Source organism: Hetaerina americana, unplaced genomic scaffold (genome assembly GCF_022747635.1).
Source record: "Hetaerina americana unplaced genomic scaffold, ioHetAmer1.1.p SCAF_2, whole genome shotgun sequence".
Lineage (NCBI taxonomy): Eukaryota > Metazoa > Arthropoda > Insecta > Odonata > Calopterygidae > Hetaerina > Hetaerina americana.
Genome location: NW_027286763.1, coordinates 43619670 through 43691758, shown reverse-complemented (window position 1 = coordinate 43691758; position 72089 = coordinate 43619670).

The window sequence follows — 72089 nt, the reverse complement described above, 5'->3', positions numbered from 1 at the left end:
AATCATTCATGCACGTATGCAAATTGAGATCTACGCAGTGTTTCGCAAGCCGCCGTATGTGTATCTCAGGGGCTATCAGGAAAGTAGCCATGGTGAAATAAGTCTGATAATAGAAATACTTTGCTTGTTTATGACTCCTTGTATTTTGTTCGTGAATGTTACTAGAAGAAAACGAATCCTCGATTCACTATTTTCGACACTATCAAATTTTCCAATCTACCGTTTTTAAGTGGACATAAATTATTTCCTCGGCGTTGAACTGAAATAGGGAGTTTGAAACCTTCGAATGATTGGAACGTTGATTATATCAGTTGAGTATTCAGATATCCAGGGATTCCATTTCAGCATAAGAAATACATTTTAAAGACTTTTGCGTTCTTCCGCTAGAATGGTTTGACAAAGCGGTTACCTTTCTCTGCGTTCGATTCTCGAATTATGTTTCCTTGGAATGGGTCCGAAATGCTCACGACATAGTCCACGTGGAGCCTTTATGACGGAGAATGGTATTCCTATTTCTTTCTTTCTTTCTTTCCTTTGCTATATTTTACAACGAATCCTTTGTCCATTGCTACATCCTTCAGGTGGACATTCGGCGAAGTTTAGCCCATAAGGTAGCACCGTATGTATTACAAATATGTCTTATTCAATGATCCAATCAGATGAACCGATGACACCCGAGAGCATTTAATGTAAGTTATTGGATGGATAAGATCTATCGTATATTCTCAAAGTATCAGGTTATTATGTAAGAGTGCTCTTCGAAAAGGAAAAGTTATCTCGTGAATAGTAGAGTTAAAACATATGGCTATTGAATAAATATCTGACTTTCCTAATTGTTGACTTGTTGAAAAAGAACCTTCATCAGGTAAGATAATTTCTTCAAGATGACAGTCATTCAAGTTCTGTTGAATACTTACAGAAGGTTCCTAAGACCTTTTGGAAACTCTATCAAAATGTTAACTCTCTTTGAGGATCACATCCGCCTCTAATGAACGACTTTGTAAGTTCTACGAGTAAAGAGAGTGAAGAACTATATTCGGTCAACAACTTCCAATAGTCGATTCCCCTCTTTAATGATTCCAATCGTGGAGCGGAAAGAGATTATGAAAATCTCTCTTGAGGAGCTAATTAATAACTTAATCAAAACGAAGTGAAAAAGTTAACCTTTGCTACATTAGCTGTTTCTCTCCACTGTACATTCAATTTTTCAGTCGTTAGATAGTGTCTTTTTTAAATCTACCATATTCTGCACGTTTTCATTTGGTTGCTCCTACTTCATATGAAAAATAAACTTCATATGAAAAATAAACTTCATATGAAAAATGTGTATTTAAATTCTGTATATTTAAGATAAGAAGTAATAACTATGCGTGAAACTTGAAATTAATATTAAATAGTTATTTTCCGACTTTCAGTGATCGAATAAAACTAGTGAAATGGGGGTATTAGCGTTTATTAACAGTGTCTCACGAATGGTGTTTTTAAATTAAATAAATATATAAGAATAATCCTAAAGTGTGCGTGAAGGACCTTTTGTATTACAATCACCAATGTTATATCCTAGGATTCAAAATTTTAAAAATCTACAGTAAGTTTTTATTCTTGAGCGTAGAGAAATTTACCACGAAAAAAATTTTATTCAAAATGAGATTAAAATGCAAAGTAATGTTTCAGTATAAATTAATAGTCCTTATTTGTCAAAATTAAGCGGTCATATATTTAATTCTGAGTGTTTGGTGACGAGACCTTTTCGATCTATGTAGTTGCTACGTGTGTTCTTTGTTTTATATGGAATTAGTATAATTTGAATAGTTTACTGTAAGATTACTATACTGTTCCAATTTTTCACTTTCCCAGGTACTATAAAAGTTTTGTTAATATATCAGTTTTTGTGCGAGACTTTGTCAAAGCCTTTCTTAAAATCTAAAAATGCACTGGTCACTTATGCATTCCCATAGTAGTGTTTAGGGGAGGTGACCGACTGCTGAGGTCATGATCGCCATAGGGGATGGACAAGAAAGGATGAAGGGTGGAGAAAAACCCCGCGTCGGCATTAGCCTACTCTTTACGAAAGGCGCCAAGGGGTCCTCAATTTAACGTCCCATCCGACGGACGGCGTACTCACTCAAAGTTCCCTCCACAAAGCATCTCTAGTAGGGATCGAGATACCTCTGAAAAATATTCAACACCACCGGGTTTTGAACCCGCGCCCTTTGGGTTGGAAGTCAATACGTTAGCCCCCGCACCATCTCGATCCCTTTATGCATTCCCTTCCCTTGATAATAGGATATTGTAATATAAAAGCCGAGCGGATAGCAACAGAATAGAACATTCAGAATTGTATCACCACCATGGAAATTAGAACTTTGCAACCTTAATTTCTGAGGAAAGGGAAGTTGGAAAAATGAGAGACGGGGATGGGAATTGCTTAATAGACATGTCAGGCCTATGCGAGTTGAGATAGAAAGGAAGTGGGAATTATTAGAATAATAGAGAGACCATAGTCACCATATTAAAGGTTTTGCTTTGTTTTTAAATAGTGAAATGGAAATTATTTTTCCAAATTCTTATTAAAGAAAATAAAGGTTAATGCATGTGCAACACTTTGGGTAGGTTTAGAAAAAATTATTCCAATGAGCGTTTAGCGACTAATTGAAACACCATGCCCCTATTTGCAACTATAGATTACTCCATTTACTTGCCCCAGTGTTCAATGCCTTGCATTTTAACTTTAATCTTCATCTACAGAAACGCATCTTGGGTCATTTTCTTCTGAATATAAAATCCAATAGGCACTCAAGACTGGAGTGATGTCTGTTTTGGATGCTATTTATGTCGATAATTCTTTTCCTCATCCAACTACATAAGCTCCCTTTTGCACAACCAGATTTTGCATCAAAGTGTCCTTTTAATTATTTCAAGGTATACTTAAGTGCGCAGGGGGATTGAACTTGGCAATTCAAGAAAAATAATCAAATATTTCTTATCCTTAAATCGAATATCATTCCAAAAAAAAATCATCCTTTGCTTCACCTTAAACTAGAAGATGTTTTTCACAAATTTCATCTGCAATATTTGTGCATGCAAGAGAAATTGAGAAATATTGTGTCAAGATTCATACCAGTTAGGATTATTTCTAACCGTAATGGACATTTTTATCTTTAAACACCATTCTTCAAACATTGTCTCACTTTCCTAGAGAATCTTATAATGTGCAATACCTTCATGAGAATACTCCATCATGCTTACAAATTTGACATTAGCATGCAATCAAAAATTAAAAATCACAGGAAGTTTTCCTTGCAAAAAAAGTCATGAAGAAGACCAGAGTAATGTGACACATGTCACAGGTATTAAGATACAATTTATTTTATTTACTGAAATAACTAGCACACTGAATAATAATATCACTTAATTACCATCCAGGAATACAAAGATTTATTTAGGACATTTTGCAAAAATAGGTTCACAATAATTACCTCCATAAGAGAGAGTTCCATCATGTACCTTCCCAGTGATCAGCTGATGAATGTGCAGAAAAGGAAACTGAGGCAATCAAAAAATACAATATCAAAGACACAAACTTCAAATTCTAATTGTCACGTCATAGGTCCTTCAGGAAAGGAAGAGGCCATCTTTTCCACAAGGGACAAATTGGGTTAGGTTCTTCTGGGAGAGGAAGAGGTAGCAAGTGTACTTCTACTTTGGGCTAAAGACCTAATTAATAGATGGTGGCAGCAAAGCCAATGATACACGTTCATCTTCATTAGTTAAATGGATTTCATCTGACCTCTATGTAGTACGTAGTTGCTCTGCAACCCTACTTAGGTGAGAGCAAGAAATCCTGTTGGCTCTTCAGAATAAGGGAGGAACAGGAAAATCTAAAAAAAAATTGTGAATGACCAGTGAAGTTGGTAATAGAATTCCACATCTGTGGAGAACCCCGGGGAACAGTCTCCTCCCACTGATTTATCGGTGAGTTCTGTTGTCTTCTGTTAGCCATATTCTCTCTGGTTCTTAGAATAGAGCACCTCATCCCCTCCACATCAATTATGACCCCAGTAAATATATGGTTTATCCTAATACTTACTCGTGTAAAACAAGGTCCTCCATGCACAGGAAAAATCATTTTCCTTTTGTAGATTCTGTTAATGAAATTCTCAGCTAGATATTGAGCAAATAAATAAAAACCTTTTTTGTGAGTGACAAGAGATTCTGTGGATATAGTTACCTATTTATATATCATCATTTACAGACACTGCTTATTATTACACACAAAAGAATAAACCCTCTTAAAAAACAGTTAATTTCACAAAAAAAACATATGAATGCTTTTACCTTAACACCTGCAAAAGAGTATTGACCTGTATTACCTTAACACCTTTTAGTATGTAAATCAAGGAAATTTCAGGGAGAATATAATACATGTATATCTGCTCTTAAGTCAATTATACCTCAAGATTAAGTTAGTCTTAACTCATGGAATCAGGAAAATTTTAAGTTAAATTGAGATACGGATGAGTTTTTTACAAAAATGGAAATTTCTGTCAAGATAAATATGTACAGATTTGAGGAAGTAGTCTTTCCAAATGCTATTCAGTTCTATGCTACTTAGTGACGAAACCTTTTTTTTCATTATTTTTTCAATAAGTCCAATTAAATGAAGGGCAAAAATAATAGATCAACTAGAGTAAACATTAGACTTGAAGGTTTGGTTGAAGGGAATGCGAATACAGTGTATAGAAACTATAAATTCTACCCAATGGAAACTCACATTATTATTGTCTTCCTTTTCCGCTAGTAAGAAATACGCCATTTCTCATTAACTACATCTCATATTGGATTGCTCTGACCATTTAGAAATCATCCCAGAGGTGACTGATATAAGTATTGAACAAAGTACAGGGATAAGTTGCCCAGGTCGTGAAAAATTGTGGATCTCTACAATTTCTCATAATACCATACTTCCCTCTATGGGGCAGCACCATTCTCCTCTCGGGCATAGTGGGGAATGCTGCTTGGGTGCAAAATCCCACGCAAAACTTGGAAAACTGGGATTATTAATGTTGAACCTTCAAAGTTTGGGGTGACTCTTGTGCAGCATATTGTGTTAGATTGTTCAAATTTACCTTCATAGTCACGATAATACATTCCTTTTGGAAACAGAAGTGTACACCTCACTACTTAGCGATAGGTGGGAGGAAGAGAAGTGAGTAATCAACCTGGTCATGCTGAAAATTTGAGAAAAATTGTTTTAATAGGCATCCGACTTGAATCGATTTCCTAATACTTCTCCTTGCAGCCAGGCCATGTGAAAATGTTTGATAAACACATGTTCATGCACTACTTAATTTCCTGCCCTAGACCTTGGTACCAAATCAATTACAGATTAATTCTTGAACCATAAAAAACTATCCATTTACCAGGTTTGGTAGATGATGGGAGTGCACCCAATGCTATGCCCGATGGCATGTGAAATTCACACATCAGGATAGGGAGGCCATTTCCTTTCTGGGAATTATATGGGATTATGATAATATGAAAGATAGGAGTTAGCTTATCTACAAACAATGATTCTAAGATTCTTGCGATTATTGAGAGCTTGGCAATTAGACAATAGTTAGATATATTACTTCTGTTACCCTGCTTATGTATTGGTACTATATATGTAGATTTAAGTGCACTAGGAAAAATTCCAGTAGTGAGGGATTTATTATAGAGTATATACAAAGGATAAAGTAATGGCATGAGACACATGCTCAGAGGTACGGTTGGGATTTCATCAGGACCACAATCCTTTTGGAGGTAAATTTGACATAGTTTATATTTGATGTCTTCCACTGAGATTGTTATCGATGAGGATAGAAATAGAAGTGCAAGTATGGAAAGTGTGCAGAGGATTACTATTATGTTTTAAATAATAAAGCTGAGAAATACTTTGCAAAAAGGTTTGTTATGCCATTATAAGAACAAGCAGGAAAATCATTAAAAAGCATTACATTGGGTAGTCTGTCGGTATCTTCCTCACTGCTGACATGATTCAAAAAATGTTTTCAATTATGATGGTTAGCTGACTTGAGTTGTTTTATGTATCTGTTGTAACAATTCTTTTTCAATTTAGCACAGTTTGCCTTTACAGTGAAAATTTAGCATAATCAAGTTGCAATCCAGTTAGTTTGTATAATTTGTGCTGTAATTTCTTCTATCATTTAATATTTCAGTTCATAGCTAAACCACCTAGGAAAACTACTTGTTTTATAAGAAATAATTAGATTCAACAACTGGATTCCATGATGATATTTTAGGAGAGACAAGATATTCATGTGTTAGCTGTGTCCATCCAAAACCTAACATGACTAGTATATTGCTTTAAAAAACTATATTTATAAACAGTTCCAGGGCTATTGAAAATGAGGGAAATTGTAATGGAAAAGTAGAGATGATACAAAAGTGTTGACATTTAAACATGAATTACCATAAAAAAATTTTGAGTTGTTGAAATGAAAAACTTTTAAGTAAGCCAAGGTATTTGCAAGTTTTATTTTTCATATCTTAATTTCAAAGAATTTCAATCCCTTCGTATTTTTTGTAAATTTGGCCTGATTTATCAGACTTTACAGTTTTTGTTTCTAAAAATAGTCGAAGATTAAATCACTTATAACACGGGAATTCGTATTCTACAAAGTTTCAAACAATTTGGTCCCTTGTACAGCAATGATTTCATGAAAACAACAAAAAAAACTTTTTACATCTATCCGCTAATTTATGTGAAAAGCTTACTCCAAGAATGCAGAAAATAAAGTCTTCCCCATCTAACTAAGTATTTGGATAAACGAGATGACATCTGTCTCAATGTCTTGAAATACCGGATGTTTATATTTGAAATATTACAGTCAAATTAACACAAACTAACTTTCAATTTGAATATTATGCTTGCTTTCTTGAAATGGTGCTTCCAATCATAGCCTATTCATAAGCACAACCAGATTTTGCATCAAAGTGTCCTGTCAATTATTTCAAGGTATACTTAAGTGCGCAGGGGGATTGAACTTGACAATTCAAGCGGAATAACCTAATATTTTTAGGTTTTAATCCTACTCAATTATCCTTATGTTGCATATTATTCCAAAATAAAATAAATATCCATTGCTTCACCTTAAACTAGAAGATGTTTTTCACGAGTATTATCTGAATATTTGTGCATCCAATAGAAATCCAGAAATAATCTATGAAGATTCTTACTAGTTAGTATTATTCCTAACCCTAATGGACATTTTCACCTTTGAACACCATTCTTCAAACGTTGTCTCACTTTCCTGGAAATGCCCATGATGTCCAATTCCTTTATTAGAAAACTCTATCATGTTTACCAACTTGACATTAGCTTATAATCCAAAAATAAAAATCACAGACACCTGTGATTTGTGTTCACCCAAAATAATCGAAGTTCTTAAAAATAAAAAGGTTAAGCAGAGTCTCAGCCTTTTTTATAATTTTTACTTATGTTTTACAATAGTTCTCCGTGCAAGAGTCCAACAATGGCCTTATTACATTAATTTAATTTAAAAACAGCATTTGTGAGACACTCATAATAAAAGCTAATACCCCTACTTCATTAAATTTATTCAGTCACTGAAAGTTGGAAAAGAACTATTTAATATTAATTTCAAGTTTCACTCATAGTTATTACTCCTTATCTAAAATATACAGAATTTAAATACACATTTTTCATATGAAGTAAGAGCAACCAAATGAAAACGTGCAGAATATGGTAGATTTAAAGAAGACACTATCTAACAACTGAAAAATTGTATGTAAAGAATATGGTGGATTGAAAATATGTTAACAATATAAACAAATGATGTCGCATCACAATGTTAACAATGTCCATTGATATTTGTTTGCTACGGCATTTCATGAGTGCAGAAGAGTATTTCTGCTCCCGAAAAATAGTGTAATTGAGAAGTTACATCTATTGCTGCATAATAAACATTTATTGTATTTGAGCAAGAGTAAAGAAGAAGGACCTCAGCCAATTGAAAAAACGCCCCAAGTCGTCCAAAGCAGTCTCTATAATGGTATGTTACTGTATGATATACCCAGGCCCCGCACCCCGTTTGGTCGTATTGTCATTCAACCCTGGGAAGAGGACATGAACCTCTTGGCACTCACAGGGTGCTAAGGCATGTCCGCTACCTCTCTTACAGTACAATTTTACAATACAGATACAATATACAGTACAATTTCACAATACACATTTTTCATATGAAGTAGGAGAAACAAATGTAAGTGTGCAGAATATGGTAGATTGAAAAAAAGTATTTGGCAGTTTTTCCCTTGACTGATATTGTACATTTTTTTGCAATAAAGATTCCAATGTGCTGGGTTTGTTCTTTTTGTCAACATTAATCCTTTCTAGAAAGCCTTACAGCGGCTGCTGATGGCATTCCTTTCCCGTACAACCTGCTTGGGCGGAGATGGACATGTCGAGGAAGGACCTGATAGAGTGGATGAAAATGACGTTATGACGGGCCAGAAGCTGATAAAGCAAGACCATCCTCGGCAGCATTCATGGAAATCGAACCACGGCCTGTTTCCTCCCCAGGACTTACGACCAAATTCACCGCATAAAATTGTAAATAAAAGTATAAGATAACCTATGCAACTATTTCCTTGGGTATAAATAATTCATCATTTGTCTGAATATCCTATCAAGCATTTGAACACAAAAATTATTGTAGTTACTTACCCATTTTCATGTATTCTTGGTCAGCTTTTCTGCAGCAGCCGGATGCGCTCTTCTTCCTACTTCCCCCAAAGACAGCAGTAAGTTAGGTGTTGATTTAGACAATAATTTATCCTGGTTAAGTTTGGAAGTGGCTGTAACAATAAGAAAGATCTTTTATTCATCGAAGAGCAGCACTTTCCACTAAAGATGTCGTCAAAAGAAAAACATATTATAACATACATTCATTACTGCGGCGAATATGTAATGATTAGATTCAACAAAAAATCTAGAAGCTAGAGAGAGCTTTGATCTTGACCAACACTTCAAGGTCACATTGAAAATATTGAATTTTTTCACATTCTAAAAATAGTTTCTTAAATGAAAACCAGTCCCCAGATTTTTGTTGCACTCTTTTCAGTTCTTCGTGTGCATGTCTAGGATTTTTACATTTCTCTTTAAAAGTAGGGTCTTTACCATGTACAATCAGTCATCAATCATAAACAACGGATACAATCAGGAGGCATGGTACTTGATACGCCATTCATCATCCGCAGATATAACAGACCACCATATATATGTACCCCTGGGGTTCACTATTTTATACTCTCAACAGTTTTTACTGAAAGCCGTTTGCTTCGATGAATTTTTTAGGTTTTTTTGAATACGAGGTCCTGAATTTTAGTATAGAGAACGTGATGCCTTAATACTAATTTTTGGTTAAGCATTTGGTTGTCTACACCTTTAGAATTTGAAGAGAGGTGAAACAATAAGAGAGATATGTGGAGCCCATCTTGGGAAACACACATTGAACAACTTGCTCAGTAGACTTTCCAGATCTAAAGACCTAGTGTGAGGAAAGTGTTTTCTCTCTAGATACGTAAGTATTCGGCCGGAATCGCGGCTTGGGGAATTATTTATACCCAAGGAAATTGTTGCATAGGTTATCTTATTCTTTTATTTACAATTTTCTGCGGTGAATGTGGTCGTAAGTCCTGGGGAGGAAACACGCCGTGGTTTGTTTTCCGCGAATGCTGCTGAGGATGGAATTGATTTATCAGCTTCTTGCCCATTATAGCGTCATTTGCATCCACTCTATCAGATCCTTCCTCGGCATGTCCATCTCCGCCCAAGCAGGTTGGACGGGAAAGGCATGCCGTAACCAGCCGCCGTAAGGCTGAAAGAAAGACAACAAGGATTACGAATAATTAAATTTGGATATTCAATGATTATTATAGACTTGTTTAAAACAATAAGCTAAGTGCTGTCTATTGACGTCGAAATTGCTTTAGTCTAAATTCGAATGTTTCGGGCCCCACTTTGTCAAATTTGATGTACGCTGAATGAGTAAACATTGTTCATTTTCGAAATAAATTTATTACGGTTCAACCGCTTTCGATACATGGGCGATATCATCGAGCACATCATGGCGACTTCCTAAGCATATTGAGGCGTACCTTATCGTTTCCGATAGACTCATAAGCAATAGGTTCTTAATTCTTACCGTATTTCCCAGCCCACGAGACGCACAATTTTTACGCAACATTTGCTCTAAACCAGCCTGCGTTTAATGGACTCGCGGTCCAACTTCGACCTGTTCGCGAAATCCGGTGTGGTGGGATAATACTAACTATGAAGTACTTTACCCTTTCTTATGCCGGAGGAAAGGATCAAAGACATTGCGTTTCAACAGGATGAAATGTATTCCATTTAATTACATTCCACAGAATGTAAGTTATAGGACATAGAATAACGCATTATGTAGACAGAGATGGGAGGTCTCCCAATCCAGAAAAAATATCCAGTGTTTTTTTCACATTTTCACACATAAAATACTTTCGCTTGCATTATTATTCTATGAGGCGCTGCTGGAGACCATGACCTTCATTTTTAAGAGTCGTTAGTGCCGCATTAATGGTTTACGAAGTCAACAGATACCGGTTAGGTAAAGGAATATATTCCCTCTTACGACGATGCGGACGTGAGATTGCATAAGTTAAGGAAATCGGGTCATTTCGAAAATGAATTACACTTATAACTTATAAATATCAAACACTTCAAATTTTGAGGCATAAAATAATTATTGATACCACCTCTATTTAGTCTTCTTATCCGCGCAGAAAAGAATGCACGCTCCCCTATTTTATTTCGCCCTGGCCAAATGCTGTTAAAACATGGGTGAAAACCTTTCGGACCTTGAGGAAATGTTTAATCACACAACATAGCACTAAACTGAGCTCAGAGATACAAATCAGTTTCACTTTAACATGAAACGAAAAGTCACGACTAAAAATCCAAAAGAAAAAAGCAAAAACTCCGGTTTACTAACGGAAATGCTTGGTTCAGTTTATGCAATAAAATAATTTTATAGTACATATTCGTATTCTATAAGGAAAATATCAACCGTATCCATTAGGGGGTACAAAAATATTGAATGGTCTAGCATGTTTCATATTGAACCACTTAGAAAGGGATGCGAACTCATATATCTTAGTTTTTCCTTATCTGGTACAGTAAAAATGGGAGCGGAAAATGTTTTACCCCTCAGGAGATGCTGCGACACACTACATGGCACTAGCACTGAGCACAGCGAAACATAAAATCTTATGACTTTAGCAAAAAAAAAGGTCACTGCATATAAGCCAAAAGAGGAGAAGTAAAATTTACTTTGTAATGACCACTGACAGACGCGGAGCAAAATAAGGAAACGTATTTTGTGAAAATTAAATCTTCTGAAAATTGTACTTGTATAAGGTGGTACATGAACCTGGATCTGGGTGTAAGCCATTCTACAACCTATGTCTTAAAGAGTGGACCTGCCTTAGTCCCTTGTGAGTACCAGGATGATCAACCCCTCCTACCAGGGTTGCATGTTAAGACGACCAAACGGGTTGCGGGGCCTGGGTATATCATACAGTAACATACCATTATAGAGACTGCTTTGGACGACTTGGGGCCTTTTCTCAATAGGCTGAGCATCTTCTTCTTTACTCTTGCTCAAATACAATAACTATTTTTTACGCAGTAATAGATGTAACTTCTATATTACACTATTTTTTGGGAGCAGAAATACTCTTTTTGCACTCATGAAATGCCGTAGCAAACAAATAACAATGGGCGTTGTTGAAATTGTGACGCAACATCATTTGTTTATATTGTTAACATATTTTCAATCTACCATATTCTCCACGTTTCCAATTGTTTGCTCCTACTTCATATGAAAAGTTAATTTCATATGAATAATGTGTATTTAAATTCTGTATATATAAGATTAGAAGTAATAACTATGCGTGAAACTTGAAATTAATATTAAATAGTTCTTTTCCGACTTTCAGTGACCGTATAAAATTACTGAAGTGGGGGTATTAGCGTTTATTAAGAGTGTCTCACGAATGGTGTTTTTAAATTGAATAAGGCCATTGTTGGACTCTTGCGCTGAGAAATATTGTTTAACTTAAATAAACTTTGTATTACTTTGTGTTCGGCTATTGAAAGCACATTGAAGAGCATGATCGGAAATCACTCAAGGGAATCGTTTTATTTGTTTTTGTTAAAATAGGAAATCGTGTGGTGTCTATTATGGCCGAAGGCAAAGAAATTTTACGAAAGTCAAAGACATTTTATTTATAGTAGTGACTCTGTTTTTTTCTTTTCAATCCCTAAAGATTTTGGTGAAGTGGGGTTAGCATATCGTATACTGTTTCGGGAAAGCGATTTAGCTTGGTGATAATTTTTGTAAAAGACAATGAAAAAGAATGTATAAAAATAACTAAGATAATCATTCATACGTGGTTTTAAGAGTTTTAAGTTTCCATTGGAATATACATATATCCTCAAGTTGGATCCAGTTATTTAATAAATACAATGTTTATATAAAAGGCATCGATAAAATCGTTTTCCTAAAGTATGCATTAAGCGCTGAATTCAGCCCGCAGTTTAAGTGTACGCATGGGCGCAGATCGTATTGGCATGATAAGATGGCACATCACACCATTATCACTGAAATTTTGGCGACGCGAAAGATCTTTGCGAAACTCGTCCGAAGGTCTCGACTGTCGACCGGAAGCAGAGTCTAGTGTCTGCTTGTGAAGACCTACAACGCGACGCGACGATTATCCATCCCCCTTCCAGTCCCCAGCTGGCACTAGCAGAGTATTTCCTATTCCATAAATTATATGCTCCCTACCACTACCTATCTATAAGGAACCTACTGTCGTCAAAGAAGCTTGCACGCTTACCCTTAAGGACCTTTCGGAATCTGCTTACCAGGGAGCATTAGAGTCGAGAAAAAGCCGCTGTCAACACTCAAAGGATGTCATTTGAAGAATTTAGAGGCATTATGGCAATCTGAAATAAATCTATTTTGCCGAAAATATTCCCGATACTTTAAGTAAAAACCGTGTATCGTAGATAAACTTTTCTTTTCTACATGGCATATACAGCTGGTAATTTTAAGGGTTAAACTAAACTCAATGCCATCCGTTGTACTAGATGTTTATATGGCTTTTGTAATTAAAAATATGAGCTACCATCATTACGTGCGCACTCTTCATGGAACGTTTCACGTAATGGACGGAATATGTCTACTAAAATGATTGGAGCAAAGTCCAACATGATGGCCAATCAATACAAAATAATTTGTGAAGTGAAAGTATGAAAATTGTGCAGAGGAGTACTATTATGTTTTACATAAACAGCTGAGAATTACTTTGCAAAAAGTTTTATTATGCCATTAAAGGAACAAGCAAGAGAGTTTTATAAGAAATAATTAGATTCTACTACTGCATTCCATGATGGTATGTTAGGAAAGACAAGATATTCATGTGTTAGCTGTGTCCATCTAAAACCTAACATAACTAGTATATTGCTTTAAAAAAATATATTTATAAACATTTCTAGCGCTATTGAAAATGAGGGAAATTTTAATGAAAAGTAGAGATGGTACAAAAGTATTTGCATGTAAACATCAAATACCATTAATAAATTTTGAGTTGTTGAAATTAAAAAGTTTTAGGCAAGATAAGATTTTTCCAAGTTTTATCTTTTATATCTTAATTTCAAAGGAATGCATTATTTTCTCGTCGTATTTTTTTTAAATTTGGGCTGCTTTTTTCAGGCTTTACTGTTTTTGTTTCTTTAAAAAGTCAAATATGAAATCAATTACAACACAAGAATACGTATTCTAAAAAGTTACAAAGAATCTGGTCCCCTGTACTGCAATGATTTCATGAAAACAAAATAAAATACTATTTACATCCATCCACTAATTTATGCGCAAATCTTACAGCAAGAAGGCAGAAAATGAGGTCTAACCTATCTTACTGCGCTTTTAGATAAAGGAAATGATATCTGTATCAATGTCTTGAAACACTGGATGTTTATATTTCAGCAATTACAGTCAAATTAACACAAACTCCCTTTGAATTTGAGCAGTTATGCTTGCTTACTATTCCCCTGGCCGAAATTTACTGCTTTATTAAAAGTAGTCCCAATGTGTTTGGAAGTGGGCTGATTTTGTAATGTATACAAGTTCACCTTCAAAATATTAAGGCCTCCATTTGTCGGTTCCCTGGCAAAAAACATCCACTAGAATAAATTATCAGCTATTTCATTTACTACTCACATTATGTTCAAGACATATAAGGAAAGGAGAGATATATGGGTTTCAGGACAGTTTAAAGGGAAGACAGGAAAGTAACTGTGTAGAAAATTATACGAGCTTGATGTTGTCAGCAATATTTTTACTTCATTACTTACCAAGTAATGGGGACAGTCCACAGTCCAAGGCTGTAAGTATGATTATGATAAACAGTATCATGTCTTTATTTATTGCTTTATGAAATAGCAAAGGGACCTGGAAAAATAGGCATCTGAGACAGAATATGAATTATATTAAAAGAATTGAATAGGTTTCATTGGTTTTATTTTGGTTTCCAAATTTTTATTAAAAAAATGCACAAAATACCCAAGAAAGTTAATTTAATTATCCATATATGAAATCATACATCGGGATCATTTATGGTCTGACATCATCAAAAAGATTTTAGAAAGTTCACATAAAAAAGGGAATCAAAGTCATTGATAGAAATTTAGACAAGATAGAAAAATATTATGGAGAGGAATTTAGAATTTCAGCTGGATCAATAGAACTTAGAAATAGCTACTTTCCTCCTCTGAGTCAGGCTTGTATAATTCTCGCAAATCCACACTTCTTTGTTGTGCAAATCTTTAAGTGATGTAAGTGAAGGAAAATCTGGAACAGAAGGATATCAAATCAGCATAAGTCAATGATTTTCAAAAAGATTTTTATAAATGAGAATTTTCAATTCACCAATATACCACAGGTGTCCAAAATGTTTGAACTAGAAGCATATGATAAGAAGATGTAAATTGTGACTACTTCAGGGAAGGGTAAATGTTTGCATCTAGGATTGATCCATAGTTGATATGGTGCTTTTTTCAATTCCTTCTCACGTTATAATATTTACAATATCACAGTACTCTACACAAAACTTATTTAACATTATGGCTGGGTTTTATGTTTAACTTAACTGAAATGTATAATTATGTAAAAAATATTGATAAAATTTTCATTCTGATATATTGAGTCAGTATATTGCAGAAGATAGGAATAGATTGGAGGGAAAGGAGGCTAATCCTCAACCTGTACATGTCTCAGACTGCTCGGGTGCGGGTGGGAACGGGGAGTCAGGATGGGCAGTGTTAGGAAGGGGTGTAAGGCAGGGTTGCCCATTATCACCGTTGCTGTTCAACCTGTATGCAGAGGAAATGATCAAAGAGGCATGGGAAGAACTGGAGGTAGGAATGAAAGTGGGCGGGGAATTCGTCAAATCAGTTAGGTTTGCTGATGACTAAGCTTTAGTTTGTCAGTCAGCCAAGGGGCTGCAAGCACTGCTTAGTGAATTGGAAATTCAGTGCGACAGGTATGGGATGAGAATCAATATCAATAAAACAAAGGTTATGCGATTCTCTAGAAAGAAAAAGGCTAAGCTTAACATAAAAATAGGATGGCAAAAACTAGAGCAGGTAGAACAGTTTACGTATCTCAGTAGTGTTTTGGACCAACACGGTCAAAGTAGTAGGGACGTAAGGAGAAGAATTGCGCTAGGAAAAGAGGCTTTCACAAGGAGGAGGGAGTTGATGACAGGGACTTAGAGTAAGGATTTAAAGAAAAGACTCGTAAAAACTTTGATATGGAGATGAGCTATCCACGGTGGGGAAACGTGGTCATTGAAGCAGGAGTCCATCCAAAAACCTACCTTAACCGGTAGATTAACTTAAAAAAAAAAATTGAGTCAGGATGTTTTGCATGCCCATATCACTATGACTTTTATTGAAAGAATACCAAATTTTTGTTCAAAATATCCTTTTCAATGATTGCGACTTTGAGAAATTGATCTTATTTTTAATTAAATATGGAAAAAAGCATAATTTGCAAAAAATTACATTATGCAGCAGCAAAAACAAAACATCCATATTACAGCTTTATGCATACTGTTTCCTTAAATTCCCAGTCCATTCATCTAATTTACCAGGCTTGCTCTAATAACTACTGTATAGCTTTTGCTCTCTGGGCTTAAGACCTAGAGAGAGATTGGAAGTAGTTTTGCTTTCTTACCTATCAAATCTGCTTTATCATCATTCTCATTTGAAACATTTGAGGCAGGATTTTTACTCAATGTTTCATAAAGTAACGGCATGGAATCTTCTTTGCTCGGAATGTTCTTATTGACCTATTTATGGAAATATACGGAAATTTAAAATCTGGCTGTATAAAAAAACAGAAGCACCCAATATACAAGTCTAATTAATAAAATACTAATGGCTCTCGTAGCAGTAAGACACGGTACTTTTTACAGAAAGGCATTTAAATTGTGCACAACCATTGCACCCAAGTCCCAATATACATTTGGAATGAAATGCTGTGAACTTAATAATAGGAGACCAAGGAATGATCACATTAATATGTAATGTAGTAATTTTTTCATAATTATGAAAGTAGACATGGAGACATGGCCATAGATGGCATTACCCCCCCAATCTAGCAGTGTCTGTTGGGAGGATAGTGAGGTGCTAGAAGGCGGGGTATAATCAGTGAGTTGATAAAATTGAAACAGATTTCTCCTAAAACAGTTTGTAAAATCAAGTTTTTAACTGCATTTTTTGGTATTGCAAGAGAGCATATTAAAACATGCTAAAAACATATTCTATTTAATCAACTAAGTACTGTTCAACGGAAGACCAAAGTATGGAAAAGCTGTCCCAAAGAAAGCAGACTTGAGAGAAAACTAATGAATTTATTTGACTTCAATTGGATTATTTGGAATTCCTGCACCCATGCAAAAAAAGTAAAAAAAAATACTTTCCTCAATTTTTCATTTCTAGATGATTGCTTAACTATTTTAAGTGACATTAAAGGCCTTTGAATGAAATGACATAAGCAAGTGAAAGACCTGTGAGCATCAAAATCTCTAGAATGTGAGTTCATTGAACAAGATTGCATCAATGCTTTGAAATTCATTATTTTGGCAATTAAAAATTACCTGAATATGTTCATCGAGTCCATTAGCATATTCTGATTTGTTATTTAAAAAACTGGTGAAATAAAACACTCTCCCAATGTGGCATCTTGTACGATCTTTTGTGAGAGGCTTGGAAAAACTCCATACCACTGCAGGCAGGTCCCCTTCGGATGACACCTTTCTTCTAATGACCATGAAGCTCTCATTGCCAGATACTGTGGCGTTTACACCTGAAACCAAAGACTTCTGATTCTTGATTTTGACCCTTATTAAATGACCAACTATATCCAATTTTTTCATCAAAACGTCAGTAAAGTGATCATCAGAAGAATGTAAAGAGCAACCATAATCATTTTATGTATCAGAAAGTTTGTTGGATAGGTGAAGGTAGAAATCGAACAATATTAAGCGCAATGCTATTTGAAATTCACAAAACTGGCTTGGTTCCTTTCTCTGTATCGCATTTTGTTCGCAAAATGATTTGCTACCTGAAAAATCATATAGATGTAATAAAGATGATGGTGGCTAGAGCCATGCACGACAATTAAACCCAGATCCTCTGGGCAGTAGTCCAATGCTCTACTCCTAAACTACCAAGTTCCCCCAGATCAGGGTTTAAAATTGACATATGGTAATGACAGAAATTAGAAAGTTTTTCGGTGAAAAAATAAGAACAGATATGTGATTTTAACATTTTTCGGGCTGCGTCCTCGTATGTCGTTTGAATTCACAGCAGATTCGCCAGCTTACCTGCTGGTCTCCTCAGGTCAAGGATGGGAAGAAGCTCGTTGCCTCGTCTTGTATAGGGAAAATCCGGCGCCAATACCGGGAAATTTCCTCGGTCAATAAGGGAATGTCCGCATATTTGCGCGGAATAATTCTTTTCCACGCACTGTGGAGTGGATATCCATCCTCTCTGTTAAAGTTTTATGGCCTTTCTACGATTTCAATGGCCTCTCTAGTTAAAATTCGTTGAAATCTCTCCATTGAAATCGTAAAAAAGGCCAGAAAACTTTAACAGAGAGGGTGGGTATCTACCACCCAGTCGGTGGAAAAGAAATATTCCGCGCAAATATGAGGACGTTTCCTTATTGGCCGAAGAAATTACCCGGTATTGGCACCGGATTCTCCCGGTATAATACGGGACAACAAGCTTTTTCTCCATCTTTGACCTTAGGACGCCAGCAGGATAGCTGGCGAAACTGTTTAGAATTTAATCAACCTACCTCGACGCAGCCCAAAATATGTGGAAATAACCTACTCATCGCCGCGAAAACCTGCGAACGAATAAGAACAGATAGAACTGGATCATTTGTCTGAATATCCTATCAAACATTTGAACCCAAAAAGTTTAGTAGTTACTGACCAATTTTATTGTATTCTTGGTCAGCTTTTCCTGTAACAGCCGGAAGCGCTCTTGTTTCTGCATCCCCCACAGACAGCAGTAAGTTAGGTGTAGATTTAGACAATAATTTAGCCTGGTTAAGTTTGGAAGTGGCTGTAACAATAAGAAAGATCTTTTACTCTTCGAAGAGCAGCACTTGCCGCTAAAGATGTGGTGAAAAGATAAATATATTGTACCATAAAATCATTACTGCGGTGAAGAGATACATTTATATTATTATTTCACTCCTGAGAGCTCCAATTCTGATATTTAATGTGGAAAATACATGGGGTATGAAATCAACTAATTCTCAATTAGGTTTTTCAAACCAAACCACCTTTTTTTTAAAAATAACAGACCACCTAATATATGTATATACCCCTGGGGCTCCCCATTTTTTATTCCCAACAGTTTTGACTGAAAGCCATTTACTTCCATTATTTTTTTAAATTTTTTGAATATGATGTGCTGAATTTTAGTTTAGAGCCCTGGATTCTGTAATTCTAGTATTTGAATAAGCATTTGGTTGTCTACACCTTTAAAATTTAAGGAGAGATCAAAAATTAAGAGAGATAAGTGCAGCCTATCTTCCGAAGAACACAGTGAACAACTTGCTCAGTAGACTTTCAAAGTCTGATGCCATATTGAAAGAAATGTGTTTTATTTCTAGATACGTAAGTATTCGGCCGGAAATTAGCTTGGCGAATGATTTTTACACAAGGAAATAGTTGCATAGGTTATCTTATACTTTTATTTACAATTTTCTGCGGTGAATTTGGTCGTAAGTCCTGGGGAGGAAACAGGCCGTGGTTCGATTTCCATGAATGCTGCCGAGGATGGTCTTGCTCTTTCAGATTTTTGCCCATCATAGCGTCATTTGCATCCACCTCATTAGGTCCTTCCTCCACATGTTCATCTCCACCCAAGCAGGTTGGACGGGAAACGCATGCCATCAGCAGATGCCGTAAGGCTTTCTAGAATGCATTAATGGTGACAAAAATAACAAACCCAGCATACGGAAATCTTTACTGCAAAAAAATTCATAATTTCAATCAAGGGAAAAACTGAGAAAGGTTAGGGTACACATGACCCCCAATTTACAACTGAAGTAGACAAGTGAAAATATGTCAGCAAATAAAACGCTGATGTATTAGAAAGAAAGACAAGAAGGAATTCGAATATTCACCTTTGGAAATTGAATGATTATTATGGACTTGTTTAAAGCAAAAAGCTTAGTGCCGTCTATATACGTCAAAATTGCTTTAGTCTAAATTCAAATCTTTAAGTCCCCACTTTGTCAAATGTTATGTACGCTGAATGAGTAATCTTTGTTCATTTCCGAAATAAATTTATTACGGCTCAACCGCTTTCGATGCATGGACGATATCATCGCGCGCACCTTTGCGCCTGCCTAAGCCTATTGACGCGTTCCTTATCATTTCCGATGGACTCATAAGCAGTAGGCCCCTAATTCTTACCGTATTTTCCGGCCCACGAGACGCCCAATGTTTACTCCAAGATATGCTCTAAATCAGCCTGGGTCTTATGGATTGGCGGTAACACTTGGATCTGATCGCGCAAATCGGTGTGGTGGACAAATAGTAACTATGAAGTACTCGTAAAGCAGGAGGAAAGGATAAAAGGCTTTGCTTTCCACAGGAAAAAATTAATTGTTGTCGACTAGTTTCGCAACGCTGTAGAATCATCTGCACTGATTACAAGAAGTTTACCTTGATATACATATACCTGTATATCGTCAATTCGTTGGGTTTGGGGGGGAAAGTTGGGGAGGAATACTGGGAAGTTTTTTTTCACAATTTCACACATAAAACACTTTCCCTCGCATTCTTATTTTAAGAGGATATAAAAATCAAAAGGAAAAAAGTAAAATTTACGTTTTAGTAATTAAAATGCTTGCAACAGTTTATGCAATGAAGTATTTTTAGTTACAAATTCGCATTCTAAAAGGAAAATATCAATCGTTTCCATTATAAGTTCACAAAATAGTTGAATTCTCTTGCATGTCTCACTGAACCACTTAGAAAGGGATGCGCACTCATCTATCTTAGTTTTTCATGAGCTGGTACAGCAAAAATTGGGAGCGGAAAATATTTTACCCTTCAGGAGATGCTGCGACACACTACATAGCACTAGCATTGAGCACAGCGAAAGTTAAAATCTTATGACTTTAGTAAAAAACGACAGGTCACTGAAAAAAAGCCAAAAGAAAAGAAGTAAAATTTAATTTTGAATGACCACTAACAGACGTGCAGCATATTAAGGAAACATGTTTTGTGAAAATTAAATTTTCAAAAAATTGTACTTGGGTTAGTTGGCGCATGAGCCTGGATCTGGGTGTTATCCATTCTACAACCTATGTCATAAGGAGCGGACCCGCCTTACTCCCCTATGAGTGCCAAGAGGTTCAACACATCTTCCCAGGGATGCATGACAATACGACCAAACGGGTTGCGGGGACTGGGTATATATATATATATATATATATATATATATATATATATATAGTATGAAATAATAACATACCATTATAGCGACTGTTTCGGACGACTTGGTGCGTTTTTTCAATATGCTGAGGGTCTTCTTCTTTACTCCTGCTCAAATGCAATAAATGTTTATTATGCAGCAGTAGATGTAACTTGTCAATTACACTATTTTTCGGGAATATAAATACTGTTCTGCACTCGTAAAATGGCGTAGCATATTAATAACAACGGACGTTGATACCGTTGCTACGAAACATCATTTGTTTGTATTGTTGACATATTTTCAATCTACCATATTCTTCACGTTTCCATTTTTTTGCTCCAACTTCTATGTAAAATGAACTTCATATGAAAAATGCGTATTTAAATTCGGTATATTAAAGATTAGAATAGTAGTAGTAGTTTTTAGGGGAAGCGACCGACAGCTAAGGTCAATTGCGCCATAGGGGATGGACAGGAAAGGATAAAGGGTGGAGAGAAACCCGGCGTCGGCATTAGCCTACTCTTTACGAAAGGCGCCAAGGGGTCTGAAGTTTAACGTCCTATCCGACGGACGGCGTACTCACTCAAAGTGCCCTACACAAAGCACCTCAAGTAGGGATAGAGATACCTCTGAAAAATATTCAACACCACCGGGATTTGAACCAGCGCCCTCAGGGTGGGAAGCCAGTACGCTAGCCCCCGCACCTCCTCGATCCCTTAAAGATTAGAAGTAATAACTATACGTGAAACTTGAAATTGATATTAAATAGTTCTTTTCCGACTTTCAGTGACCGAATAAAGTTACTGAAGTGGGGGTATTAGCGATGATTAACAGTGTCACTCGAATGGTGTTTTTAAATTTAATAAATAGAATAAGACCATTGTTGGACAATTGCGCTAAGAACTATTGCAAAACATAAATAAAATTTATAAAAAAGGGGAAGACTCTGCTAAACCTTTTTACTTTTAAGAATTTCGATTGTTTGGGGTGATACTACCATTTTCTTTTACGATAAATCATTTAGCTCGTTCTCGACTTTTGAAAAAAACATTGAAGAGCATGTTAGAAAATCACTCAAGAGAATCGTTATGCTTTTTATTTTTTAAACTAGTAATTCGAGTGGTGTCTATTATGGCCGACTGCAATGAATGATTACGAATGTCAAAGACTTTTAATTTAAGTGCTGACTCTGTTTTTTTTCTTTTCAATCCCTAAATATTTTGGTGAAATTGGGTTAGCATTCCGTATACTGTTTCGGGAAAACGATTTAGCTTGGTGATGCTAATTGTAAAACACAATGAAATGGACTGTATAAAAATGAATGAGATAATCGTTCTTACGTGGTCGTAATTATGTTCATACTATTTGTGCCTAAGAAATTTGATTATATATTTATCATCATTAAACTTTGTTGCAAAAGTTCACACTTTACCGCACAGAAAAAACTGACATTCCATATTTCCTTCAATATCAATCCACAATTTGTCTCCATTTCGTCTTATATAATAAACCTAGAAGATATTGACTTATTATTGCACTTATCGGAATCTCCAGGGAATATGGGCTGTAAATTTAACTTTCAGCCCTAGTTTACGAGCAAGGCTTCATATTGTCGAGGATTCCTTAATTCGTGTTGGGGAATATATAATATTTACGAAGTTTACCCTTTAAGTGAGTGGTGATGAGACTGGTTGCGATTGCGACGTATGCCTTCCCAAATGCAGGGCGATCCGCATATGACCAGATGGCGCAGTTCTCTTTCGAAACCCTACTCCATCGGGAATACGAAAATAGAGGATTTAGGCTCGAATACTAAGGCGATATCCATATTTACGACTTCTTCTCGATGGGAAATAGAGAATGTAGGCTCGAATAATAAGGCGATATCCATATTTACGACTACTTCTCGATGAAACATATTCGTGGAATATGTGGAAAAGCTCACAAAGAGTAGAGACTGCTGGGTAGATGCCATATTTGGTTTTGCATATTTTAAAAGATTTTATTCTGCTTTGCAAAGATTCAGATGCCTTAATCAAAAGAAAGAATATCGAATAAGTAATTCGGCAATATTTAATCCTGTTTCTTGATACTATTACGGTAAGAGCACATCACAGGACAAAGAATGAACGTCACCGCTATAGCAACTTCTATAAAAGGTGCAGGCAGACCACAATTTGAGATATTTGTTAGACGAAAGGTCTTTGTTCGTTTGAGATTTAAGTTTCCATTGGAATATAGATGCATCGTCAAATTGGATCCAGTTATTTAGTAAATACAAAGTTTATATAAAAGGTATCGATACAATATTTTTCCTGAAGTGTGCGTGAAGTGCTGAATTCAGACCGTCGTTTAAGCGAAAACTTTTAGAATAGGTGCTTAGTCCTCCTTGGTATTAATCAATCCTTTTTCTCTCAATTCTCCGTAAAGTATGAGAAACGAACAATGTGTTGATAAGACCATATAATCCGGTTCAGTGGAACATGTAGAAGAGTAGTCAGTTAACTAAGGTGTTACTGTGCTCTCAGATGAATCTCAGTAATGTCGCATAATAATCGTATTATTTCTTCACTAGTGATAAATATACATATTTTTATAAGATTAAGTGAATATTGGGCCAAAGTGTTTCCGTAAACAATCATTATAATGCGGTTCCGTAATGGGTAGTGGACAGGTTATAACTAAGATTAAATAGATAAGATCTGACAGAAGTGATCCATTTCTTCGGTGCCATTGCCTGTAGTAACGTTTCTGAAGCAGTTTAGTCTTTTTCAGAATAGTAAAATGACTGCATTGAGGAATGACATTCTGTTTTGAATACCAAATGCGCGAATAATAATCGCTACAATTGGGACAGCATTGGGAAGGTAATGGGCGTCGAGTTGGTAATAAATGATTGATCTCATTGGGTCATCGATCGTATGAAATACGGAACGTTAGGTTTTTCCGCGGAATGTCTTCAAGTTTGTTGCAGATTTTGGAGAGGTTGCTTAAGTTAATGTTTTTTTTCGGTTGAGTCATTCCTTAATCAACGACCGTAAACGTCTATCACGCGTAGAGAAGTATTTAAAAATGTGAAACGGTAGTGTTTGATCTGTAGTCAACAAGATCTCCAATATTTGAACTATTTCACCTGTTTATCGGTTACTAATGATTAAGCAGAATTTAATTTTGATGTTGCATGCCTGGTGTGGAATCACATCCTTCCACACACCCTGAAGGATTGCTTGAAGAAATTGTCATGCAGAAAAGTAGAGAATGGAAAACATAATATTAAAAAGGGGGTAAAGGATTGCTTCTGAGGTTTTCCATTTATATTTTCTATTTACTGTACCAAATGGGAGTAACCCGATAACAATGGGTACGTACGTAGTACGTAACCATTGTTATCAAGCCCAAGCCCAGGACATCGCCCAGGCATGCAAGTCTTCGTCACCAAGTAGTTTTTCCCTTGAAAGATTAGTGAGCGTAGTTGGCTGGATTTGTATGTTGATGGATTGTTGGCAAGGGTTGAGTAACTGTCAACTGTCCTATTGTTGTTAATGAAGAAGTTAATTCCTTGCCGAGGAGTAACCACAGTAAGTCAGGCTTTGCCTTTTAGTGGTCAATACTCCTTCTCTGCATTGTTCGTAAACATCAGCATCAACCGTTCCCTCTCCTTGCCAGGAGCAAGAAAAGAGGACGGTCAATTTACTCAAGTTCCATCTCCTACTAATTTCCCACACGCTTCCTATATTTGATGCCAATTACCGGTTTACTCGTATTTCCTCAGTTACGAGTTCTTCATTCCTTTATTTTTCCGAAGACGTTTGCTACCGCGTTCTGATACTACCAGCGATTGTTTATGTAAGTTACAAAGTTATTCTTATAGATTGTCGGCGGGTAGTTCCAGGAGGCAATATATTCCCTGCAATACCCCGCTTAAGTCCGCGTACCCTGACCGTGTCTTCCCCTCTCCCGTGAGGATGGTGCATCGTCCGAGACCATGCATCTCTCCCAGGCAAGGAATTCATATTCCCGTAAACAATCGCGGCATGTGTGATTGTTGGTACGAAACCACTTTCTGGTGAATCGTATATTACGGGCGTGGAGTTTTTCCACATTCTTTGGCCTACTTTTTGGCCGTATAGCCATAATAGCGCCATAAAGCAGTTCGCCTCTGTAGTAAAACAGTATTCCTTTATGCGTATTGCGATTGCAGTATCTGGAGAGTGGATTGAGTTTATAAATTTCAATTGTGCAAGTCAAACTAATCACTTTCAAAGTTATGACAGTTAATTATCAAGAATCAAAGAAAAATCGAACGTAGCCTAAAAAACCTTTGACATTTTCAATGCATCGAATAATTACACAAAATGGAAGGCAGTGCACATGCCTACTCAGGCAAATTTTAAGTACTCAGACGCACATTTGCGAGCTGTGAATTATGTTTTATGTTAATAATTTGTTGAAGATTTGCAGCGTTCGGCAGTTTGCCAATGGAAAAGTTCGATGTGCTTTTCAGCGAGCTTTCAGCATTGCAGTCAAGAAGCTCAGTTATTCAGTGAAAATGTAGAGTGGACAATGATATGTAAGATATACATAAATTCATTGTACCCTACAAGCTAGCCGGAACCGACAGGCTATCAGGAAAGTAGCCATGGTGAAATAAGTATGATATTAGAAATACTTTGCTTGTTTATCACTCCCTATATTTTGTTCGTAAATGTTACCAGAAGAAAACGAATCCTCGATTCACTATTTTCGACACTATCAACTTTTCCAATCTACCGTTTTTAATTGGACATAAATTATTTCCTCGGCATTGAACTGAAATAGGGAGGTTGAAACCTTCGAATATTTGGAACGTTGATTTTATCAGTTGAGTCTTCAGATATCCACGGCTTCCATTTCAGCATAAGAAATACATTTTTAAAACTTTAATGTCCTTCCGCTGAAATGGTTTGGAAAAGCGGATACCTTTCTCTGCGTTCGATTCTCGAATTATGTTTCCTTGTGATGGGTCCGAAATGCTCACGACATAGTCCACGTGGAGCCTTTATGACGGGGAATGGTATTCCTATTTCTTTCTTTCTTTCTTTCTTTCCTTCGCTATATTTTACTACGAATCCTTTTTCAATTGCTACATCCTTCAGGTGGACATTCGGCGAAGTTTAGCCCATAAGGTAGCACCGTATGTATTACAAATATGTCTTATTCAATGATCCAATCAGATGAAACGATGGCACCCAAATATTTCAAACGATCTGCAACGCTCATTTGAAACCACTTTTTTCTGTATTATTGCGGAGATGCCTTTATTGTATTTCATTATTAATTACTTGATTCTACAGCCCAATCAGAGAGCATTTAATGTAAGTTATTGGATGGATAAGATCTATCGTCGATTATCAGAGTATCAGGTTATTATGTAAGAGTGCCCTTCGAAAAGGAAACGTTATCTCGAGAATGGTATAGTTGAAACATATGGGTATTGAAAAACTAACTTCATCAGGTAAGAGAATTTCTTCAAGATGACAGTAATTCAAGTTCTTTTGAATACTTACAGAAGGTTCCGATGACCTTTTGGAAACTCTATCAAAATGTTTACTCTCTTTGAGGATCACATCCACCTCTAATGAACGACTTTGTATGTTCTACGAGTAAAGAGTGTCAAGAACTATATCCAGTCAACAACTTCCAATAGAGGAACCTCCTCTTTAATGATTCAAGTCGTGGAGCAGGAAGAGATTATGAAAATCTCTCTTGAGGAGCTATTCAATAACTTAATCAAAACGAAGTGAAAAATTTAACCTTTGCTACATTAGTTCATGCTCTCCACTGTACATACAATTTTTCAGTCGTAAGGTAGTTTCTTTTTTTAATCTACCATATTCTGCACGTTTTCATTTGGTTGCTCCTACTTCATATGATAAATAAACTTCATATGAAAAATGTGTATTTAAGTTCTGTATATTAAAGATTAGAAGTAATAACTATGCGTGAAACTTGAAATTAATATTATACAGCTATTTTCCGACTTTCATTGATCGAATAAAACTACTGAAATTGGGGTATTAGCGTTTACTAACATTGTCTCACGAATGGTGTTTTTAAATTAAATAAATATATAAGAATAATCCTTAAGTGTGCGTGAAGGACCTTTTGTATTACAATCCCCAATGTTATAACCGTGGATTCAAAATTTTAAAAATCTACAATAAGTTTTTATTCTTGAGCGTAGAGAAATTTACCACGAAAAAAATTGTATTCAAAATGAGATTAAAATGCAAAGTAATGTTTCAGTATAAATTAATAGTCCTTATTTGTCAAAATTAAGGGGTCATATATTTAATTCTGAGTGTTTGGTGACGAGACCTTTTCGATCTATGTAGTTGCTACGTGTGTTCTTTCTTTTATATGGAACTAGTATAATTTGAATAGTTTACTGTAAGATTACTATACTGTTCCAGTTTTTCACTTTCCCAGGTACTATAAAAGTTTTGTTAATATATAAGTTTTTTGCGAGACTTTGTCAAAGCCTTTCTTTAAAACGGAAAATGCACTAGTCACTTATGCATTCCCTTCCACTGATTTTAGGAGATTGTAAATTAAAAGTCGAGCACATAGCAACAGAATAGAACATTCAGAATAGGATACCCACCATGGAAATAAGAACTTTGGAACCTAAATTGCTGAGGAAAGGGAAGTTGGAAAAGTAAGAGACAGGGATGGGAAATAATAAATAGAAATTTCAGGCCTGTGAGAGTTGAGATGGAGAGAAAGTGGGAATTATTAGAATGATAGATGGACCACTGTCACCATATTAAAGGTTTTGCTTCAAATAGTGAAATGCAAAGTATTAGTCCAAATTCTTATTTAAGAACAGTAAAGGTTAATGCATGTGCAACACTTAAGGTAGGTTTAGATAAAATTATTCCAGTGAGCTTTAAGTAAGTCATTGAGTCACCGGGCTCTAATTGGTAACATTAGATTACTCCTTTTACTTGACCCAGTGTTCAATGCCTTGCATTTAAACCTAAATCTTCATCTACAGAAATTCATCTTGGTTCATTTTCTTCTGAATATTAAATCCAATAGGCACTAAAGACTGGAGAGATGTCCGTTTTGGATGCTATTTAGGTCGATAATTTCTTTCGTCATCCAACTACTACATCCTGTAAATTATTTCAAGAGTATGCTTAAGTGCGCAGTGAAATTGAACTCGGCAATTCAAGCAGCATAATCAAATATTTTTTAGTTTCAATCCTACTCACTTATTCAAAAATTGGTATTTATTCGAAAAAAATAATCATCATTACTTCACCTTAAACTAAAAGATTTTTTTTGTGAGTTTCATCTATAATATTTGTGCATGCAATAGAAATCAAGAAATAATCTATCAAGATTTATACAAGTTAGTATTATTTCTAACCTTATTTAACAGTGATCATATCCGCGCAATGGGCATTATCGCCTTTAAACACCATTCTTCAAACATTGTCACACTTTCCTAGAGAATCCCATAATGTCCAATTCCTTCATGAGAACACTCCATCATGCTCACCAACTTGACATTAGCTTAAAATCCAAAATTAAAAATTACAGGCAGTTTTCCTTGCAAAAAAAGTCATGACGAAGACCAGTGTAATGTGTAACACATCACAGGCATTGAGATACAATTTATTTTATTTACTGAAATAAGTAGCACGCAGAATACTAATATCATTTATTTACAATCCAGGAATACAAAGATTTATTTAAAATATATAACAGAAATAGGTTCACAATAATAACCTCCACAAAAGAGGGTTCCTTCATGTACCTTCCCAGTGATAAGCAGATCTCATCACTGGCAGATAAGGACACTTATGGCAAACAACAAATACAATATAAAAGGCACCAACTTCAAATTGTCATTCTCTTGTAATTGGTCCTTTAGGAAAGAAGGAGGCCATCTTTTCCACAAGGGACAAATTGGGTTACGTTCTTCAGGGAGACGTAGAGGTAGCAAGTGTACTACTACTTTAGGCTAAGGACCTAATTAATAGATGGTGGCAGGAAAGCCAATGATACAAGTTCATCTGCATCATTGTAATCGATTACATCTGACCTCTATGCAGTACATAATTGCACTTCAACCCTCCTTAGGTGAGAGCAAGAAATCCTGTTGGCTCTCCAGAATAAGGGAGGAATAGGGTAAATTAAAAAAAAAATATGAATGACCAGGGGAGTTGGTGATAGCATTCTACATCTGCGGAGAAACCCTGGGGAACATTCTCCTGCAAATGATTTATCGGTGAGTTCTGTTGCCTTCTGTAAGCCATATTCTCTCTGGTTCTTAGAATACAGCACCTCATCCTCTCCACATCAATTACAACCCCAGCAAATATATGATTTATCCTAATACTTACTCCTATAAAGTAAGGTCTTCCATGCAAAGGAAGGATCATATTCCTTTCTGTTAATGAATTTCTCAACTAGAATATGAATAAACAGCCTTTTTTGTGAGTGACAAGTGGATGGATCTTTGAATGTATTTACTCATTTATATTTCATCATTCACAGACACTGCTTATTACTACACAAAAAAGAATAAATCTTATTCAAAAGCAGTTAATTTCACAACAAAAAACAAATGAATGCTTTTACCCTAACACCTGCATACATGTATTGACCTGTACTACCTTAACACCTTTTAGTATGTAAATCAAAGAAATTTCAGAGAGACAATGATTTATTTGATTTCTGCTCTTATGTCAATTTTACGTAAGGATTAAGTAAGTATCAACTCATGGAATCAGGAAAATTTCAAGCTAAAATTGAGAAAGGGATGAGTTTTTGACAAAAATGGAAATATCTGTCAAGATTAATATGTACAGATCCTAGGAAGTAGTCTCCAAATGCTTTTCATTTCTGTGCTACTTAGTGACCAAACATTTTTCATTTTTTTTGCTATTAGTCCAATCAAAATGCAGGGCAAATTATAATAGATCAACTAGAGTAAATATTAGACTTAAAGGTGTTGGCAAAGGGAATGTGAGGGCTGGGGTAGGGGAAGCTCAGGACATCCTGGGAAGGGAGGAGGTAAGCAGTAAGGATCTAGGGTTGATGATTGAGCCAGGGAATTTCAAAAGATTGGAATGCTAATATGTATGCAGATTCACGAGTTCTTACCTCTATATTGGTGGCCAATACTTGTATCAGCCTCCAGAAAATGGTACAGTGAATAGAAACTATAAATCCTATCCCATGGAAACTGATATCATTTTGATTCTTCCTTTTGCACTAGTAAGAAATACAACACTTCTCATTAAGTACATCTCATAATGGATTGCTCTCGGCATTTAGAAATCATCCAAGAGTTGACTAATATTAGTATTGAACACAATTCAGAGACGAGTTGCCCAGGTAGTGCAAAATTGTATATATCTTATATTTCTCATAATTCCTATTTTTCCCTCTATGGGGCAGCACCATTCTCCCCTAGGGCATAGTGGGGTATGCTGCCTGGGTGCAAAATCCCAGGCAAAACTTGGAAAACTGGGATTATAAATGTAGAACCTTCAAAGTTTGGGGTGCAAATTGTTCAGCATAGATGGTTAAATTGTTCAAATTTATCTTCATGGTCTCAAATATACATTCTATTTGGAAACAGAAGTGGCGACCACAATTTTTGGTCATAGGTGGGAGGGATGGCAGTGAAGAATCAACGTGGTCTTGCTGAAAATGTGAGAAAAATTATTTTATAAGGCATCCAAATTGAATCGATTTCCTAATACTTCTTCTTGCAGCAGGGTCATGTGCAAATGTTTGTTAAACACATGTTCATGCACTACTTAATTTCCTGCCCTAGACCTTGGCACTAAATTTAATTACAGATTAATTACTTGAACCATAAAATAACTATCCATTTACCTGGTTTGGTACATACATATATGAGTGGTCTGTTATTTCTGCGGATGATGATTGACTTATCAAGTACCATGTATGCTGATTGTATCATTTGTGAATGATTATTGACTGATTGTATATGGTAAAGACCCTAATTTTAAAGAGAAATATAAAAATCCTCCACATGCACATGAAGAGCTGAAAAGAGTGCAATAAGAATAAGAAAAAACACAATATTTTCAATGTGACCTTTGAAGTGCTGGTAAAACTTAAAGCTCTTTCTAGCTCCCAGATATTTTGTTCACTCTAATCATTACAGGAGTAGTCATGTTACTGCTATCAACAAAAACTTCCAAAGAATTTCTCTCTTCGGATAAGCTTGCGTAATCATTCCATAGAAACCTTCCTCATACAGCAGAGCACACTAGCTGTCATAGGTTCAAAAACCTAAATGAGAAATAGTTTATTTCATACCCTGTCTGTATCAGGGCAGGGAGGTCATTTCCTATCCGGGAATCAGATGTGATCCTTGGAAAATGCCTGATGATGGATAGAAATATTTACTTTTACATGCATTAATTTTTACGTCAATTTGTCTTTTTGTCAAGTAACTTTCCATCCAGTGAAGTAAGGTACCACTCATTCGCAGTGAATCTCACTTTCTAAGAATGAATAACAGTATCAAAATCATTTCATGAATAAAAGTATCAAAAAACTCAATGGAGTCAGGATATATTACATCTGTTTGCAAGCTTTTTTTCATACCTTCCATAAAATACTTTTGAAAAACCAAAAGAGTAGTGAGTTTTAAGCCTCCTTTAGTGAAACCATGCTGCTCAGGGATAATGATACTATTAAAGATTGTAGTTAGCTTATCTACAAACAATAACTCTAAGATTCTTGCTATTCTTGAGAGTTTGGCAATTAGACAATAGTTAGATATTTTACCTCTGTTACCCTGCTTATGTATTGGTAATATATATGTAGACTTATGTGCACTAGGAAATATTCCAGTAGTTAGGGATTTATTATAGAGTATATACAAAAGATAAAGTAATGGAATGAGACACATACTCAGAAGTATGGCTGGTATTTCATCAGGAACACCATCCTTTTGGAGGTAAAGTTAACATAGTTTATACTTGATCTTTTGCACTGAGATTGTTATAAATGAGATAGAAATAGAAGTGAAAGTATGAAAATCGTCCAGAGGAGTACTATTATGTTTTACATAAACAGCTGAGAATTACTTTGCAAAAAGGTTTATTATGCCATTAAAAGAACAAGCAAGATAGTTTTATAAGAAATAATTAGATTCAACTACTGCATTCCATGATGATATGTTAGGAAAGACAAGACATTCATGTGTTAGCTGTGTCCATCTAAAACCTAACATAACTAGTATATTGCTTTAAAAAAATATATTTATAAACAGTTCTAGCGCTATTGGAAATGAGGGAAATTTTAATGAAAAGTAGAGATGGTACAAAAGTATTTACATTTAAACATCAAATACCATTAATAAATTTTGAGTTGTTGAAATTAAAAAGTTTAAGGCAAGATAAGATTTTTCCAAGTTTTATTTTTTATATATTAATTTCAAAGCATTGCATTATTTTCTCCTTTTATTTTTTTAAATTTGGGCTGTTTTATCAGGCTTTACTGTTTTTGTTTCTTTAAAAAGTCAAAGATGAAATCAATTACAACACAAGAATACGTATTCTAAAAAGTTACAAAAAATCTGGTCCCTTGTACTGCAATGTTTTCATGAAAACAACATAAAATACTATTTACATCCATCCGCTAATTTATGCGCAAATCTTACTGCAAGAAGGCAGAAAATGAAGTCCACCCCATCTTACTGCGTATTTTGGATAAAGGAAATGACATCTGTATCAATGTCTTGAAACACTGGATTTTTATATTTGAGCAATTACATTCAAATTAACACAAACTCCCTTTGAATTTGAGCATTATGCTTGCTTACTATTCCCCTGGCCGAAATTTACTGCTTTATTAAAAGTAGTCCCAATGTGTTTGGAAGTGGGCTGATTTTGTAATGTATACAAGTTCACCTTCAAAATATTAAGGCCTCCATTTGTCGGTTCTCTGCCAATAAACATCCACTAGAATAAATTATCAGCTATTTCATTCACTACTCACATTATGTTCAAGAAATGGTAGTTGTTTTGCGCGTTTTAGGGTGCGTCGACAGCTAAGGTCATTTTGCACCCCTCATTAAAATTAAAACTAAAATTCCTTTTTAATTAGGAATAAATAAATACGATTAAATATAAATAAATAAATAAATAATATTTAAAATCAAGAGGTATTAAAATTATGAGATCCAAAACTATAGCTGCCTCATTAAACCAGTTGCCCTTAAAAAATTTAAGACTCGATTTATGAACCCAGAGTCATCCCCTAAAATATAACTTAAGTCTCCCCTTATATTAAACATGTCTCTGGTCCTTTGGTATGTTCTACATTCTGTCAGGATATGTTTTATCGTCAGGGGTTGGAGGCACTCATTGCAGCGGGGCTGTTCTTTTACCTCCGCAAAGAGGTACGAATGAGTGAGGGCAGAGTGCCCTATTCTCAGGCGCGTAATCATGACCTCTTCCCTCCGAATGTTCCGGATGGAAGAGGACCATGGTGAAACGACCGGTTTTATTGCCCTGAGTATATTATTTTGTAAAGACTGCCAAGCCTCCTTCCACTGATGCAGGACCGAGTTCCGCAAGGCAGCCTTTACGTCCTCCATTGGAACCAAGGTGGAGTCGGTCTCGGGTTTTCGAAGGGCATCCTTCGCTGCCTGGTCAGCTTTTTCGTTACCTCTTATGCCGACGTGACCAGGAGTCCGTATAAAGGAGACCCTGTTCCCCTTTCTCTAAAGGGACAACAGGGTATAATGGATCTCCTGGACTATCGGGTGCACAGGTGCAAAGACCGATAAAGATTTTAGGGCGCTCAACGAGTCTGTGCAGATGAGGAAAGAGCCATTGCTTTCTTTTATTTCACCTAGGGCCGTCCTTATGGCCGACAGCTCGGCTGTGAAAATACTGCAAGAAGTGTGCAGGTTTTTCCTCACGACTCCATGGAAGTGGGACACGACCGCATAGGCCAATGCAGATTCTGACTTTGACTCGTCGGTTTAGACGGGGACAAAGTCAGAAAGTGAACCGAGGACGGCACTGAAGAGCTGCTGGTATTCGGAATCGGTCGTCTTGGCTTTGCGGCGTGCATTGGCAATGAGTTTAATATCCGGCATTGGCGTTAACCAAGGCGGATACTTAGCATAGGAGACGGGGCATACTTGAGGAAATGTAAAATTTACCTCGTTAATAAAATCATTAAAACGAACGGCAAAGGGCCTAGTTGCCCTTCTCCGCCTGTTAAATAAGTCTAAAAACCGTTGGTTAAAAACTATGTTAAAACAAGGGTGGGTTGTCTCTGATAAAATTTTACAGGCATAGTTGCCCATTAAAATCATCCTGCGGGTTTCCAACGGAGGCTCCCCTGCGTCTGCAAGTAAGCTTGGGACTGGGCTTGTTCTAAATGCCCCGGTGGCCAACCGTATCAGCATTGTGGACACATGTAACCGGTTTCAAGTAGGACTCTCGTCCTGAGGAATACACTATTGAACCATAGTCCAGTTTGGATCGCGCCAAGCCTCTGTACAATAAAAGCATGGTGGTGCGGTCTGCTCCCCATGTGGAGTGAGTTAAAAACTTTAAAACGTTGAGGGTTTGGCGACACCTCTCACGTAACACGCGGATATGCTCCCGCCAGTTCAGCTTTTGGTCCAGGATCATGCCGAGAAAGCGGACGGACTCCACAAATGGAAGAATCCTACCCAACAGGGTTAGGGTCGGGGTAACGTGGTAACCGCGAAGACGGTGAAAGTGCACGCATTTCGTTTTCTCCATGGAGAAACGAAATCCGTTCTTTCGCGACCACTCTCCCAGTTTGTTTAGAGTCACCTGGGCTTGCCTGGAAGCGTTTGGCAGTCGTGTCGACCGGCAAAATATGGCTAGGTCGTCCACATAGAGCGAAGCCATCACCATTGATGCATTCCACCACGTCGTTGATGGCAATGGCAAATAACGTCACGCTCAGTACTGAACCCTGGGGTACCCCGTTCTCCTGTGTAAAAGTTTGGGATAAGTGCTTCCCAGTCCTTACTTTAAAAAGGCGTTTTGATAAAAAATTTCTGATAAATAGGGCCATGTTGCCTCTAAATCCCCACTTGTGCAACGTGTTAAGGATTCTCCATCGCCACATACTATCTTAGGCCTTCTCCAGGTCGAAGAAGACTGCTATGACGTGTTGACGCTGGAGAAAGGCTTCCTGGATGAAGTTCTCAGTGCGTACTAGATGGTCTGTCGTGGACCTGCCACGCCGAAAGCCGCACTGAGCGTCGGAGAGCAGGTGTCGACTCTCCAAGCACCACATGAGACGTCGGTTTACCATCCGTTCCATCACCTTGCACACGCAGCTGGTGAGAGATATGGGACGGTAGTTATTCGGGTCATTTTTGTCCTTGCCCTGTTTTGGGATTGGTATCACGATGGACTCTCGCCAGGCATTTGGAAAACTGCCCTCGTTCCAAAGTTGGTTGAGGGTATTTAGGACCTCCCCAATCGCAGTTTCCGGAATGTTCCGGAGACAAGCGTTGTGGATTTCGTCCGCCCCTGGCGAGGTGTTATGGGAGTCTTCGATGGTGGATTTAAGCTCCCAGGGCGTGAAAGGCTCATTGTAATATTCCCGTGTAGGACCTGCACCAAAATTGAGAGGGACTCTCTCGCATCTCCTCTTCATGTTCGCAAAGTCCGCGGCATAGCCCTCGTCACTGCTATTGGCCGCGAACTGACTGGCAAATATGTTGCTTATTTCGGCAGGTGAAGTAACCACCCGGCCAGCAACAAGCAGTGGCGAGATGACAAATGAGCCCTTGGACCCGGAGATTTTCTTAACTTTGTCCCATACCTGACCAAGTGGCGTGCGATGGTTGATGGTAGAGACGAATTCTATCCAGGAAGCCCTCTTGGCCTCCTTGACGGCCCTTCGAGCTCGCGCTCTCAGGCGGCGGTACGATGCCAGATTAGTTGCCGTGGGGTATTTTTTAAAAATATTCAGCGCTTTTTTCCTTGCCCGGATCGCCCTGTCGCATTCCCCGTTCCACCAAGGGACAGGAGCTCGATTAAGATTCCCGGACGTACGAGGGATACTTTTGGTAGCTGCCGCCAAGAGCGTTGAACTTAGCTTCTCGACGTTGTGCAACGCGTCGAAACTAGCGTCATGTTTATATGTAAACGTACGCTTGAAAAGTGGCCAGTCCTCACGGTTAATACGCCACTTTTCCGGAGGTTTTGAAATGTTGGGCGAAGAGTCTTCTTTAACGAGTAGAAGAGGAAAATGGTCACTCCCACAGAGATCGTTGTGGGTGGACATTTTCAGCTTTGGGGCTAGACTTCTCGAGCATAAACAAAGATCTATTGCTGAGAATTCCCCATTGAAGCTGTTCAAGCGGGTTTTTTCGCCGCTATTTAATAAAAACAGGTTAAAATCCTCAATAAAGTTGGATAAGATTCGACCTCTCCTATTACTTTGGGTTTCTGGCCCTCCCCAGAGAGGATCATGGGCATTAAAATCTCCCATCAAAATGAACGGCTGAGGAAGCTGGCGGACAAGGGCTTCAAGGTTCAGGCGGGTCACCGGTGCACCCTCTGGTAGATATACGTTACATAACGTCATCCTCTCAGGGGTGTGCACCGTGACAGCGACGGCTTGGAATGGAGAGTTCAGTTGGACTCGGGAGGTGTAAAGGGCCTCTCGGGTCGCAACTGCTACTCCCCCTTGGGCTCGTCTGCCACTTAGGTCATCCGTTCTAAAAACAGTGAACCCCTTCAGAATACCCTTATCTTCAGCCTTTAAATGGGTCTCTTGGAGACAAATACAAGAGGGTTTTAAGTCTTGGATTAAAATGGCCAGCTCCTCCTTGTGCCGGTAAAAGCCATTGCAGTTCCACTGCAATATGGAACACATTTAAAGTTCTAAATTAAAATGAATAAATAAATAAATAAATACGTTGATTAAAAAGGGAGATGACCAACTCTATTGAGGTTATCGCTTGAAGCGATGTTTCCTCTTCCACTCGCTTGCGAAGACCTCAGTATCAGAGATACTCTGGTCCTCTTCAATTACCTCCGGCCTCTTTGGCTTGACTGAAGGCGGCGGGGAAGGTGTATTCTCGCGCCCTTTTGGCGTATTCCCTTTGGTGGTTTTTTGTGGGCTCTTCTTTTAAGGGCCCACATGAGTAGGTGGCTCCTTGTCCACCTTACTCTTTCCATCCTTCACCCTTTTGGGTTTAGGCACTTGCGTGTTGTCAATTGGGGATTCTTACGGGATCTCTGTCTGCGTGGCGATGGTACACTTTACACATGGCGTGGTTGCAACGGAAGCAAAGGACCGGGAGAAAGTTGGGGCGATTAGCGCCCTGTATTTTCTCCTCGCTTCCGCATATGGGATTTTTTCCAGTGTTTTTATCTCCATGACTTTCCTCTCTTCTTTCATCTTCGGGCAATCACGAGAGTGCACTGGGTGTGTACCCTCGCAATTGAAACAAAGAGGTTCCGAAGAGCACTCTTTATCCTCGTGCGCGTCTTTGCCACAGCGCGGGCAGGTGGCCTTGCCCTCGCAGCGCGACGCGACATGGCCGAACCGTTGGCATTTGAAACAACGCACGGGATTTGGGATGAATGGCCTCGCTGGTACCGATTCATAGCCCACAAACACCTTGTCGGGTAGTCTATCACGCGCAAACGTCAAGATCACGGAGGTGCTGTTCACGTTTTCTCCGTTGCGCCTCGTGGTGAGTCGACGACAATCAGTCACTCCCTGAGAGAACATTTCTCTCTTGATTTCTTCCATGCCCACGTATAGGAGGTCGTAGTGACTGATGACTCCGCGACAGGTATTAAGAGTTCGGTGCACCTCCACCTTTATCGGAATGTCATGGAGCATTCCCATAGCTAGCAGTTTTTCGCTCTGTGTATCGTTCAGGGTCTCTATAAGAAGTGTACCATCCCTGAGCTTCTTCACGCTCTTTGGGTCCCCAGGCACAATCTGTGACACCACTCTGCGAATTAAAAAAGGAGAAACCTTTTTCAAGGTCTCACCTTCCTTTATGCACGACATAATCAAATAGCGCTTACATGCGCCAATACACTTTTCTCCCCCGCCGGTGTCCGGACGGGATCTTTTTAGTGGTGGAAAGGGTTTTTCCTCCATAATAATAAATGATTCGTCCCTCGGCCTCCCCACCCGCCACGGAGCCACACATTTGGGACGCCACTCCGCCAAACCGGAGCGGTCGCCAGGGCTAACTCGAGGGATATAGCGCTTCAGGAGTGGTTGTCTGTTTCGGGGTGGATCTTCGGTGCAAGGGCCCACCAAAACCCTTAAATCTCCGACCTCCCTACGCAGACCCCCACAACCTTGGCACTCGCCACCGGAGCGAAAACGCGACGGAAGCCGATTGACCGTGAGTGGCTAGCTCCCGGCCTCCCGTTTACACGAAATCCGGGGCCGAAGAGGGGTATCACTCCCCGGTCCATACAGGGCATCCGACAGCCTGCTGGGAACCAGAAAGCTCACCCTCCAGGATCCCCTTCTATCCCTTACGAGTCTCCATGCACGGCAAACACCTGGGCGGATCGCAGGCCAGATGATATGGCCGCTCACAGACAGTGGATCCACAGCACTGTCCGGACGCATCCCTTGCTGGCTTGGGGTGTGTTTTCGGGGTTTTCTCTCCGCCCTTTTAGTCGCCTCTTACGACAAGCAGGGATACTGCGGGAGTATTCTCTATCCCCCTACCCGCGGGGGGGATGTTCAAGACATATAAGGAATGAGGGGATATATGGGTTTCAGGACAGTTTAAAGGGAAGACAGGACAGTAGCTGTGCAGAAAAACATACGAGCTTGATGTTTTCAGCCATATATTTACTTTATTACTTACCAAGTAATGGGGACAGTCCACTTAAACCAATTAAGGCTGTAAGTATGATTATGATAAACAGTATCATGTCTTTATTTATTTCTTTTTGAAATAGCAAAGGGACCTGGAAAAATAGGCATCTGAGACAGAATATGATTTATATTAAAAGAATTGAATAGGTTTCATTGGTTTTATTTTGGTTTCCAAATTTTTATTAAAAAAATGCACAAAATACCCAAGAAAGTTAATTTAATTATCCATATATGAAATCATACATCGGGATCATTTATGGTCTGACATCATCAAAAATAATTTAGAAAGTTCACGTAAAAAAGGGAATCAAAGTCATTGATAGAAATTTAGACAAGATAGAAAAATATTATGGAGAGGAATTTAGAATTTCAGCTGGATCAATAGAACTTAGAACTAGCCACTTTTCTCCTCTGAGTCAGGCTTGTATTATTCTCTCAAATCCACACTTCTTTGTTGTGCAAATCTTTAAGTGATGCAAGTGAAGGATAATCTGGAACAGAAGGATATCAAATCAGCATAAGTCAATGATTTTCAAAAAGATTATTATAAATGAGAATTTTCAATTCACCAATATACCACAGGTGTCCAAAATGTTTGAACTAGAAGCATATGATAAGAAGATGTAAATTGTGACTACTTCAGGGAAGGGTAAATGTTTGCATCTAGGATTGATCCATAGTTGATATGGTGCTTTTTTCAATTCCTTCTCACGTTATAATATTTACAATATCACAGTACTCTTCACAAAACTTATTTAACATTATGGCTGGGTTTTATGTTTAACTTAACTGAAATGTATAATTATATAAAAAATATTGATAAAATTTTCATTCTGATACATTGAGTCAGTATATTTTGCAAGCGCATATCAGTATGAATTTACTGAAAGAATACCAAATTTTTGTTTAAAATATCCTTTTCAATGATTACGACTTTGAGAAATTGATCTTATTTTTAATTAAATATGGAAAAAAGAATAATTTGTAAAAAATTATCATATGCAGCAGCAAAAAAAAATATCAATATTACAGCTTTATTCATACTGTTTCCTTAAATTCCCAGTCCATTCATCTAATTTACCAGGCTTGCTCTAATAACTACTATAAAGCTTTTGCTCTCTGGGCTCAAGACCTAGAGAGAGATTGGAAGTAGTTTTGCTTTCTTACCTATCAAATCTGCTTTATCATCATTCTCACTTGAAACATTTGAGGCAGGATTTTCACTCAATGTTTCATAAAGTAATGGCATGGAATCTTCTTTGCTCGGAATGTTCTTATTGACCTATTTAAGGAAATATACGGAAATTTAAAATCTGGCTGTATAAAAAAACAGAAGCACCCAAAATACAAGTCTAATTAATAAAATACTAATGGCTCTCGTAGCAGTAAGACACGTTACTTTTTACAGAAAGGCATTTAAAATGTGCACAACCATTGCACCCAAGTCCCAATATACATTTGGAATGAAATGCTGTGAACTTAATAATAGGAAACCAAGGAATGAACACATTAATATGTAATGTAGTAATTTTTTCATAATTATAAAAGTAGACATGGAGACATGGCCATAGATGGCATTACCCCCCCAATCTAGCAGTGTCTGTTGGGAGGATAGTGACGTGCTAGAAGGCGGGGTATAATCAGTGAGTTGATAAAATTGAAACAGATTTCTCCTAAAACAGTTTGTAAAATCAAGTTTTTAACTGCATTTTTTGGTATTACAAGAGAGCATATTCAAACATGCTAAAAACATATTCTATTTAATTAACTAAGTACTGTTCAATGGAAGACCAAAGTATGGAAAAGCTGTCCCAAAGAAAGCAGACTTGAGAGAAAACTAATGAATTTATTTGACTTTAATTGGATTATTTGGAATTCCTGCACCCATGCAAAAAAAGTTTAAAAAAATATTTTCCTCAATTTTTCATTTCCAAATGATTGCTTAACTATTTTAAGTGACATTAAAGGCATTTGAATGAAATGACATGCGCAAGTGAAAGACCTGTGAGCATCAGAATCTCTAGAATGTGAGTTCAATGAACAAGATTTCATCAACGCTTTGAAATGCATTATTTTGGCAATTAAAAATTACCTGAATATGTTCATCGAGTCCATTAGCATATTCTGATTTGTTATTTAAAAAACTGGTGAAGTAAAACACTCTCCCAATGTGGCATCTTCTACGATCTTTTGTGAGAGGCTCGGAAAAACTCCATACCACTGCAGGCAGGTCCCCTTCGGATGACACCTTTCTTCTATTGACCATGAAGCTCTCATTGCCAGATACTGTGGCGTTTACACCTGAAACCAATGACATCTGATTCTTGATTTTGACCCTCATTAATTGACCAACTATATCCAATTTTAAGATCATTAAATTATATATATTAAGAAATCTTTATTTCAAGTAATTTTTTCTTTTCATCAAAACGTCAGTAAAGTGATCATCAGGAGCATGTAAAGAGCAACCATAATCATTTTATGTATCAGAAAGTTGGTTGGATAGGTGAAGGTAGAAATCGAACAATACCAAGCGCAATACTATTTGAAATTCACAAAACTGGGTTGGTTCCATTCTCTGAATCGCATTGTGTTCGCAAAATGATTTGCTACCAGAAAAATCATATAGATATAATAAAGATGATGGTGGCTAGAGCCATGCGTGACAATTAAACCCAGATCCTCTGGGCAGTAGTCCAATGCTCTACTCCTGAACGACCAAGTTCCCTCAGATTAGGGTTTAAAATTAACATATGGTAAAATTAGAAAGTTTTGCGGTGTAAAAATAAGAACAGATATGTGATTTTAATATTTTTCGGGCTGCGTCCTCGTATGTCGTTTGAATTCACAGCAGATTCGCCAGCTTACCTGCTGGTCTCCTCAGGTCAAGGATGGGAAGAAGCTCGTAGTCTCGTCTTGTATAGGGAAAATCCGGCGCCGATACCGGGAAATTTCCTCGGTCAATCAGGGAACGTCCTCATATTTGCGCGGAATAATTCTTTTCCACGCACTGTGGAATGGATATCCATCCTCTCTGTTAAAGTTTTATGGCCTTTTTTACGATTTCAAAGGCCTTTCTAATTATCATCGGGAAGTATTTTTCTTCTTTCGCTACTATTTTAGCGTCTTCGAACAGTATAGAGTGTCCGGGTTCACCCAAGACGTGCTCAGCGATGGCCGATGCTCAAAACTGTTTGGTCTCGGTCCAAGCCCTGGTCCTGGTCCAAACTTTTTGGTTGGGTCAAAGACCAAACAGTTTACAGCATCGACTATCACTGAGAACGCCTGGAGTGAACCCGGGCACTCTATTCTGTTCGACGACGCTAAAATATTAGCGTAAGAAGAAAAATACTTCCCGATGATAATAAGAGAGGCCATTGAAATCGTAAAAAAGACTACCACACATTCGGTGGAAAAGAAATATTACGCGCAAATATGAGGACGTTCCCTTATTGGCCGAAGAAATTACCCGGTATTGGCACCGGATTTTCCCGGTATAATACGGGACAACAAGCTCTTTTTCCATCTTTGACCTTAGGACGCCAGCAGGATAGCTGGCGAAACTGTTTAGAATTTAATCAACCTACCTCGACGCAGCCCAAAATATGTGGAAATAACCTACTCATCGCCGCGAAAACCTGCGAACGAATAAGAACAGATAGAACTGGATCATTTGTCTGAATATCCTATCAAACATTTGAACCCAAAAAGTTTTGTAGTTACTGACCAATTTTATTGTATTCTTGGTCAGCTTTTCCTGTAACAGCCGGAAGCGCTCTTGTTTCTGCATCCCCCACAGACAGCAGTAAGTTAGGTGTAGATTTAGACAATAATTTAGCCTGGTTAAGTTTGGAAGTGGCTGTAACAATAAGAAAGATCTTTTACTCTTCGAAGAGCAGCACTTGCCGCTAAAGATGTGGTCAAAAGATAAACATATTGTACCATAAAATCATTACTGCGGTGAAGTGATACATATATATTATTATTTCACTCCTGAGAGCTCCAATTCTGATATTTAATGTGGAAAATACATGGGGTATGAAATCAACTAATTCTCAATTAGGTTTTTCCAAACAAACCACATTTTTTTAAAAAATAACAGACCACCCAATATATGTATATACCCCGGGGGCTCCCCATTTTTTACTCCCAACAGTTTTGACTGAAAGCCATTTACTTCCATCATTTTTTTAGAATTTTTTGAATATGATGTCCTGAATTTTAGTTTAGAGCCCTGGATTCCGTAATTCTAGTTTTTGAATAAGCATTTGGTTGTCTACACCTTTAAAATTTAAGGAGAGATCAAAAATTAAGAGAGATAAGTGCAGCCTATCTTCCGAAGAACACATTGAACAACTTGCTCAGTAGACTTTCAAAGTCTGATGCCATATTGAAAGAAATGTGTTTTATTTCTAGATACGTAAGTATTCGGCCGGAAATTAGCTTGGCGAATGATTTTTACACAAGGAAATAGTTGCATAGGTTATCATATACTTTTATTTACAATTTTCTGCGGTGAATTTGGTCGTAAGTCCTGGGGAGGAAACAGGCCGTGGTTCGATTTCCATGAATGCTGCCGAGGATGGTCTTGCTCTTTCAGATTTTTGCCCATCATAGCGTCATTTGCATCCACCTCATTAGGTCCTTCCTCCACATGTTCATCTCCACCCAAGCAGGTTGGACGGGAAACGCATGCCATCAGTAGATGCCGTAAGGCTTTCTAGAATGCATTAATGGTGACAAAAATAACAAACCCAGCATATCGAAATCTTTACTGCAAAAAAATTCATAATTTCAGTCAAGGGAAAAACTGAGAAAGGTTAGGGTACACATGACCCCCAATTTACAACTGAAGTAGACAAGTGAAAATATGTCAGCAAATAAAACGCTGATGTATTAGAAAGAAAGACAAGAAGGAATTCGAATATTCACCTTTGGAAATTGAATGATTATTATGGACTTGTTTAAAGCAAAAAGCTTAGTGCCGTCTATATACGTCAAAATTGCTTTAGTCTAAATTCAAATCTTTAAGTCCCCACTTTGTCAAATGTTATGTACGCTGAATGAGTAAACTTTGTTCATTTCCGAAATAAATTTATTACGGCTCAACCGCTTTCGATGCATGGACGATATCATCGCGCGCACCTTTGCGCCAGCCTAAGCCTATTGACGCGTTCCTTATCATTTGCGATGGACTCATAAGCAATAGGCCCCTAATTCTTACCGTATTTTCCGGCCCACGAGACGCCCAATGTTTACTCCAAGATATGCTCTAAATCAGCCTGGGTCTTATGGATTGGCGGTAACAATGGGAACTGATCGCGCAAATCGGTGTGGTGGAAAAATACCTACTATGAAGTACTCGTAAAGCAGGAGGAAAGGATAAAAGGCTTTGCTTTCCACAGGAAAAAATTAATTGTTGTCGACTAGTTTCGCAACGCTGTAGAATCATCTGCACTGATTACAAGAAGTTTACCTTGATATACATATACCTGTATATCGTCAATGCGTTGGGTTTATTAATTAAATTGCTTGCATAAGTTTATGCAATGAAGTATTTTTAGGTACAAATTCGCATTCTAAAAGGAAAATATCAATCGTTTCCATTATAAGTTCACAAAATAGTTGAATTCTCTTGCATGTCTCACTGAACCACTTAGAAAGGGATGCGCCCTCAGCTATCTTAGTTTTTCATGAGCTGGTACAGCAAAAATTGGGAGCGGAAAATATTTTACCCTTCAGGAGATGCTGCGACACACTACATAGCACTAGCATTGAGCACAGCGAAAGTTAAAATCTTATGACTGTAGTAAAAAACGACAGGTCACTGCAAAAAAGCCAAAAGAAAAGAAGTAAAATTTACTTTTGAATGACCACTAACAGACGTGCAGCATATTAAGGAAACATGTTTTGTGAAAATTAAATTTTCAAAAAATTGTACTTGGGTTAGTCGGCACATGAGCCTGGATCTGGGTGTTATCCATTCTACAACCTATGTCATAAGGAGCGGACCTGCCTAACTCCCCTATGAGTGCCAAGAGGTTCAAGCCATCTTCCCAGGGTTGCATGACAATACGACCAAACGGGTTGCGGGGACTGGGTATATGAAATAATAACATACCATTATAGCGACTGCTTCGGACGACTTTGGGCGTTTTTCAATTGGTTGAGGGTCTTCTTCTATACTCTTGCTAAATTACTATAAATATTTTTTACGCCGCAATAGATGTAACTTGTCAATTACACTATTTTTCGGGAATATAAATACTGTTCTGCACTCGTAAAATGGCGTAGCATACTAATAACAACGGACGTTGATACCGTTGCTACGAAACATCATTTGTTTGTATTGTTGACATATTTTCAATCTACCATATTCTTCACGTTTCCATTTTTTTGCTCCAACTTCTATGTAAAATGAACTTCATATGAAAAATGCGTATTTAAATTCAGTATATTAAAGATTAGAATAGTAGTAGTAGTTTTTAGGGGAAGCGACCGACAGCTAAGGTCAATTGCGCCATAGGGGATGGACAGGAAAGGATGAAGGGTGGAGAGAAACCCGGCGTCGGCATTAGCCTACTCTTTACGAAAGGCGCCAAGGGGTCTGCAGTTTAACGTCCTATCCGACGGACGGCGTACTCACTCAAAGTGCCCTACACAAAGCACCTCAAGTAGGGATAGAGATACCTCTGAAAAATATTCAACACCACCGGGATTTGAACCAGCGCCCTCAGGGTGGGAAGCCAGTACGCTAGCCCCCGCACCTCCTCGATCCCTTAAAGATTAGAAGTAATAACTATACGTGAAACTTGAAATTGATATTAAATAGTTCTTTTCCGACTTTCAGTGACCGAATAAAGTTACTGAAGTGGGGGTATTAGCGATGATTAACAGTGTCACTCGAATGGTGTTTTTAAATTTAATAAATAGAATAAGACCATTGTTGGACAATTGCGCTAAGAACTATTGCAAAACATAAATAAAATTTATAAAAAAGGGGAAGACTCTGCTAAACCTTTTTACTTTTAAGAATTTCGATTGTTTGGGGTGATACTACCATTTTCTTTTACGATAAATCATTTAGCTCGTTCTCGACTTTTGAAAAAAACATTGAAGAGCATGTTAGAAAATCACTCAAGAGAATCGTTATGCTTTTTATTTGTTAAACTAGTAATTCGAGTGGTGTCTATTATGGCCGACTGCAATGAATGATTACGAATGTCAAAGACTTTTAATTTAAGTGCTGACTCTGTTTTTTTTCTTTTCAATCCCTAAATATTTTGGTGAAATTGGGTTAGCATTCCGTATACTGTTTCGGGAAAACGATTTAGCTTGGTGATGCTATTTGTAAAACACAATGAAATGGACTGTATAAAAATGAATGAGATAATCGTTCTTACGTGGTCGTAATTATGTTCATACTATTTGTGCCTAAGAAATTTGATTATATATTTATCATCATTAAACTTTGTTGCAAAAGTTCACACTTTACCGCACAGAAAAAACTGACATTCCATATTTCCTTCAATATCAATCCACAATTTGTCTCCATTTCGTCTTATATAATAAACCTAGAAGATATTGACTTATTATTGCACTTATCGGAATCTCCAGGGAATATGGGCTGTAAATTTAACTTTCAGCCCTAGTTTACGAGCAAGGCTTCATATTGTCGAGGATTCCTTAATTCGTGTTGGGGAATATATAATATTTACGAAGTTTACCCTTTAAGTGAGTGGTGATGAGACTGGTTGCGATTGCGACGTATGCCTTCCCAAATGCAGGGCGATCCGCATATGACCAGATGGCGCAGTTCTCTTTCGAAACCCTACTCCATCGGGAATACGAAAATAGAGGATTTAGGCTCGAATACTAAGGCGATATCCATATTTACGACTTCTTCTCGATGGGAAATAGAGAATGTAGGCTCGAATAATAAGGCGATATCCATATTTACGACTACTTCTCGATGAAACATATTCGTGGAATATGTGGAAAAGCTCACAAAGAGTAGAGACTGCTGGGTAGATGCCATATTTGGTTTTGCATATTTTAAAAGATTTTATTCTGCTTTGCAAAGATTCAGATGCCTTAATCAAAAGAAAGAATATCGAATAAGTAATTCGGCAATATTTAATCCTGTTTCTTGATACTATTACGGTAAGAGCACATCACAGGACAAAGAATGAACGTCACCGCTATAGCAACTTCTATAAAAGGTGCAGGCAGACCACAATTTGAGATATTTGTTAGACGAAAGGTCTTTGTTCGTTTGAGATTTAAGTTTCCATTGGAATATAGATGCATCGTCAAATGGGATCCAGTTATTTAGTAAATACAAAGTTTATATAAAAGGTATCGATACAATATTTTTCCTGAAGTGTGCGTGAAGTGCTGAATTCAGACCGTCGTTTAAGCGAAAACTTTTAGAATAGGTGCTTAGTCCTCCTTGGTATTAATCAATCCTTTTTCTCTCAATTCTCCGTAAAGTATGAGAAACGAACAATGTGTTGATAAGACCATATAATCCGGTTCAGTGGAACATGTAGAAGAGTAGTCAGTTAACTAAGGTGTTACTGTGCTCTCAGATGAATCTCAGTAATGTCGCATAATAATCGTATTATTTCTTCACTAGTGATAAAAATACATATTTTTATAAGATTAAGTGAATATTGGGCCAAAGTGTTTCCGTAAACAATCATTATAATGCGGTTCCGTAATGGGTAGTGGACAGGTTATAACTAAGATTAAATAGATAAGATCTGACAGAAGTGATCCATTTCTTCGGTGCCATTGCCTGTAGTAACGTTTCTGAAGCAGTTGTGTCTTTTTCAGAATAGTAAAATGACTGCATTGAGTAATGACATTCTGTTTTGAATACCAAATGCGCGAATAATAATCGCTACAATTGGGACAGCATTGGGAAGGTAATGGGCGTCGAGTTGGTAATAAATGATTGATCTCATTGGGTCATGGATCGTATGAAATACGGTACGTAAGATTCTCCGCAGAATGTCTTCAATTATGTTGCAGATTTTGGAGAGGTTGCTTTAATTAACGTCGGAGTCGTCGACGTGATGGTTCTTTGAATGAGCAGAGTGTAGATATTTGAGACTTGAGTCTTTCCAAACAACGAAGAAAGCGATGCAGGTTCTTGTGCTTTTACATGTTGTTTCATATGATTTGACTCTAAAAGTTGCGGAGTCAGCCAGTCCTCTCCCACCCCCCCCACCCCCATTCAAGAGAAAAAGTTTTTTTTAGTACTGCTTCTGCAAGGACCATTCTGAGACGGTTCTTTTTTTGGGTTACCCACGCTTTTATCACTGCCACCTTCCCCAATTCTCACCGGCCTTCACTTCTTGACGTTTTCGGCCTTGGCTCGGGGTCTCTACTTGCACGTGTTTTGTTTGGTGGAAGCCCTTCTACTTGTTAGAGAGAAGAGCGGTCGCGCACAAAATTAAGTCGGACACCAGTATATAGGAGTAGGTATGCTTACTGGTAAAGGTTTAAGCTCGCTTCCGCGACGTATAATGTAAGTGGGTTAGACACAGCGTGTGTAATAACGGCGTAAGCATCCATACCGAGAAATAAGTAAAATGTCTCTCAAACGCCTAAAATATATTGGTTTCAAAAATGATGCTAGAGGGCAGTTTTTATGGTGCATTTCGGTTGAGTCATTCCTTAATCGACGGCAGTGAACGTCTCTCACGCGTAGAGAAGTATTTAAAAATTTGAAACGGTAGTGTTTGATCTGTAGTCAACAAGATCTCCATTATTTGAAATATTTCTCATTTTTATCGGTAACAAATGATTAAGCAGAATTTAATTTTGATGTTGCATGCCTGGTGTGGAATCACTCCCTTCCACACACCCTGAAGGATTGCTGGAAGAAATTTCCATGCAGAAAAGTAGAGAATGGAAAACATAATATTGAAAAGGGTTAAAGGATTGCTTCTGAGTTTTTTCATTTATATTTTCTATTTACTGGCCCAAATGGGAGTAACCCGATAACTATGGTTACGTACGTAGTAGCCCAGGACATCGCCCAGGCATGAAAGCCTTCGCCACCAAGTAGTTATTCCCTTGAAAGATTAGTGAGCATAGTTGGTTGGATTTGTATGTTGATGGATTGGTTGCAAGGGTTGAGTATTCGAGTATGGCGTAGTTGAATATTTCTTATAAAATTTAGAGAAATATACATAAACTTTCCATGGTTGTATTAAAGTATTCTCACCAAATCGAGTAGGACCTCCCAGTAACCTTTCCTATAGTTGTTAATGAGAAAGTTAATTCCTTTCCAAGGAGTAACGACAGTGAGTCAGCCTGTGCCTTTTAGTGACCAATGCTCCTTCTCAGCATTGTTCATAAATTCATAAACATCAGCATCAACCGTCCCCTGTCCTTGCCAGGAGTAAGAAAAGAGGACGGTCAATTTACTCAATTTCCATCTCCTACTCATTTCCCACACGCTTCCTATACAGGATGCCAATTCCCGGCTCACTTCGTACTTCTTCTGTTAGAATTCTTGATTCCTTTAGTTCGCCGAAGAGGTTCGCTTAGCGACCGAAATTCCCAGACTCATTCCCTTTTTTTTCGACCGAAGGCATTCGCGTTCTGATACTACCAGCGATTGTTTATGTAAGTTAAAAAGTTTTTCTTATGAATTGTCAGCGGGTAGTTCCAGGAGGCATTAAATTCCCTGCAATACCCCCCTTATTCCGCGCACCCTGACCGTGTCCTCCCTCTCCCCTGAGGATGGTACATTGTCGAAGACCATGCATCTCGCCCAGGCAAGGAATTGTTATTCCCGTAAACAATCGCGGGATGTGTGATTGTTTGTACGCAACTACTTTCTGGTGAATCGTATATTACGGGCGTGGAGTTTTTCGACATTTTTTGGCCTACTTTTTGGCCGTATATCCACAATAGCGCCATAGAGCAGTTCGCCTCTGTAGTAAAACGGTATTCCTTTATTTTTATTGCGGTTGCAGTATCTGGAAAGTAGATTGAGTTTATAAATGTCATATGTGCACGACAAACTTACCGCTTTCAAAATTATGAGAGTTATTTATCAAGAATCGAAGAAAAATCCAACGTAGCCTAAAAAACCTTAGACATTTTCAATGCACGAAAAATTACATAAAATGGAAGGCAGTGCACATGCCCACGCATGCAAATTTTAAGTACTCAGATGCACACTTGCGAAGTGTGAATTATGTTTTATGTAAATAATTTGTTGACACATTTGCAACGTTATGCAGTTTGCCATTAGAAAAGTGCGATGTGCTTTTCAGATAGCTTCCCTCATTGAAGTCAAGAAGCTCAGTTATTCAGTGAAAACGTGAAGCGGACAATGATATGTAAGATATACAAAAATGCATCGTACCCTGCAAGCTAACGCTAAGGTGTGCTACAGGGGGTGATCACACACCAGACTACTTTAGACACAAAATACCACCAGTGCGGTCGCGTGAGGTTATTCTGAGCCTTTGGAGTTCCTGGGAAAAATGACATCTCAAGTCTATCTGCTCTACATTTAATCAGAATAATTGTGGCAGAATAGCATTGTCCGACCATGGTAGGGTCATATTCGGGTTTTAATTAGTCTGGTGTGCATTCAGTCCCTGCCACAGACCCTAGCGGTGCCATGCAGTTTGCTAAAATAAAAAAATTTAACTTTATTTACACGAGCTCTCTTATACCGTAGTACGATAAGGCTAATTATACATTTGCAGCATCATCGCTAAAGAGGCTCCTTCAAATTTATGCATGAGATTTAACCTGCAATTCATCCTTCGCTCCGTGAGTGATTCCCGACCTAGAACCTCTAATGATTTAGATAAGCTACTGAGTGTTTCATAACAACGTTTAACAAATCTAGCTCCTCTATGCTATTCGAGATCGAATTCGGCAATGAATCCAACTTCATGGAGATCATTCCATGCACAAGTACTATCAGCGTACTGAAAATGAGGCCTAACCTGCTAAAGATATGATTGCTCTTTAAGCTTTTGGTCACATTTCACTAATACTTTTCTAATTATTCCTAATTTTTTGTTAAAGGCTTCCGCAGAAGTGGAATTTGCATGAATTCATTTATTTTTGGGATTTTATTTGCGTATAATATTTATAAAAATACAACTGTTCGTCGTGGTTCCAGTTACCTTCTTCACGTAATAAAGCCGACAAGAACGGCAGCAAAATTGTTGTGCTGTTATAAGCATTATATGCGGATAAAATCCCGATTATAAATGAATCAATCCGTTCAAATTACATTAGTACCACGCAATAGGTAACATTTGAAATCAACAGCAATGTAGTCCTTAATTTCACGCTTATTGATGTTCCTCCATGTCTATTTCAGGACGAGAAGCAGCATTAAAACTAGCTGATTTAAAAGTCCCGCTGGTCGCAGTTGTGAACTTCATCCAATGCTGTGGAGCCGAGTAGCTTTCCATCCAATACCTGGTGAGTACCTCTGACCTTCATCTTTGCTGATCTCTGAAAGTTTGTTTTGATAGATTGATGAATGGAATCATTTATGCTGATATTTTAATCAACACAATCATTCATGCACGTATGCAAATTGAGATCTACGCAGTGTTTCGCAAGCCGCCGTATGTGTATCTCAGGGGCTATCAGGAAAGTAGCCATGGTGAAATAAGTCTGATAATAGAAATACTTTGCTTGTTTATGACTCCTTGTATTTTGTTCGTGAATGTTACTAGAAGAAAACGAATCCTCGATTCACTATTTTCGACACTATCAAATTTTCCAATCTACCGTTTTTAAGTGGACATAAATTATTTCCTCGGCGTTGAACTGAAATAGGGAGTTTGAAACCTTCGAATGATTGGAACGTTGATTATATCAGTTGAGTATTCAGATATCCAGGGATTCCATTTCAGCATAAGAAATACATTTTAAAGACTTTTGCGTTCTTCCGCTAGAATGGTTTGACAAAGCGGTTACCTTTCTCTGCGTTCGATTCTCGAATTATGTTTCCTTGGAATGGGTCCGAAATGCTCACGACATAGTCCACGTGGAGCCTTTATGACGGAGAATGGTATTCCTATTTCTTTCTTTCTTTCTTTCCTTTGCTATATTTTACAACGAATCCTTTGTCCATTGCTACATCCTTCAGGTGGACATTCGGCGAAGTTTAGCCCATAAGGTAGCACCGTATGTATTACAAATATGTCTTATTCAATGATCCAATCAGATGAACCGATGACACCCGAGAGCATTTAATGTAAGTTATTGGATGGATAAGATCTATCGTATATTCTCAAAGTATCAGGTTATTATGTAAGAGTGCTCTTCGAAAAGGAAAAGTTATCTCGTGAATAGTAGAGTTAAAACATATGGCTATTGAATAAATATCTGACTTTCCTAATTGTTGACTTGTTGAAAAAGAACCTTCATCAGGTAAGATAATTTCTTCAAGATGACAGTCATTCAAGTTCTGTTGAATACTTACAGAAGGTTCCTAAGACCTTTTGGAAACTCTATCAAAATGTTAACTCTCTTTGAGGATCACATCCGCCTCTAATGAACGACTTTGTAAGTTCTACGAGTAAAGAGAGTGAAGAACTATATTCGGTCAACAACTTCCAATAGTCGATTCCCCTCTTTAATGATTCCAATCGTGGAGCGGAAAGAGATTATGAAAATCTCTCTTGAGGAGCTAATTAATAACTTAATCAAAACGAAGTGAAAAAGTTAACCTTTGCTACATTAGCTGTTTCTCTCCACTGTACATTCAATTTTTCAGTCGTTAGATAGTGTCTTTTTTAAATCTACCATATTCTGCACGTTTTCATTTGGTTGCTCCTACTTCATATGAAAAATAAACTTCATATGAAAAATGTGTATTTAAATTCTGTATATTTAAGATAAGAAGTAATAACTATGCGTGAAACTTGAAATTAATATTAAATAGTTATTTTCCGACTTTCAGTGATCGAATAAAACTAGTGAAATGGGGGTATTAGCGTTTATTAACAGTGTCTCACGAATGGTGTTTTTAAATTAAATAAATATATAAGAATAATCCTAAAGTGTGCGTGAAGGACCTTTTGTATTACAATCACCAATGTTATATCCTAGGATTCAAAATTTTAAAAATCTACAGTAAGTTTTTATTCTTGAGCGTAGAGAAATTTACCACGAAAAAAATTTTATTCAAAATGAGATTAAAATGCAAAGTAATGTTTCAGTATAAATTAATAGTCCTTATTTGTCAAAATTAAGCGGTCATATATTTAATTCTGAGTGTTTGGTGACGAGACCTTTTCGATCTATGTAGTTGCTACGTGTGTTCTTTGTTTTATATGGAATTAGTATAATTTGAATAGTTTACTGTAAGATTACTATACTGTTCCAATTTTTCACTTTCCCAGGTACTATAAAAGTTTTGTTAATATATCAGTTTTTGTGCGAGACTTTGTCAAAGCCTTTCTTAAAATCTAAAAATGCACTGGTCACTTATGCATTCCCATAGTAGTGTTTAGGGGAGGTGACCGACTGCTGAGGTCATGATCGCCATAGGGGATGGACAAGAAAGGATGAAGGGTGGAGAAAAACCCCGCGTCGGCATTAGCCTACTCTTTACGAAAGGCGCCAAGGGGTCCTCAATTTAACGTCCCATCCGACGGACGGCGTACTCACTCAAAGTTCCCTCCACAAAGCATCTCTAGTAGGGATCGAGATACCTCTGAAAAATATTCAACACCACCGGGTTTTGAACCCGCGCCCTTTGGGTTGGAAGTCAATACGTTAGCCCCCGCACCATCTCGATCCCTTTATGCATTCCCTTCCCTTGATAATAGGATATTGTAATATAAAAGCCGAGCGGATAGCAACAGAATAGAACATTCAGAATTGTATCACCACCATGGAAATTAGAACTTTGCAACCTTAATTTCTGAGGAAAGGGAAGTTGGAAAAATGAGAGACGGGGATGGGAATTGCTTAATAGACATGTCAGGCCTATGCGAGTTGAGATAGAAAGGAAGTGGGAATTATTAGAATAATAGAGAGACCATAGTCACCATATTAAAGGTTTTGCTTTGTTTTTAAATAGTGAAATGGAAATTATTTTTCCAAATTCTTATTAAAGAAAATAAAGGTTAATGCATGTGCAACACTTTGGGTAGGTTTAGAAAAAATTATTCCAATGAGCGTTTAGCGACTAATTGAAACACCATGCCCCTATTTGCAACTATAGATTACTCCATTTACTTGCCCCAGTGTTCAATGCCTTGCATTTTAACTTTAATCTTCATCTACAGAAACGCATCTTGGGTCATTTTCTTCTGAATATAAAATCCAATAGGCACTCAAGACTGGAGTGATGTCTGTTTTGGATGCTATTTAGGTCGATAATTCTTTTCCTCATCCAACTACATAAGCTCCCTTTTGCACAACCAGATTTTGCATCAAAGTGTCCTTTTAATTATTTCAAGGTATACTTAAGTGCGCAGGGGGATTGAACTTGGCAATTCAAGAAAAATAATCAAATATTTCTTATCCTTAAATCGAATATCATTCCAAAAAAAAAATCATCCTTTGCTTCACCTTAAACTAGAAGATGTTTTTCACAAATTTCATCTGCAATATTTGTGCATGCAAGAGAAATTGAGAAATATTGTGTCAAGATTCATACCAGTTAGGATTATTTCAAACCGTAATGGACATTTTTATCTTTAAACACCATTCTTCAAACATTGTCTCACTTTCCTAGAGAATCTTATAATGTGCAATACCTTCATGAGAATACTCCATCATGCTTACAAATTTGACATTAGCATGCAATCAAAAATTAAAAATCACAGGAAGTTTTCCTTGCAAAAAAAGTCATGAAGAAGATCAGAGTAATGTGACACATGTCACAGGTATTAAGATACAATTTATTTTATTTACTGAAATAACTAGCACACTGAATAATAATATCACTTAATTACCATCCAGGAATACAAAGATTTATTTAGGACATTTTGCAAAAATAGGTTCACAATAATTACCTCCATAAGAGAGAGTTCCATCATGTTCCTTCCCAGTGATCAGCTGATGAATGTGCAGAAAAGGAAACTGAGGCAATCAAAAAATACAATATCAAAGACACAAACTTCAAATTCTAATTGTCACGTCATAGGTCCTTCAGGAAAGGAAGAGGCCATCTTTTCCACAAGGGACAAATTGGGTTAGGTTCTTCTGGGAGAGGAAGAGGTAGCAAGTGTACTTCTACTTTGGGCTAAAGACCTAATTAATAGATGGTGGCAGCAAAGCCAATGATACACGTTCATCTTCATTAGTTAAATGGATTTCATCTGACCTCTATGTAGTACGTAGTTGCTCTGCAACCCTACTTAGGTGAGAGCAAGAAATCCTGTTGGCTCTTCAGAATAAGGGAGGAACAGGAAAATCTAAAAATAAATTGTGAATGACCAGTGAAGTTGGTAATAGCATTCCACATCTGTGGAGAACCCCGGGGAACATTCTCCTCCCACTGATTTATCGGTGAGTTCTGTTGCCTTCTGTAAGCCATATTCTCTATGGTTCTTAGAATAGAGCACCTCATCCCCTCCACATCAATTATGACCCCAGTAAATATATGGTTTATCCTAATACTTACTCGTGTAAAACAAGGTCCTCCATGCACAGGAAAAATCATTTTCCTTTTGTAGATTCTGTTAATGAAATTCTCAGCTAGATATTGAGCAAATAAATAAAAACCTTTTTTGTGAGTGACAAGAGATTCTGTGGATATAGTTACCTATTTATATATCATCATTTACAGACACTGCTTATTATTACACACAAAAGAATAAACCCTCTTAAAAAACCGTTAATTTCACAAAAAAAACATATGAATGGTTTTACCTTAACACCTGCAAAAGAGTATTGACCTGTATTACCTTAACACCTTTTAGTATGTAAATCAAGGAAATTTCAGGGAGAATATAATACATGTATATCTGCTCTTAAGTCAATTATACCTCAAGATTAAGTTAGTCTTAACTCATGGAATCAGGAAAATTTTAAGTTAAATTGAGATACGGATGAGTTTTTTACAAAAATGGAAATTTCTGTCAAGATAAATATGTACAGATTTGAGGAAGTAGTCTTTCCAAATGCTATTCAGTTCTATGCTACTTAGTGACGAAACCTTTTTTTTCATTATTTTTTCAATAAGTCCAATTAAATGAAGGGCAAAAATAATAGATCAACTAGAGTAAACATTAGACTTGAAGGTTTGGTTGAAGGGAATGCGAATACAGTGTATAGAAACTATAAATTCTACCCAATGGAAACTCACATTATTATTGTCTTCCTTTTCCGCTAGTAAGAAATACGCCATTTCTCATTAACTACATCTCATATTGGATTGCTCTGACCATTTAGAAATCATCCCAGAAGTGACTGATATAAGTATTGAACCAAGTACAGGGATAAGTTGCCCAGGTCGTGAAAAATTGTGGATCTCTACAATTTCTCATAATACCATACTTCCCTCTATGGGGCAGCACCATTCTCCTCTCGGGCATAGTGGGGAATGCTGCTTGGGTGCAAAATCCCACGCAAAACTTGGAAAACTGGGATTATTAATGTTGAACCTTCAAAGTTTGGGGTGACTCTTGTGCAGCATATTGTGTTAGATTGTTCAAATTTACCTTCATAGTCACGATAATACATTCCTTTTGGAAACAGAAGTGTACACCTCACTACTTAGCGATAGGTGGGAGGAAGAGAAGTGAGTAATCAACCTGGTCATGCTGAAAATTTGAGAAAAATTGTTTTAATAGGCATCCGACTTGAATCGATTTCCTAATACTTCTCCTTGCAGCCAGGCCATGTGAAAATGTTTGATAAACACATGTTCATGCACTACTTAATTTCCTGCCCTAGACCTTGGTACCAAATCAATTACAGATTAATTCTTGAACCATAAAAAACTATCCATTTACCAGGTTTGGTAGATGATGGGAGTGCACCCAATGCTATGCCCGATGGCATGTGAAATTCACACATCAGGATAGGGAGGCCATTTCCTTTCTGGGAATTATATGGGATTATGATAATATGAAAGATAGGAGTTAGCTTATCTACAAACAATGATTCTAAGATTCTTGCGATTATTGAGAGCTTGGCAATTAGACAATAGTTAGATATATTACTTCTGTTACCCTGCTTATGTATTGGTACTATATATGTAGATTTAAGTGCACTAGGAAAAATTCCAGTAGTGAGGGATTTATTATAGAGTATATACAAAGGATAAAGTAATGGCATGAGACACATGCTCAGAGGTACGGTTGGGATTTCATCAGGACCACAATCCTTTTGGAGGTAAATTTGACATAGTTTATATTTGATGTCTTCCACTGAGATTGTTATCGATGAGGATAGAAATAGAAGTGCAAGTATGGAAATTGTGCAGAGGATTACTATTATGTTTAAAATAATAAAGCTGAGAAATACTTTGCAAAAAGGTTTGTTATGCCATTATAAGAACAAGCAGGAAAATCATTAAAAAGCATTACATTGGGTAGTCTGTCGGTATCTTCCTCACTGCTGACATGATTCAAAAAATGTTTTCAATTATGATGGTTAGCTGACTTGAGTTGTTTTATGTATCTGTTGTAACAATTCTTTTTCAATTTAGCACAGTTTGCCTTTACAGTGAAAATTTAGCATAATCAAGTTGCAATCCAGTTAGTTTGTATAATTTGTGCTGTAATTTCTTCTATCATTTAATATTTCAGTTCATAGCTAAACCACCTAGGAAAACTACTTGTTTTATAAGAAATAATTAGATTCAACAACTGGATTCCATGATGATATTTTAGGAGAGACAAGATATTCATGTGTTAGCTGTGTCCATCCAAAACCTAACATGACTAGTATATTGCTTTAAAAAACTATATTTATAAACAGTTCCAGGGCTATTGAAAATGAGGGAAATTGTAATGGAAAAGTAGAGATGATACAAAAGTGTTGACATTTAAACATGAATTACCATAAAAAAATTTTGAGTTGTTGAAATGAAAAACTTTTAAGTAAGCCAAGGTATTTTCAAGTTTTATTTTTCATATCTTAATTTCAAAGAATTTCAATCCCTTTGTATTTTTTGTAAATTTGGCCTGATTTATCAGACTTTACAGTTTTTGTTTCTAAAAATAGTCGAAGATTAAATCACTTATAACACGGGAATTCGTATTCTACAAAGTTTCAAACAATTTGGTCCCTTGTACAGCTAAGATTTCATGAAAACAACAAAAAAAACTTTTTACATCTATCCGCTAATTTATGTGAAAAGCTTACTCCAAGAATGCAGAAAATAAAGTCTTCCCCATCTAACTAAGTATTTGGATAAACGAGATGACATCTGTCTCAATGTCTTGAAATACCGGATGTTTATATTTGAAATATTACAGTCAAATTAACACAAACTAACTTTCAATTTGAATATTATGCTTGCTTTCTTGAAATGGTGCTTCTAATAATAGCCTATTCATAAGCACAACCAGATTTTGCATCAAAGTGTCCTGTCAATTATTTCAAGGTATACTTAAGTGCGCAGGGGGATTGAACTTGACAATTCAAGTGGAATAACCTAATATTTTTAGGTTTTAATCCTTCTCAATTATCCTTAAGTTGCATATTATTCCAAAATAAAATAAATATCCATTGCTTCACCTTAAACTAGAAGATGTTTTTCACGAGTATTATCTGAATATTTGTGCATCCAATAGAAATCCAGAAATAATCTATGAAGATTCTTACTAGTTAGTATTATTCCTAACCCTAATGGACATTTTCACCTTTGAACACCATTCTTCAAACGTTGTCTCACTTTCCTGGAAATGCCCATGATGTCCAATTCCTTCATTAGAAAACTCTATCATGTTTACCAACTTGACATTAGCTTATAATCCAAAAATAAAAATCACAGACACCTGTGATTTGTGTTCACCCAAAATAATCGAAGTTCTTAAAAATAAAAAGGTTAAGCAGAGTCTCGGCCTTTTTTATAATTTTTACTTATGTTTTACAATAGTTCTCCGTGCAAGAGTCCAACAATGGCCTTATTACATTAATTTAATTTAAAAACAGCATTTGTGAGACACTCATAATAAAAGCTAATACCCCTACTTCATTAAATTTATTCAGTCACTGAAAGTTGGAAAAGAACTATTTAATATTAATTTCAAGTTTCACTCATAGTTATTACTCCTTATCTAAAATATACAGAATTTAAATACACATTTTTCATATGAAGTAAGAGCAACCAAATGAAAACGTGCAGAATATGGTAGATTTAAAAAAGACACTATCTAACAACTGAAAAATTGTATATAAAGAATATGGTGGATTGAAAATATGTTAACAATATAAACAAATGATGTCGCATCACAATGTTAACAATGTCCATTGATATTTGTTTGCTACGGCATTTCATGAGTGCAGAAGAGTATTTCTGCTCCCGAAAAATAGTGTAATTGAGAAGTTACATCTATTGCTGCATAATAAACATTTATTGTATTTGAGCAAGAGTAAAGAAGAAGGACCTCAGCCAATTGAAAAAACGCCCCAAGTCGTCCAAAGCAGTCTCTATAATGGTATGTTACTGTATGATATACCCAGGCCCCGCACCCCGTTTGGTCGTATTGTCATTCAACCCTGGGAAGAGGACATGAACCTCTTGGCACTCACAGGGTGCTAAGGCATGTCCGCTACCTCTCTTACAGTACAATTTTACAATACAGATACAATATACAGTACAATTTCACAATACACATTTTTCATATGAAGTAGGAGAAACAAATGTAAGTGTGCAGAATATGGTAGATTGAAAAAAAGTATTTGGCAGTTTTTCCCTTGACTGATATTGTACATTTTTTTGCAATAAAGATTCCAATGTGCTGGGTTTGTTCTTTTTGTCAACATTAATCCTTTCTAGAAAGCCTTACAGCGGCTGCTGATGGCATTCCTTTCCCGTACAACCTGCTTGGGCGGAGATGGACATGTCGAGGAAGGACCTGATAGAGTGGATGAAAATGACGTTAAGACGGGCCAGAAGCTGATAAAGCAAGACCATCCTCGGCAGCATTCATGGAAATCGAACCACGGCCTGTTTCCTCCCCAGGACTTACGACCAAATTCACCGCAGAAAATTGTAAATAAAAGTATAAGATAACCTATGCAACTATTTCCTTGGGTATAAATAATTCATCATTTGTCTGAATATCCTATCAAGCATTTGAACACAAAAATTATTGTAGTTACTTACCCATTTTCATGTATTCTTGGTCAGCTTTTCTGCAGCAGCCGGAAGCGCTCTTCTTCCTACTTCCCCCAAAGACAGCAGTAAGTTAGGTGTTGATTTAGACAATAATTTATCCTGGTTAAGTTTGGAAGTGGCTGTAACAATAAGAAAGATCTTTTATTCATCGAAGAGCAGCACTTTCCACTAAAGATGTCGTCAAAAGAAAAACATATTATAACATACATTCATTACTGCGGCGAATATGTAATGATTAGATACAACAAAAAATCTAGAAGCTAGAGAGAGCTTTGATCTTGACCAGCACTTCAAGGTCACATTGAAAATATTGAGTTTTTTCACATTCTAAAAATAGTTTCTTAAATGAAAACCAGTCCCCAGATTTTTGTTGCACTCTTTTCAGTTCTTCGTGTGCATGTCTAGGATTTTTACATTTCTCTTTAAAAGTAGGGTCTTTACCATGTACAATCAGTCATCAATCATAAACAACGGATACAATCAGGAGGCATGGTACTTGATACGCCATTCATCATCCGCAGATATAACAGACCACCATATATATGTACCCCTGGGGTTCACTATTTTATACTCTCAACAGTTTTTACTGAAAGCCGTTTGCTTCGATGATTTTTTTAGGTTTTTTTGAATACGAGGTCCTGAATTTTAGTATAGAGAACGTGATGCCTTAATACTAATTTTTGAATAAGCATTTGGTTGTCTACACCTTTAGAATTTGAAGAGAGGTGAAACAATAAGAGAGATATGTGGAGCCCATCTTGGGAAACACACATTGAACAACTTGCTCAGTAGACTTTCCAGGTCTAAAGACCTAGTGTGAGGAAAGTGTTTTCTCTCTAGATACGTAAGTATTCCGCCGGAATCGCGGCTTGGGGAATTATTTATACCCAAGGAAATAGTTGCATAGGTTATCTTATTCTTTTATTTACAATTTTCTGCGGTGAATGTGGTCGTAAGTCCTGGGGAGGAAACACGCCGTGGTTTTTTTCCGCGAATGCTGCTGAGGATGGAATTGATTTATCAGCTTCTTGCCCATTATAGCGTCATTTGCATCCACTCTATCAGGTCCTTCCTCGGCATGTCCATCTCCGCCCAAGCAGGTTGGACGGGAAAGGCATGCCGTAACCAGCCGCCGTAAGGCTGAAAGAAAGACAACAAGGATTACGAATAATTAAATTTGGATATTCAATGATTATTATAGACTTGTTTAAAACAATAAGCTAAGTGCTGTCTATTGACGTCGAAATTGCTTTAGTCTAAATTCGAATGTTTCGGGCCCCACTTTGTCAAATTTGATGTACGCTGAATGAGTAAACATTGTTCATTTTCGAAATAAATTTATTACGGTTCAACCGCTTTCGATACATGGGCGATATCATCGAGCACATCATGGCGACTTCCTAAGCATATTGAGGCGTACCTTATCGTTTCCGATAGACTCATAAGCAATAGGTTCTTAATTATTACCGTATTTCCCAGCCCACGAGACGCACAATTTTTACGCAACATTTGCTCTAAATCAGCCTGCGTTTAATGGACTCGCGGTCCAACTTCGACCTGTTCGCGAAATCCGGTGTGGTGGGATAATACTAACTATGAAGTACTTTACCCTTTCTTATGCCGGAGGAAAGGATAAAAGACATTGCGTTTCCACAGGATGAAATGTATTCCATTTAATTACATTCCACAGAATGTAATTTATAGGACATAGAATAACGCATTATGTAGACAGAGATGGGAGGTCTCCCAATCCAGAAAAAATATCCAGTGTTTTTTTCACATTTTCACACATAAAATACTTTCGCTTGCATTATTATTCTATGAGGCGCTGCTGGACACCGTGACCTTCATTTTTAAGAGTCGTTAGTGCCGCATTAATGGTTTACGAAGTCAACAGATACCGGTTAGGTAAAGGAATATATTCCCTCTTACGACGATGCGGACGTGAGATTGCATAAGTTAAGGAAATCGGGTCATTTCGAAAATGAATTACACTTATAACTTATAAATATCAAACACTTCAAATTTTGAGGCATAAAATAATTATTGATACCACCTCTATTTAGTCTTCTTATCCGCGCAGAAAAGAATGCACGCTCCCCTATTTTATTTCGCCCTGGCCAAATGCTGTTAAAACATGGGTGAAAACCTTTCGGACCTTGAGGAAATGTTTAATCACACAACATAGCACTAAACTGAGCTCAGAGATACAAATCAGTTTCACTTTAACATGAAACGAAAAGTCACGACTAAAAATCCAAAAGAAAAAAGCAAAAACTCCGGTTTACTAACGGAAATGCTTGGTTCAGTTTATGCAATAAAATAATTTTATAGTACATATTCGTATTCTAAAAGGAAAATATCAACCGTATCCATTAGGGGGTACAAAAATATTGAATGGTCTAGCATGTTTCATATTGAACCACTTAGAAAGGGATGCGAACTCATATATCTTAGTTTTTCCTTATCTGGTACAGTAAAAATGGGAGCGGAAAATGTTTTACCCCTCAGGAGATGCTGCGACACACTACATGGCACTAGCACTGAGCACAGCGAAACATAAAATCTTATGACTTTAGCAAAAAAAAAGGTCACTGCATATAAGACAAAAGAGGAGAAGTAAAATTTACTTTGTAATGACCACTGACAGACGCGGAGCAAAATAAGGAAACGTATTTTGTGAAAATTAAATCTTCTGAAAATTGTACTTGTATAAGGTGGTACAAGAACCTGGATCTGGGTGTCAGCCATTCTACAACCTATGTCTTAAAGAGTGGACCTGCCTTAGTCCCTTGTGAGTACCAGGATGATCAACCCCTCCTACCAGGGTTGCATGTTAAGACGACCAAACGGGTTGCGGGGCCTGGGTATATCATACAGTAACATACCATTATAGAGACTGCTTTGGACGACTTGGGGCCTTTTCTCAATAGGCTGAGGTTCTTCTTCTTTACTCTTGCTCAAATACAATAACTATTTTTTACGCAGTAATAGATGTAACTTCTATATTACACTATTTTTCGGGAGCAGAAATACTCTTTTTGCACTCATGAAATGCCGTAGCAAACAAATAACAATGGACGTTGTTGACATTGTGACGCAACATCATTTGTTTATATTGTTAACATATTTTCAATCTACCATATTCTGAAGGTTTCCAATTGTTTGCTCCTACTTCATATGAAACGTTAATTTCATATGAATAATGTGTATTTAAATTCTGTATATATAAGATTAGAAGTAATAACTATGCGTGAAACTTGAAATTAATATTAAATAGTTATTTTCCGACTTTCAGTGACCGAATAAAATTACTGAAGTGGGGGTATTAGCGTTTATTAAGAGTGTCTCACGAATGGTGTTTTTAAATTGAATAAGGCCATTGTTGGACTCTTGCGGTGAGAAATATTGTTTAACTTAAATAAACTTTGTATTACTTTGTGTTCGGCTATTGAAAGCACATTGAAGAGCATGATCGGAAATCACTCAAGGGAATCGTTTTATTTGTTTTTGTTAAAACAGGAAATCGTGTGGTGTCTATTATGGCCGAAGGCAAAGAAGTTTTACGAAAGTCAAAGACATTTTATTTATAGTAGTGACTCTGTTTTTTTCTTTTCAATCCCTAAAGATTTTGGTGAAGTGGGGTTAGCATATCGTATACTGTTTCGGGAAAGCGATTTAACTTGGTGATAATTTTTGTAAAACACAATGAAATAGAATGTATAAAAATAACTAAGATAATCATTCATACGTGGTCGTAATTATGGTGATACTATTGGTACCTAAGAAATTTGATGATAAATTTATTACCATTAAATTTTGTTGCAAAAGTTCACACTCTACCACATAACAACAAACTGACATTCCATATTTGTTTCCATTTCGTCTTTTATTATTAACCTAGAAGATGTTGGCTTATTATTGCACTTATCGGAATTGCCAGATAATATGGGCTGTAAATTTAACAGTCAGCCCTAGTTTACGAGCAAGCCTCTTTCGTTCAGTATTAATTACATTGGATTTCATAAATTACATTGCAGTGAGAAAAAATGGCGGGTAAAAAATATGATGAAATATGCAGTGAAGGCGGCAATAGCATCGGAAATTGTAGGAAAAAATAACATTGATAAAACATTTAGAGATAATATTAGTATCAATAACATGAAAATTAAAAGTGTCTTAGGGCAGTAGAAGAATTCTAAAAAGGAAACTATTAATGACATTTCATTTGTATCCCTCACCATTTGATCAATGGGTTATCCTTTTAAAATCCTGCTTCGTTTTGTCGAGGGTTCCTCAACTCGTGTTGGGGGATAATTCGATATTTACGAAGTATACACTTTAAGTGAGTGGTGATGAGACTAGTTGCGATTGCGACCGACGTATGCCTTCCCAAATGCAGGGGTATCCGCATATGACCAGATGGCGCAGATCTCTTTCGAACCCCTACTCCATCAAGGATACGGAAATAGAGAACTTAGGCTCGAATACTAAGGCGATATCCATATTTACGACTTCTTCTCGATGAAACATATTCGTGGAATATGAGGACAAGCTAACCAAGAGTAGAGACAGCGGGGTCAATGCCATTTTTCGTTTTGCATGTTGTAAAAGATGTTATTCTGGTTTGCTAAGATTCAGATGCACTAATCAAAAGTAAGAATATCGAATAAGTCATTTGGTAATATTTAATCCTGTTTCTTGATACTATTACGATAAGAGCACATCACAGGACAAAAGAATGAATGTCACCGCTATAGCACATGCCATAAAAAGTGAAGGCAGACCGCATTTGAGATATTTTTTATACCAAAGGTCTTTATTCGTCTGAGTTTTAAGTTTCCATTGGAATATACATATATCCTCAAGTTGGATCCAGTTATTTAATAAATACAATGTTTATATAAAAGGCATCGATAAAATCGTTTTCCTAAAGTATTCATTAAGCGCTGAATTCAGCCCGCAGTTTAAGTGTACGCATGGGCGCAGATCGTATTGGCATGATAAGATGGCACATCACACCATTATCACTGAAATTTTGGCGATGCGAAAGATCTTTGCGAAACTCGTCCGAAGGTCTCGACTGTCGACCGGAAGCAGAGTCTAGTGTCTGCTTGTGAAGACCTACAACGCGACGCGACGATTATCCATCCCCCTTCCAGTCCCCAGCTGGCACTAGCAGAGTATTTCCTATTCCATAAATTATATGCTCCCTACCACTACCTATCTATAAGGAACCTACTGTCGTCAAAGAAGCTTGCACGCTTACCCTTAAGGACCTTTCGGAATCTGCTTACCAGGGAGCATTAGAGTCGAGAAATGCCGCTGTCAGCACTCAAAGGATGTCATTTGAAGAATTTAGAGGCATTATGGCAATCTGAAATAAATCTATTTTGCCGAAAATATTCCCGATACTTTAAGTAAAAACCGTGTATCGTAGATAAACTTTTCTTTTCTACATGGCATATACAGCTTGTAATTTTAAGGGTTAAACTAAACTCAATGCCATCCGTTGTACTAGATGTTTATATGGCTTTTGTAATTAAAAATTTGAGCTACCATCATTACGTGCGCACTCTTCATGGAACGTTTCACGTAATGGACGGAATATGTCTACTAAAATGATTGGAGCAAAGTCCAACATGATGGCCAATCAATACAAAATAATTTGTGAAGTGAAAGTATGAAAATTGTGCAGAGGAGTACTATTATGTTTTACATAAACAGCTGAGAATTACTTTGCAAAAAGTTTTATTATGCCATTAAAGGAACAAGCAAGAGAGTTTTATAAGAAATAATTAGATTCTACTACTGCATTCCATGATGGTATGTTAGGAAAGACAAGATATTCATGTGTTAGCTGTGTCCATCTAAAACCTAACATAACTAGTATATTGCTTTAAAAAAATATATTTATAAACATTTCTAGCGCTATTGAAAATGAGGGAAATTTTAATGAAAAGTAGAGATGGTACAAAAGTATTTGCATGTAAACATCAAATACCATTAATAAATTTTGAGTTGTTGAAATTAAAAAGTTTTAGGCAAGATAAGATTTTTCCAAGTTTTTTCTTTTATATCTTAATTTCAAAGGAATGCATTATTTTCTCGTCGTATTTTTTTTTAAATTTGGGCTGCTTTTTTCAGGCTTTACTGTTTTTGTGTCTTTAAAAAGTCAAATATGAAATCAATTACAACACAAGAATACGTATTCTAAAAAGTTACAAAGAATCTGGTCCCTTGTACTGCAATGATTTCATGAAAACAAAATAAAATACTATTTACATCCAACCACTAATTTATGCGCAAATCTTACAGCAAGAAGGCAGAAAATGAGGTCTAACCATTCTAACTGCGTATTTTAGATAAAGGAAATGACATCTGTATCAATGTCTTGAAACACTGGATGTTTATATTTCAGCAATTACAGTCAAATTAACACAAACTCCCTTTGAATTTGAGCAGTTATGCTTGCTTACTATTCCCCTGACCGAAATTTACTGCTTTATTAAAAGTAGTCCCAATGTGTTTGGGAGTGGGCTGATTTTGTAATGTATACAAGTTCACCTTCAAAATATTAAGGCCTCCATTTGTCGGTTCCCTGGCAAAAAACATCCACTAGAATAAATTATCAGCTATTTCATTTACTACTCACATTATGTTCAAGACATATAAGGAAAGGAGAGATATATGGGTTTCAGGACAGTTTAAAGGGAAGACAGGAAAGTAACTGTGTAGAAAATTATACGAGCTTGATGTTGTCAGCAATATTTTTACTTCATTACTTACCAAGTAATGGGGACAGTCCACAGTCCAAGGCTGTAAGTATGATTATGATAAACAGTATCATGTCTTTATTGATTGCTTTATGAAATAGCAAAGGGACCTGGAAAAATAGGCATCTGAGACAGAATATGAATTATATTAAAAGAATTGAATAGGTTTCATTGGTTTTATTTTGGTTTCCAAATTTTTATTAAAAAAATGCACAAAATACACAAGAAAGTTAATTTAATTATCCATATATGAAATCATACATCGGGATCATTTATGGTCTGACATCATCAAAAATAATTTAGAAAGTTCACGTAAAAAAGGGAATCAAAGTCATTCATAGAAATTTAGACAAGATAGAAAAATATTTTGGAGAGGAATTTAGAATTTCAGCTGGATCAATAGAACTTAGAAATAGCTACTTTCCTCCTCTGAGTCAGGCTTGTATAATTCTCTCAAATCCACACTTCTTTGTTGTGCAAATCTTTAAGTGATGTAAGTGAAGGAAAATCTGGAACAGAAGGATATCAAATCAGCATAAGTCAATGATTTTCAAAAAGATTATTATAAATGAGAATTTTCAATTCACCAATATACCACAGGTGTCCAAAATGTTTGAACTAGAAGCATATGATAAGAAGATGTAAATTGTGACTACTTCAGGGAAAGGTAAATGTTTGCATCTAGGATTGATCCATAGTTGATATGGTGCTTTTTTCAATTCCTTCTCACGTTATAATATTTACAATATCACAGTACTCTACACAAAACTTATTTAACATTATGGCTGGGTTTTATGTTTAACTTAACTGAAATGTATAATTATGTAAAAAATATTGATAAAATTTTCATTCTGATATATTGAGTCAGTATATTGCAGAAGATAGGAATAGATTGGAGGGAAAGGAGGCTAATCCTCAACCTGTACATGTCTCAGACTGCTCGGGTGCGGGTGGGAACGGGGAGTCAGGATGGGCAGTGTTAGGAAGGGGTTTAAGGCAGGGTTGCCCATTATCACCGTTGCTGTTCAACCTGTATGCAGAGGAAATGATCAAAGAGGCATGGGAAGAACTGGAGGTAGGAATGAAAGTGGGCGGGGAATTCGTCAAATCAGTTAGGTTTGCTGATGACTAAGCTTTAGTTTGTCAGTCAGCCAAGGGGCCAGTTTACGTATCTCAGTAGTGTTTTAGTCCTAAAACAGTTTGTAAAATCAAGTTTTTAACTGCATTTTTTGGTATTGAAAGAGAGCATATTAAAACATGCTAAAAACATATTCTATTTAATCAATTAAGTACTGTTCAACGGAAGACCAAAGTATGAAAAAGCTGTCCCAAAGAAAGCAGACTTGAGAGAAAACTAATGAATTTATTTGACTTTAATTGGATTATTTGGAATTCCTTAACCATGCAAAAAAAGTTTAAAAAAATATTTTCCTCAATTTTTCATTTCTAGATGATTGCTTAACTATTTTAAGTGACATTAAAGGCCTTTGAATGAAATGACATAAGCAAGTGAAAGACCTGTGAGCATCAAAATCTCTAGAATGTGAGTTCATTGAACAAGATTGCATCAATGCTTTGAAATTCATTATTTTGGCAATTAAAAATTACCTGAATATGTTCATCGAGTCCATTAGCATATTCTGATTTGTTATTTAAAAAACTGGTGAAGTAAAACACTCTCCCAATGTGGCATCTTGTACGATCTTTTGTGAGAGGCTTGGAAAAACTCCATACCACTGCAGGCAGGTCCCCTTCGGATGACACCTTTCTTCTATTGACCATGAAGCTCTCATTGCCAGATACTGTGGCGTTTACACCTGAAACCAAAGACTTCTGATTCTTGATTTTGACCCTTATTAAATGACCAACTATATCCAATTTTTTCATCAAAACGTCAGTAAAGTGATCATCAGAAGAATGTAAAGAGCAACCATAATCATTTTATGTATCAGAAAGTTTGTTGGATAGGTGAAGGTAGAAATCGAACAATATTAAGCGCAATGCTATTTGAAATTCACAAAACTGGCTTGGTTCCTTTCTCTGTATCGCATTTTGTTCGCAAAATGATTTGCTACCTGAAAAATCATATAGATGTAATAAAGATGATGGTGGCTAGAGCCATGCACGACAATTAAACCCAGATCCTCTGGGCAGTAGTCCAATGCTCTACTCCTAAACTACCAAGTTCCCCCAGATCAGGGTTTAAAATTGACATGTGGTAATGACAGAAATTAGAAAGTTTTTCGGTGAAAAAATAAGAACAGATATGTGATTTTAACATTTTTCGGGCTGCGTCCTCGTATGTCGTTTGAATTCACAGCAGTTTCGCCAGCTATCCTGCTGGTCTCCTCAGGTCAAGGATGTGAAGAAGCTCGTTGCCTCGTCTTGTATAGGGAAAATCCGGCGCCAATACCGGGAAATTTCCTTGGTCAATAAGGGAATGTCCGCATATTTGCGCGGAATAATTCTTTTCCACGCACTGTGGAGTGGATATCCATCCTCTCTGTTAAAGTTTTATGGCCTTTCTACGATTTCAATGGCCTCTCCAGTTAAAATTCGTTGAAATCTCTCCATTGAAATCGTAAAAAAAGCCAGAAAACTTTAACAGAGAGGGTGGGTATCTACCACCCAGTCGGTGGAAAAGAAATATTCCGCGCAAATATGAGGACGTTTCCTTATTGGCCGAAGAAATTACCTGGTATTGGCACCGGATTCTCCCGGTATAATACGGGACAACAAGCTTTTTCTCCATCTTTGTCCTTAGGACGCCAGCAGGATAGCTGGCGAAACTGTTTAGAATTTAATCAACCTACCTCGACGCAGCCCAAAATATGTGGAAATAACCTACTCATCGCCGCGAAAACCTACGAACGAATAAGAACAGATAGAACTGGATCATTTGTCTGAATATCCTATCAAACATTTGAACCCAAAAAGTTTTGTAGTTACTGACCAATTTTATTGTATTCTTGGTCAGCTTTTCCTGTAACAGCCGGAAGCGCTCTTGTTTCTGCATCCCCCAAAGACAGCAGTAAGTTAGGTGTAGATTTAGACAATAATTTAGCCTGGTTAAGTTTGGAAGTGGCTGTAACAATAAGAAAGATCTTTTACTCTTCGAAGAGCAGCACTTGCCGCTAAAGATGTGGTCAAAAGATAAACATATTGTACCATAAAATCATTACTGCGGTGAAGAGATACATATATATTATTATTTCACTCCTGAGAGCTCCAATTCTGATATTTAATGTGGAAAATACATGGGGTATGAAATCAACTAATTCTCAATTAGGTTTTTCCAAACAAACCACATTTTTTTAAAAAATAACAGACCACCCAATATATGTATATACCCCGGGGGCTCCCCATTTTTTACTCCCAACAGTTTTGACTGAAAGCCATTTACTTCCATCATTTTTTTAGAATTTTTTGAATATGATGTCCTGAATTTTAGTTTAGAGCCCTGGATTCCGTAATTCTAGTTTTTGAATAAGCATTTGGTTGTCTACACCTTTAAAATTTAAGGAGAGATCAAAAATTAAGAGAGATAAGTGCAGCCTATCTTCCGAAGAACACATTGAACAACTTGCTCAGTAGACTTTCAAAGTCTGATGCCATATTGAAAGAAATGTGTTTTATTTCTAGATACGTAAGTATTCGGCCGGAAATTAGCTTGGCGAATGATTTTTACACAAGGAAATAGGTTATCTTATACTTTTATTTACAATTTTCTGCGGTGAATTTGGTCGTAAGTCCTGGGGAGGAAACAGGCCGTGGTTCGATTTCCATGAATGCTGCCGAGGATGGTCTTGCTCTTTCAGATTTTTGCCCATCATAGCGTCATTTGCATCCACCTCATTAGGTCCTTCCTCCACATGTTCATCTCCACCCAAGCAGGTTGGACGGGAAACGCATGCCATCAGCAGACGCCGTAAGGCTTTCTAGAATGCATTAATGGTGACAAAAATAACAAACCCAGCATACGGAAATCTTTACTGCAAAAAAATTCATAATGTCAATCAAGGGAAAAACTGAGAAAGGTTAGGGTACACATGACCCCCAATTTACAACTGAAGTAGACAAGAGTAAATATGTCAGCAAATAAAACGCTGATGTATAAAAAAGAAATACAAGAAGGAATTCGAATATTCACCTTTGGAAATTGAATGATTATTATGGACTTGTTTAAAGCAAAAAGCTTAGTGCCGTCTATATACGTCAAAATTGCTTTAGTCTAAATTCAAATCTTTAAGTCCCCACTTTGTCAAATGTTATGTACGCTGAATGAGTAAACTTTGTTCATTTCCGAAATAAATTTATTACGGCTCAACCGCTTTCGATGCATGGACGATATCATCGCGCGCACCTTTGCGCCTGCCTAAGCCTATTGACGCGTTCCTTATCATTTCCGATGGACTCATAAGCAGTAGGCCCCTAATTCTTACCGTATTTTCCGGCCCACGAGACGCCCAATGTTTACTCCAAGATATGCTCTAAATCAGCCTGGGTCTTATGGATTGGCGGTAACACTTGGATCTGATCGCGCAAATCGGTGTGGTGGACAAATAGTAACTATGAAGTACTCGTAAAGCAGGAGGAAAGGATAAAAGGCTTTGCTTTCCACAGGAAAAAATTAATTGTTGTCGACTAGTTTCGCAACGCTGTAGAATCATCTGCACTGATTACAAGAAGTTTACCTTGATATACATATACCTGTATATCGTCAATTCGTTGGGTTTGGGGGGGAAAGTTGGGGAGGAATACTGGGAAGTTTTTTTTCACAATTTCACACATAAAACACTTTCCCTCGCATTCTTATTTTAAGAGGATATAAAAATCAAAAGGAAAAAAGTAAAATTTACGGTTTAGTAATTAAAATGCTTGCAACAGTTTATGCAATGAAGTATTTTTAGTTACAAATTCGCATTCTAAAAGGAAAATATCAATCGTTTCCATTATA